This window comes from Anomaloglossus baeobatrachus, chromosome 7, assembly GCF_048569485.1.
Source record: "Anomaloglossus baeobatrachus isolate aAnoBae1 chromosome 7, aAnoBae1.hap1, whole genome shotgun sequence".
NCBI classification, from domain to species: domain Eukaryota; kingdom Metazoa; phylum Chordata; class Amphibia; order Anura; family Aromobatidae; genus Anomaloglossus; species Anomaloglossus baeobatrachus.
In genome coordinates, this window is record NC_134359.1 from 235,147,268 (window position 1) to 235,219,356 (window position 72,089).

At 45.8% G+C, this 72,089-nt stretch overlaps 1 protein-coding gene across 1 annotated transcript; it reads right to left on the reverse strand.

Annotated features, from left to right (window-relative positions):
* Positions 1-17,061: 17,061 nt before the first annotated feature.
* On the reverse strand, positions 17,062-39,493 carry TNFRSF17 (TNF receptor superfamily member 17). Its single transcript, XM_075319116.1, has 4 exons — positions 39,376-39,493; positions 27,986-28,063; positions 26,020-26,148; positions 17,062-17,642 (listed from the first exon to the last, which is right to left on the reverse strand). Exons 1-4 carry the CDS (start codon positions 39,491-39,493, stop codon positions 17,365-17,367), a joined length of 603 nt encoding a protein of 200 aa, XP_075175231.1. The 3' UTR covers positions 17,062-17,364.
* Positions 39,494-72,089: the final 32,596 nt, after the last annotated feature.

Genomic DNA, 72,089 nt, shown 5'->3' on the forward strand with positions numbered 1-72,089 from the left:
CTGGTGAGCTTGGGAACTCAAAAAGGCCTGGGCGTCCACGGATGACAACAGTGGTGGATGATCACCGCATACTTTCTTTGGTGAAGAAGAACCCGTAAATACAATATAGTAAGTAAATACAAAGGGTTCACATCTAGATGCAAACCATTCATCAATTCCAAAAATAGACAGGCCAGAGTTAAATTTGCAGAAAAACACCTCATGAAGCCAGCTCAGTTCTGGAAAAGTATTCTATGGACAGATGAGACAAAGATCAACCTGTACCAGAATGATGGGAAGAAAAAAGTTTGGAGAAGAAAGGGAACGGCACATGATCCAAGGCACACCACATCCTCTGTAAAACATGGTGGAGGCAACGTGATGGTATGGGCATGCATGGCTTTCAATGGCACTGGGTTACTTGTGTTTATTGATGACATAACAGCAGACAAGAGTAGCCGGATGAATTCTGAAGTGTACAGGGATATACTTTCAGCCCAGATTCAGCCAAATGCCGCAAAGTTGATCGGACGGCGCTTCATAGTACAGATGGACAATGACCCCAAGCATACATCCAAAGCTACCCAGGAGTTCATGAGTGCAAAAAAGTGGAACATTCTGCAATGGCCAAGTCAATCACCAGATCTTAACCCAATTGAGCATGCATTTCACTTGCTCAAATCCAGACTTAAGACGGAAAGACCCACAAACAAGCAAGACCTGAAGGCTGCGGCTGTAAAGGCCTGGCAAAGCATTAAGAAGGAGGAAACCCAGCGTTTGGTGATGTCCATGGGTTCCAGACTTAAGGCAGTGATTGCCTCCAAAGGATTCGCAACAAAATATTGAAAATAAAAATATTTTGTTTGGGTTTGGTTTATTTGTCCAATTACTTTTGACCTCCTAAAATGTGGAGTGTTTGTAAAGAAATGTGTACAATTCCTACAATTTCTATCAGATATTTTTGTTCAAACCTTCAAATTAAACGTTACAATCTGCACTTGAATTCTGTTGTAGAGGTTTCATTTCAAATCCAATGTGGTGGCATGCAGAGCCCAACTCGCCAAAATTGTGTCACTGTCCAAATATTTCTGGACCTAACTGTAAACCAGGAATGGGCCATGATGAGAACATATAACCCAGCATGGGGCCATGATAGGGCCATATATACCAGGATGGGCCATATATACCAGTATGGGTCATAATGGGGACATATATACCAGGATGGGGCCATATATAGCAGGCTATATCCATGATCAGGGTCTTACACCAGGTTGGGCCATATATACCAGGATATAGGCATGATGGGGTCATATACCAGGATGGAGCCATGATGTGGACTTATGCCATGATGAGGTCATGATAGGGATTTTTACCAGGATGGGGGACATATTTACAAGAAAGTGGATCAAAATGGGGACATTACTACATGATGGGGAACATTACTGCACAATGAAGGGGGAGGAGGGGGCAACTTGTATGTATTTTAGGATTTAGAATGCTACAATGGCCCATACATCTGACAAGCATATGGGGGGGCCCAGGTCCAAACGCTGAACCAGGGCCCTCTAGTTACTCCACTGGATGCAGATTAGATTATATGCGGGGACTGGACCATCCAATTGTGCAAGAGGGCATTGTGAGGGTATGAAGTGCACAGACCAAAAATCAGCTAACACTGCTGTTCTGAGTCGCTGTCAAAGATACAAGAACAACACTGTGGAACAACATTGACTTTATAAATGGAATTAAATTAATATATTGTCTATAAATATTTTTCAACTCTGCAAAATAAAGGCTTAAGATGGCATGACACTATTAAGAATAATTGCCCTCATCACGAAACATCTTAAACTGTTATATAACACAAGAAATATGAATCACACACATTAGACTCCAAGCACAAAGTGAGATAAGCAGATTTGCTTTATTAACCTGCAGGAGTGAGTCATGAATTAGCCGTAGTTGTTTGTTAAAAGAAAAAGGAAAATAGGAAAGAAAACTGAGCAAAACTAAGAACTTGCTCAAGCGAAAAGAAATGCAAAACAGTGAAATTTGGCAAAGGCTGTGCATGTACATATTCACTGGAGCAGCAAGTATGTCACCGCTGGAAATTCTGCAGTTCTGTACATACACATTTCCATGTGCCACACATGGTATATGTTCAACTAAATTATCATTTATGTGCTTGTTATATTTTATCTTTATACTCCTTCCTGCCACAGCTACTTTTGTGATTTCTTTTAGATATGAAAATATCTGGACTTTTCCCCAAAATTTGAGAATTGTAAAATTTTCAAACTTTCAATATGTATTAAATTAGATAGTTATGCCATTCTAAAGAGTTAAATAACATTTACTCATGCTTATTGTGTACCGCCCTGTGCCAGCGGCCGAGCCACTCGGATCTGGAGCCTCGGTGGCGCGAGGGGTCTCCGGATCCGGGGGGGGTCCGCGCGGACACTCGAATTAAAAGAAGGGGGGAAGTATGTACAAGGGGATTAGGAAGTTCGTGACGCCACCCATGGTGCGTGGTAATGTGAGGGACCACCGCTGCTATTGGGGAGCCCGGTGACGATGGTGTAGCAGCAGGATGTTTAACCCCTCCGTGGGTATGGGGTTTGTGTCCCGGGGCCTGTTGGATGGTTGGTGCTTGGATGCCGTTGGGGATAGGAAAAGAGTTTTTCAGTGTACTCACTCAGTCCAGGAATAACAACACCGACAGCTTGTAAACCAGAGTTCTGAGCACCACTGCAGCTTGTAGGGAGTACGCTTGGGTCCGTGCCCTTGGTGTTGCTGTTAGCCTGTGGCCCTTTCCTTGGCACCTTTGTCTCTATTTGGACCCTCAAGTGTAAAACTCTATGGGTCCCGCTCACCCATATGGCTAACGGAGTGAGCTTGCTCTCAGGGTTCACGCGTATGATTTCTTTGACTGTATTGGGAAAGTCCTATCCCATCGGTACGCTAGTACCCCGATTTTGGAGCGGGTTGGGGATGAATCTTGAAGTCTTTACCCCCGTCGGGTAAATTACCGTAACGCGTGAAGCTACTTTCAGGCCTAGGGTCCACGTACCCCGTCTTGCCCTAGCCCCTGCCCGGTGATAGCTCAAGGCCGCCGGCTGCCCTCCTCGACAGTCCGAGCCCCTTGACACAATCCCCTGCGACCAGGGTTCCAGCTCCTACCAGGCCCAGACCAATGTCTGCCACCTAGTAACTACAGGAGCCCTGCTCCAGGCCGGTGACCTCTCCCTCTCAGAGAGTCACCGCTGCCTCCTTCTCCTTCCTCTGCTGGCTCACTTCTCCTCCTTTCTGCTCCACCGTCACTTTCTCACTTTCTCCTACCAACCCCCCAAATGGGCGGCCCTATTCCTTTCAGGCCCCCCAATGGTGTGTCTGTTGGGTACAGTGTAAAGTGTTCCTAGGATTTTGATTGGCTAAGCTGTTAGCAACACCAAAGGACCATGACCCGTAACCAACGAGGAGTGGATACTGTGCAGAAGGGCAGATTGCACAATACCCTGTGACAACCTGATAGGCAAGGGCATCACATTCCCCCTTGGTTAAACGTAGCTCGTCCGCGAGCTACAGTACACCAGAGGTTTATTTTTGTTTTGCTTTTAACTGTAGAAAGGAAAATATAACAGGTTAACACATTTTTATTAACAGTCTCCATCCCTCAAAGGGGAGGCAATTCACTTAAACGTTACTAAAATTGTTAAAAGTTCATCGCCCAATGGTGGGACACTACCGGTTTCTATGGTAATGGAGGGTCAACCTACTCCGTTGCAGTCCCTTCCTTTGACAGTCCAGTCCCAACGTCCCGGATCCCAATAACCCGCCACCCAAACAACCTGTTCCACTGTTAACCTATGGTGGGTCCGTGACCGGGTTAAGGTCCCGGGTGTTGTCTTTTAGACGACTCTGGTTGGCACAGGAGGTGCAACTATTATACAAGACACAAGTTTGTGCTGGTCACTCCAGTCCTGTGACCGTGGTCCATGTTTACTTATATATAAAACTTAAACGGAGTCCATGTACCCATTGTACACTTTTCAACAATTTGCTTGCAAATCTGGTAATTTTCACTCTTTTCATTAAAACTGGATGGTTAGGCACTTATTTACTAACATTTTCTATATGGAAAATAACAAACTATGGAAAATAACAAACGAAAACACCGATACCTAACAATTCTATGGCATAGCAACTACTGGTACTGTAAAAACCCTGAGCAACCTGGTAGCTGTTGCCCCTTGTGCCGACCCCCACCGGGGCCTCCTGGTGCCGACTACCAGTACTGCACCTCTCAAGGAACTGATGGCCTTTTCCCTAGAACAAAGATTGGGAGAAAGGTTCAACAAGGAGAGCGCAACCTAATTAACACTTTGTAAAACTTGCAGGTTCCGGTCCCCTTTTACTGCTGGTTACTCCCTGGGCACACTCTTGCAAAGTGCCCTGGCAAACCACAATGACATATAGGCACCACTTCCATTGCATCCACGGAGATCTCCTCATCTGAAGTGGACTCTGATTCCATTTCAATGATCTCTAATGCCAACTGTGCCCGTGACAACAGGCTCATCCTGCAGCCGTTTCCTCCATAACGTAGCACCCACGCAGCTTTAGGGGTGCTGGAACCTGAATCGCCTTCTTCCATCGCCTCCGGTCCTGAGTCCACGGTAACCGGGTCAATTTGGTCAGACGCTTCAGACTGATCATCTCTTTCATAAGTTGCGAGATCCGCTGCCGGTGGTGCGGGCAGCGCCTCGGGGCCAGTCGCAGCAGAGGGTGGAGGCAACGGCGGCTGAGTGCTGGCCTGGAGCAGGAGTGGCTCGGATACCACAGCCACATCGGCCAGAGTGGGGGAATCATCTGGGACTGGGTAACCGCTTACCCGCTACTCTCGTGGAACTTCGGTTTCACTTGCTCGCACAGTCGCGGCCATCCTCCGCGTCTCCATCCGCAGAACTGCTCTGGGCCTCTCTGCTGAACAGCTGCGCTTCTCCGCCATATTGACACTGCGTCTTCCAGGAACGTTGTCACAGAGTCCTGGGGTCCCTGCTCCACTTCCGCTAGTTACACATCCTGGCCCACCCCTTCGGTCTTTTCGCAGCACTCTCTCGCTGACCGTGGCCCTCTGGGAACTGCCGGTTCCGGCCTTACAAGGAAGACGAGGGGCGGGGCTTAAGCTTTGCGCGCTTTCTCAGAGAAGACGGGGTTTTGGCGCGAAAAAATGGAATTGGCGGGAAACAGAATCTTGAATCGCGGTTTTCGTCTTTCAAGGCGCACGTCACCCAGGTAAGTGGGTCCTGCTCATATCCTGTTTGTGACGCCAGGTTTTTCGAGGTGTACCCCCCTTGAGCCAACGGCCGAGCCGCTCGGATCCAGAGCCGCTGTGGCGTGAGGGGTCTCGAGTGTCCGCGCGGACACTCGAATTAAAAGAAGTGGGGAAGTATGTTCAAGGGGATTAGGAAGTTCATGACGCCACCCACGGTGCGTGGTAATGTGAGGGACCACCGCTGCTGTTGAGCGGTGACGATGGTGTAGCAGCAGGATGTTTAACCCCTCCATGGGTAGGGGGTTTGTGTCCCGGGGCCCGTTGGATGGTTGGTGCTTGGGGTGCCGTTGGGGATAGGAAAAGGGTTTTTCAGTGTACTCACTCAGTCCAGGAATAACAACACCGACAGCTTGTAAACCAGAGTTCTGAGCACCACTGCAGCTTGCAGGGAGCACGCTTGGGTCCGTGCCCTTGGTGTTGCTGTTAGCTTGTGGCCCTTTCCTTGGCACCTTTGTCTCTATGTGGACCCTCAAGTGTAAAACTCTTCGGGTCCCGCTCACCCGTATGGCTAACGGAGTGAGCTTGCTCTCAGGGTTCACGCGTAGGATTTCTTTGGACTGTATTGGGAAAGTCCTATCCCATCGGTGCGCTAGTACCCCGATTTTGGAGCGGGTTGGGGATGAGTCTTGAAGTCTTCACCCTGTCGGGTAAATTACCGGAACGCGTGAAGCTACTTTCCGGCCTAGGGTCCACGTATCCTGTCGTGCCCTGGCCCCTGCCTGGTGATAGCTCAAGGCCGCCGACTGCCCTCCTCGACAGTCCGTGCCCCTTGACACAATCCCCTGCGACCGGGGTTCCAGCTCCTACCAGGCCCAGACAAACATCTGCCACCTAGTAACTACAGGAGCCCTGCTCCAGGCCGGTGACCTCTCCCTCTCAGAGAGTCACCGCTGCCTCCTTCTCTTTCCTCTGCTGGCTCACTTCTCCTCCTTTCTGCTCCACCGTCACTTTCCCACTTTCTCCTACCAACCCCCGAAATGGGCGGCCCTATTTCCTTCAAGCCCCCCAATGGTGTGTCTGGTGGGTACAGTGTAAAGTGTTCCTAGGATTTTGATTGGCTAAGCTGTTAGCAACACCAAAGGACCATGACCCGTAACCAAGGAGGATTGGATACTGTGCAGAAGGGCAGGCTGCACAATACCCTGTGACGACCTGATAGGCCAGGGCGTCACATTTGCATATCAGCATTGTTTTTGAAGCATGCTTTTATTTAACTAACAAATTTCAGATAAGGGAGAGATCCAAATATCAATTAACAACCAATTTTAATTTTGAATTATATTCATTAAAACACTATATGTGAATGAAAGAAAAAATACACTCCATTAAAAGAGGGTGGTCTGGAGGGTAATTGCAGGTGAAGGAGGTAAAGATGTATTCATATACCTAAAAGGCTCTGATGTTACCCCTAAGGTTCCACCCTGCCTTACTGCGGAGGTTGGCGCCCTAAATAATACGCAAATGGCGACCCCGCTCAATGAAGACTCACCCTGGGAGACCCTATGGAGTCCCTATTATAAGTCCAACCGACAGAAATGATATCCACAACAAAAATAACAATTCTGACCAAAGGTACAATGACTAAACTCAGACAGTAATAATCTCAAAAAGTGTATCCACTAGCCACATTATATGCTGAATCCTAATAGATCCAGCATAAAAACAAATCCAAACCGCTAGAGCTACTGGTGTGCAGTGCACCTTAGTGCCAGCAATAAATGAAAATGAAAATCCTTATTACAGATTTACAAGGCATGAGTTAAAAGTCAGAATCTGAAAAAAAGAAAAAGGAAAGGCATAACAACTTCCCTCATAGAAGTGATTCTTCAGGAAATGGCCTCAACGCATTTCTCTTGTGTTCCAGGTTCGTCAGGAGGCCTGGCAGGGGTATAGATGTCCCAAGAAGTGTGGATACCATGCTTTTATTGTTGAGGTGAGACTACAAAGGGTCTCTTAAGGTTTGACTGCCATGTTCAGATTATAATGTCATGTGTGCACTTCGAGAATAAAATAACGGACTACGAGTCAGTTATGTCTTTCTCTCATGACCGACGCCAGTGAATTCTGCTCGTTTATATTCCTTAAAACCCCTTTATAGTTCTAGGGGAGTAAACTCAGGACGTATAGGAAGTTGCATAGTCTCTGCTGGATTGATTGTTCTAAACTTTGGTAATGCCTCTGTTTCTCAACGTCTTGGGCGTTGTCCAGGATGTAGGAGCCATCTTTAAGTTACATGTGCTAGCATTTTGTATTAAGGAAAATCACTGAATATACACATATATATATATATATATAAGTGTTAGTAAGAAACAAAAGCATTCATAAATATGTGTTAGGCTACATCAACTACACTACATATTTGAGTCTATGAAATGGCTGAATTAAGTATTTTTGGTTACTTAATTCTTATCCTCAACATTATTTCATGCTTTTATTTAACAAACAAGAACTTTCCAGTGACCATCGGTAGAAGGTTCTTTTTTTTGCTGTTCGTTGAATACTAAACATGACTTTGGTGAGCTGACTCTTCTTTTCCCTTACCCTACCACAGTTGTATTTAGTTAGGATTAGAAATGACTGAAAGTTTGTATCGGCAGGTTCAGCCAAATTTTAGATAAAGTTCGGTTTGGGATCTGGACTTGACCTGAACGCCAATAGAAGTCACTAAAAGGTCTTTGCCCACATGCAACCAGCTATGAACAGATCACTTCTGGGGGCGGGAGGGCAAAGTTTTTCCTTTTTCTGGGTAGTGCACACTACATCCAATGACGCTGTTGTCCCCCCCCCCAATGCGAGCCATTCAAACCCTGCAAGTGGCTCACACTTGGCTGAGCACCGAGCGTACCTGAGCACAGCGATGCTCACACAAGTGGTCAGCATATGTAAAGCACAAGAACTCAGAATCCAAACTCTGTTTTATTTTTTTTGTAAAGTCTCTGTTCAGTTCGAACACCAAACCTGTGGTTCACTCATTTCTAGATAGGATGTTAAAAGGCTTAAGATTTTAGCAGAATTTTTTCATTTTTTTTTTCAGTGAAATTTACAAGACTTATTTTTTTAGGGACCACTTCACTTTTCAATTGACTTTGAGGATCCTCTATGTCAGAAACGTCTCAAACAAGACCCTGTTTCAAAAAGTACACCTTTCAAAGAATTAAAAATTGCATTCAGGAAATTTGTTAACCATTAAGCTTTACATAACAATGAAAGAAAAAGAGGAAAAAGTATAGTTTTTCCCACTAAAATTTTGCTTTGCGCTCAATTATTTTTCAATTTCACAAGGCGTAATAAGAGAAAATGTGCCCCGTAATTTGTTACGGAGTTTTTGCAAATGTGGAAATTCTCTTTCTGCTGTTGGAAACTACCGTTTGGACACGAGGCAGGGCTCGGAAGGGAATAAATACCATTTGTGTTTTTCAGTACAAATCTAGGTGGAAAAGGTAGTAAATTGTTCCAAAACAACAGAAACCTCACACAAGTGACCTTATTTTGGGATATACACCCTCCAAGGAATTCATCTCAGTTTTTAATTTTCACATGGAATAACTGGAGAGAACATGCGCCACAATTTATTGTAAAATTTCTAATGAATGTGGTAATAGACCATAAGTGGTCAGAAACACTTTGCAGGGCTCGGAAGGGAAGGAGCGCTATTGGTCTTTTGTAACACAAATTTATCTGGACTATATTGTGGATGTCATATAATATTTGCAGAGCCCCTGAGGTGCCAAAACAGTAGAACAACTCAAAAAGTAACCCCATTTTGTAAATGAAACCCACTTAAAGGGGTTGTCCTCTACTTGGACAACCTCTTATAATTAGCCATGTTTGGCTCCGTAAAAATAGAAAAAGTTTATACTGACTTCCCATGCCCAAGCCGTTATTGGCATACGATCTCCCAAAGTTGTTACATCACACGAGCCTGGCGCCCAATCACTGTCCCCACGTTCAGACATATAAGTAATCAAGAGGAAGTCAGAGCAGTGGCTGGCCTCTCACTCTCTCTCGATCACTAATATGTCTTAAGGTGGGGACAGTGATTGAGTGCCAGGCTCACGTGACGTAACAACTGTGAGAGAGCAAGTGCCAATAGCGCTGGGATAGTGCAGGCACGAGAGGTGAGTATAAGCTTTTATATTTTAAAGTGGGTAAACATGGGGAATGAGAAGGGGTTGTCCAAGTAGTGGACAACTCATTTAAATAATACATTTAAGGTTGTAGTAAAGTGCTTCACAGAGTTTTATATTAGGTCATGGAAATTAAAAATTACACTTTTTCCGTTGCCTGAGTTCTAAATATTCCATTTTCACAAAGAAGGAGTAATAGGAGAAAATAGACCCTCACAATTTCTTATGCTATTTCTAGTAAACATAGCAACACCCCATTTGTGGTTGGAAACTAGAGGCTGGAGACATGTAAAGGTTCCTAAGGGAGGAAGAGACATATGGCTTTTGTAGCGTAGTTTTTATTGGAATAGATTGTGGATGTTGTGTCAAATTTGCAGAGCCCCGGCAGAGCTCTGGAGTGCAGATTTTGCTGAAATTGTTTGTAGTTACCATGTGACATTAGTAGAGCCCCTGGGTTGCCAGAACAAGAGAAAAGTGACTCCTAAAAGTGGCCATATTTAACAAATTACAGCCCTTATTTTAAGGGAACCTGTCATCAGATTTGGCGACTATAAGCTGCAGCCACCACCAAAGGGCTCTAATATTCTAACATGCTGTATATAAGAGCCCTGGCCGCTGTGTAGAATGTAAAAATCACTTTATAATACCTAACGGGCGGGGCGATGCAGACCGGTCAAATGGGTGTCTTAGTTCTCCGGGTCCGGTGCCTCCTCTTTTGCCCATCTTTGTCCTCCTTCTTATGAAGCCTGGGTGCATGATGCAGGGAATACAACCTTGTATTCTCTAACTTATACTCTGAAATGAATCTCTTGCTGATATACTACTATTATATGCCCCCTTTCCCTCCAGGCTTCCTGGATATAATTACATTGGATGATACATACTGATTCATTTAACTATATATGATAGACGTCCTGAGATACTAACTATCTTTATTCTGCCACTGGACACATGGTTACTCTCCCCTCTTTATGAGTCCTCCAATAACTATTTTGTAAACATGATGTCATTTTAAAATATTTTGTATGTACATTTTTTTGTATTTAATAAATTAATTATATGTTTGAATATAGCACTCCTTGTGTGTATTTGTTACACATATTTAAAGTCCTATCCATATAACTTGATAAAAGACACATCATGCTTATTTTCCCTTCAAAATCGAAAGATGTCCGGCATTGCCATCAGCTCAGAACTGGCAGCAACCAGAGGGACCCCGCTACATGTATCTAATGTTAGGGGATGTCTGGCCATCAGTGACCTTCATAGAGCAACTGCAGCCACAAAGCGATACCTGCATGAAAATAAAGCCATGCAAATTGGTGATTGATAAAAATAAACTATTAACACTTCTATTTTTGAAAGCATTCTTACTTTGCAGCATTTTTTCCACTCCTGCCAGAAACGTTTGCACAGCACTGTATATATAGAAGACACATGATCACACTATTCAGAATAAGTGATAGACCCTGGTCCCCTCCTTCCCTTTCCTGTACAGTGACCTCTGTACAGCTCACACGGCATGTCTCAAAAATTCTCCTATAGAAGCAATCTTTACACTATTGTTGTCTATGGTCCATGTAGCTGCAGTAAAGCATATCTCTAAATGTACTAAGTGCACAGGAAAAATATCCACCCCCATAATAATCTACAGATAATACAATACAAAAAATGACATTTACAAAATAAAAACAGATTAAAAAATTAATGTTTCAATATCAGATTTTAATTGTTAAAAATACATTCCCTTTAATCAACTCTTAATAAACCATAAATGTAAAGTCTTGATACAAAATTTCCAAATGTAGAGTCATACATGCAAATTTTATATATGTTACGTCCCCACCGGAGTCCGCTCCAGCGACTTCTACTTCAATCATCAGGCGACGCTGTGTTCCTGCCGTGGATAGTACTGGTGATAGGAGAGGAGTCGATGCTAGCGGCGCTGGTGGGCGCAGGCTCTGCTCATCCACTGGGCTGGGTTTCCTTGGGATCTGTAGTGCCACTGGCTGACTGTAGGTGGCATGTGTTCTCCAGCTGAAGTTACAATCATTCAGCTACAGCCAATGGGAAGACACCACACCCTTCTTGTTTCCCCTTCTGTCTGCTGACCACTACCAGAGATAGTTCTGTATTCCTGGTTCCTGTCCTGCCCTGTTCTGTTTAGTGATTCTGGTGTTCTGACTTCTGCTTTTTTCCTGACTACCCTCCTGCCTGCTGTTTATATACCTCGCTGCCCCATCCGGATTTAACCTCTGCTTTGTTTTCTGATTACGTCCCTGCCTGCATGATTATGTCTCTGTTTTGCATTTCCCTGTTCGACCCTGCCTGGCTACTACTTTCTCGGACTGCAGCCTTCCACAGGTAGTAATCACCCTGTGTAATTCCAAATCCCTGTATAGGGGTTAAAGGGTTTCAGGGTTCTAGGTGTCCTGCTTGGTGAGTGGCTTCCCTCTAGCCTGTCCATTACAGCCAGTCTGAGTCTGTGGATCCAGGCAGGCGTTACAATATACCTGCCTGGATAACCATTTAGTTAAGACATATGGGTATATAGTATATTGCAAAAGAGAGTACACCCCTCACATGTTTTGAAACATGTTATTATATCTTTTCATGTGACAACACTGAAGATCTGACAGTTTACTGCAAAGTAATGTAGTCAGTGTACAGCTTGTGTAACAGTGTAAATTTGGTGTCCTCAAAATAACTCAACACATAGCCATTAATGTCTAAACTGCTGGCAACAAAAGTGACTACACCCCTAAGTTAAAGGGCCACATTGTCTGTATTGTGTGTGGCCACCATTATTTCAAGTACTTCCTTAACTCTCTTGGGCATGGAATTCACTAGAGCTTCACAGGAGCCACTGGATCCTCTTCCATCCTCCATGACGACATCACGGAGCTGGTGGATGTTAGAGACTTTACTCTCCTCCACCTTCTGTTTGAGGACACCCCACAAATACACAATAGGGTTTAGGTCTGGAGACAAGCTTTGCCAGTCCAGCACTTTTATTGTCAGTTTCTTCAGCAAGGCAGTGGTTGTCTTGAGGTGTGATTAGGGTCGTTATCATGTTGGAATACTGCCCTGCAGCCCAGTTTCTAATGGGATAGGATACTAATCTGCTTCAGTATGTCACAGTTCATGTTGGCATTCATGGACTCATGCAGCCCCAAACCATGATACTCCCACCACCATGACTGACTGTAGGCATTTGTCTTGTACTTCACACCTGGTTGCCACCACACACGCTTGGCACTATCTTAAGCAAAAAAGTTTATCTTGGTCTAATCAAACCAAAGGACATGGTTCCAATAATCCATGTCCTTAGTTTGCTTGTCTTCAGCAAACTGACGCTGAGCACGTGCACTCATCTTCATTGGTTGATCATGGCGAGGCCTGTTTGGAGTGGAACCTGTCTTGTTAAACCACTGTGTGGTTTTGGCCACCATGCTGCAGTTCAGTTTCAGGGTGTTGGCAATGGTCTTTTAGCCTAGGCCATCTTTATGTAGAGTAACAATTATTTTTTCAGATCTTCTTTGCCATGAGGTGCTGTGTGGAAGTTCCAGTGACCAGTACGAGAGAGTTTTTGAGTGATAATACCAAATTTAACAGACCTGCTCCCCATTCACACCTGAGACCTTGAAACACTAATGAGTCAAAGCACACCTGGGAGGGAAAATGGCTAATTGGGCCATTTTCACTTATGGGATGTACTCACTTTTGTTGCCAGCGGTTTAAACATTAATAACTGTGTTAAGTTATTTAGAAGGACTAAATTTACACTGTTATACAAGCTGAACACTGACTACTGTACATTGTATCAGTGTCATATCTTCAGTGTTGTCCCATGAAAAGATAATAAAATGGTTACAAAAATGTGAAGGGTGTAGTCACTTTTCTAATATACTATAAATTAAAAAAAATTCTTCTAATATATGTAATACTCAGGAATCAATCACTTTACTTTTAAAAAAAATGTAGCTTAATTAATTAACATAAAGCTTAAAAAAAGGGCATTGGTCAGGTCACACAACATACTTATATGTAAACTAGAAGTAAAAAAACCCCAAACAACTATTAAAGCTCATGATGGACTGAGCAGAACAGAAGTGGCAGAGGACCAGATATCTGCCTGGAGCACTCAGTTGAGCAGAATACTTTGTGCTTCAGTGATAACTTAACAACAACCTGTCAGCTTGTAATGTAAAGACAAGACCATAAATGATGCTGTAATACTGATTACATTGATACCTTTGGTGAAGAAATCCACTTTGTGGTTGTTCATTAATCATAGATTGCAGTTTTCTGCTATTTAGATTGTAGAGTCTACTCTGGGTCTTCTCCTCCCTGCCTATGATTCCCCTCCGCCTGCCTCTGGTCTGTGAATGACCTGCCTCCTGTTTGAAATCTCAGCAGTGACCTCTCATTCAAAGACCAGAGGCAGGTGGAGGGGTTGGGGAATCACAGACAGGGAGGAGAAGGCACAGTGTACAGTCCAACCCTAATGCGCTGAAATCTAATGCGCAGAAAACTTCAAATGGTGATTAATGAAGAACAAAAAAAGTAAAGGTGACAATGTAATCAGTATTATATCGCCATTACAGCCATGTGTTTACTTTACATTACAAAATTGTGCAGACAGGTTCTCTTTTAGACATCTGAGTGCAACACAATGAAGCACAGTAAAGTCCTGTGCACATGTTGAGTATTTGGTGAGTGTTTTACCTCAGTATTTGTAAGCCAAAACAAGGAAAGTAAAAAAATGCAGACGTGGTGCACTGTCACAATGACTATGGGATAGCTCCTAGTCTGTTTCTCAAGCTAGGTGGCCCTATGCTATCCTTAATCTCAGGGATACTCCTGATGGTGGGGAGGCCTGAGTCTTCCTGAGTAGCCCTGATCTAATTACCCCTCCCCTTCCACCCAGGGAGAAACGGGACAGGAGTGTGATGAAACTTACAGATAAACACAGACAATGGAAAAAACAAAACTCTCACACAGCACGAACACACAAAGGTAAAGACAATAAGAGGTTCAGGAGGATAAACAAGAGTAGGAAGGAAGCTACAAAAAAACAGAGGTAAACTCCACAACCGCACCAAGCAATAACCACAACCTTCTCCAGAAAGTCTGCAACATCACACCTCACAGACCAACATAGAATAAACTATAGCTGGCATGGGTAGACGGTTTTAGCCAGCATAAATAGGAGGGGAGCAGATGTGAAAGACCTCCAGATAACATGTGACCTAAGGAGCAAACAGACCAGCAGAGATTAACTCTTGGTAGCCTGCCTGTGATTCAACACACAGCAGAGTGAAGCCAAGTCTGCCTGTGTTGATCCCAGACACCAGAGAAACCATTGGGCAGAGTTTCAGAATCTGCAATGTGAATAGCGCCCAATGCCACCATAATAGTCGGAGAAGTTTGTGCATGAGTATGTGTATGATATGCAAGTGTTTCTATTATAATTTTCCTCTGATTATTCCAGTCCTTGTTTTGTCTTACAAATATTGAGATAAAAAACTCACCAAATATGCAACGCATGCACATGGCCTAAAGGCCCCGTTACACGCTATGATTTATCTCACGATATGTCGTCAGGGTCACGGTTTTCGTGACGCACTTCCGTCGTTGTTAGCGACGCCGTTGCATGTGACACCTATGAGCAACTCCCAACGATCTTAAAACTAGTGAAAATCGTTGATCGTTGGCACGTCATTCATTTTCAAAATATTGTTCGTCGTTTGGAACGCAGCAGACATATTGCTACATTTGACACCCTGCCAACGACGAACAACATCGTTAGTGCGTCCGTCATCAGCGACGCAGCTGTGTCGTTACAAGCAATGCTCCACGCCTCCTCCGCTCTGATTGGTGGTACCAACTGCGTTCTGATTTGGCAGCCATGGTTGATAAGGCAGACACAATTACCGTATACGCCTCTGTCATTGCTGGCATCGTTGGGAGGAATGCTGTGTGACGGTGTCCACAGGACCACCTTGGTCAAACAATATATCGCTGAACGATGTAGCGTCGTTTGTGAGATGGGTACGTGTGACCGCTACAAAACGACCTATGAGCGATTTCGTCAAATCGTAGCAACGATCTGGGCGTGTCACATCGCTAACGAGATCGTTGTGTGTAAAGCGGCCTTAACACTTATGAAGAATGAAATATGGTCCCCAGAAAACAACACCTTTCTGTTTTGCAGCTCCTGGGGCAATGTAATAGAATAGTTATAGTACCTTTATTCATCTTAAGAATTGGTATATTAATTTCAGTTAAGTCAGTTGTACTATTCAAATGAGGAATTTCATGATAAAATAAAAATATATTATAGATATGTTGTAAATAGCTTTTTAGAAATGTAAAGCATAGCTCGCTAACATGCCAAAAGTCATGATTTTTTCACAAGTGGGATGTCACCTTATTTATGAAGCTGAGGGCCAGGCCGCTGGGTCATGTGTTCCAGTGGCTGATGAAGGGGCCAACAGTACACATGGTCTTGGTCAAGATATTTAGATACAGAAATAAAAGCAGCAAACTGAATAAGTCACTTAGATGAAGCCTTGGCCTTGCTTTGTATCAAAAATATCAAACATGGCTTGCTGAATGCAAATTAGCTCCCACCCAGAATGAACTCTTGTGAAAAGTCTGGAAATTAGCTCTATTTTCACTAGGAGTATTTTCAAGAGTCTGTAAACCGTTTGTCCTCTTTGACTATCCAGCATGCTACAGGAGAATTGTGGAAACCAGGTTTTTCCCTTATGAGCTGCGGTCACCATCAGTGAGCTCTTATATACAGCATTCCAGAATACTGTATATAAGAGCCCGAGCCGCTGTGTAGAATGTAACATACACTTTTATAATACTCACCTAGGGATTGGTCTGGTCCAATGGATGTTGCTGCTCTCCGGCCCGACACCTCCTCTTTGCGGTGATCGTCGTCCTCCTTCTCATGAGGCCCGTTTGCATGATATATCCTACGTCATGCACACTCGCCGGCATTGAGGTCCTGCACAGGCACACTTTGATCTACCCTCTTCAGGTCAGATCAAAGATTTGTAGTGCACATGCATGGACGGTTTTTAACCTTTACTCGCGCCTCCACATTACAGTGCTTTGATTTGCCTTGACCAGGGCAGATTAAAGTGTGCCTGCGCAGGACCGCAGTGTCGGACTGTGTGGATAACGTAGACGCATCATCAACAATGGGCTGGGTAGAAGGAGGACAGAGACATCGAAGCAGAGAGGAGGCACTAGACTGGAGAGAGGAGGTGTCGGACCGGAGAGCAGCGACGCCCATCGGACCGCCCTCCCCCCCAGGTGAGTATTATCAAAGTGTTTTTTTACATTGTACAGCGTGGTCTGTGCTCTTATATACAGTATTCTGGAATGCTGTATATAAGAGCTCAGTGGTGGTGGCCACAGCTTATAGTCGTCAAATCTGGTGACAGGTTCCTTTTAAGGGCTTCTCAGTCTGGCAGCCAAACCTTGCTTTACACTAATGAGTGGCAAGTACCTGGAAACATTTGTCAGCCGATTGGTTTTTGGTACCTCTATCCACATTGCAAGGCTCATTCAAGGGTTGAACCTTGTCTTATAAAGAAAGATACCTCCAAAAGCTGGTACAAGTCATATTGTTTATTTCTTTCTGCCTGAGATCTAATTTGCATATCATTTTTCTTTGGAACACTGCCAATAAGACTCCATGTACACTTGTTTTTTCCCTTCTTCCCCCCAAAAAAGTAAAGAAAATAATTTGTCATCCAAATTTAGATAGCCTAAAGCAGTACGTAAAAAAATGGGATCTTGGGAAAAGAGATAACTGTATTAAAGTCAGAACTAACATAATATAAAATATAACTATAAATTGTTGTCTTCTGGTGCCTTCATCCACGACAGAACATTGAGATGTTATATTTCCACAAAAGTGTCGCCCCGCACACCTGGTCCAGGACTAAAACAAGCAGATGTTTTTGTGGTGACGAGAATAGCAGCTCCTTGCTCTACAGCCGGCAAAGGAAACAAATAATCCGACAGAGCATTGTCATACATGTTGTCACGCACTGGACTGACTACGTCTTCATTCTCTGCCACCGGTTTCTTTATTTCTTCACATGAGGCTTGTTCTAAATCTGCACCTTTCATATTGCTTTTAGTATTGCTCTTGCCACAGACCTCGCCAAAAGAACCTGAGAACACAATAGTACATGGTAAGTGTCTTCCCCCAAGCAAAATAACCAATGCAGGTCTAATAATATGTAATATAACATATGGTAAGTATAAGAATAAAATGAATGAAAAATAAGAAAACATTAGATTGAAGAAATTTTTATCTCACTGATTCACTCATCCTAAAGATTACTGCACACACAAATGTAAAATCATGTCAATATAAGTAAGACAGAGAAGTTATGAAGAGGGTTTAGGGTTAAGCCCACCCCTGCATCTGTACCCAGCACACCACTGGCCTTGTTTGTGTGATTCCACCACTAGGTGGCATTGTTGCTATAGAACCTGGCACCTGGGTGGGCAGAGGAGGAGGGTAGGGATGTGTATATAATAGGAAGTTGGGGGAGTAGACAGGGAAGAGGGATCTGAGAGATGTAGAGTTAAGATGTCCCAACGAACAGTCCCTGACCCTGTGGGTCACCCCCACGGCTGCGACACGCGGGATCCTGGACGGATGGCGGAACCACGTCCCCTACGGAGAGGGGTTTTAGTCTGACAGTCAAGGAGGTCTAGCGTCGGTGCCTGCTGGTTGTAACGGGAGGAAGCCTTCGCTCAGGGAAAAGGTCAGTGCGCCCCCTGGTGGAGAAGAAAGCCTTGTGAGACGTATACCGGTGCTGGCGAGATGTGAACCAAGGCTGTATCCCAGAAATAAAGTTGGAAGTGTTTTTAAGAAAAAACTTTGCCTGAAATGTATTGTCTGTTGAAAAGAAGTGAATGGGCAACGCCTGAGCCTGTAACGGAGTCCTCCTGTGTGTGGTGCGGCGACAGGAAGGTGAGGGGTTAACAACTGATTCCGTAGCTCTGTTGACGTCACGTTGACAATTCAACAGCTTCTCCTCTGCTCTGTTCTGTTAACTGACTACTGACGTTATTCTGATTGACAGCTTGCTCCTCGCTGCCTAACTGGTGGATGTCAATGAGCATGATGCCAGAAATCACACCCCATCGACGGAGCAGCCTAGAAGAAGAAGAGCTGCTCTGTTGACATGGAGCAGCTGAATGGCCGGAAGGAGTGGTCAGAACGTTGGGTACAACAGGCAGGTAATTGCTTTTTTTTATCAATTACCTGATTGTTAATTTAAAGGGACATAGGAAAAAAATCCTGGATAACCTCCTTAACTTCTATGCAGGGATCTGGTCTTTTCTGCAGGTGCCCTGAGTTGTGTCTACGGAGTAGCTGCTAATCAATGGAGTAAATGGGTTGAACCAAACTAGCTGCATTGGTACCAGAGAGACAAGGACAATGACATAATTAAGTCCAAATCAGTAGCAAAAAATGGAAGCAAAGTCTAGGCGGTCCAAGGGTCAAACTAGTAAGGGCATCCATGGAGATTTAAGTAGACGATCAGGAGCATGGATTGGCAATCAAATCTTTCTGTCAATTGGTCCACTGACTGTTCTTATGACTACTCTGCCAGACAGCTAATTGGCCTATAAGTTTGGACAGCTCTTAGAGGAACTGAGCATCCATGCCTGACAAACAGTAAAGGCCCCGTCACACTCATCAATATATCGTGTGATCGCATGAGCGATCGCATGAGCGATCGCACCCGCCCCCGTCGTTTGTGCGTCACGGGCACACGTACTTACCTCCCTCACGACGTCACTGTGGGCGGCGAACATCCTCTTCCTTAAGGGGGAGGGACGTTCGGTGTCACAGCGACGTCACACAGCGGCCGCCCAATAGAAGCGGAGGGGCGGAGATGAGCGGGACGTAACATCCCGCCCACCTCCTTTCTTCCGCATTGCCGGCGGGACGCAGGTAAGCTGTGTTCGTCGTTCCCAGGGTGTCACACGGAGCGATGTGTGCTGCCTCGGGAATGACGAACCACCGGCGCACAGAAGGAGGAACGACTTTATAAAAATGAATGACGTGTCAACGAGCAACGATAAGGTGAGTATTTTTGCTCGTTCACAATCGTTCGGAGGTGTCACACGCTACAACATCTCTAACGATGCCAGATGTGCGTCACGAATTCCGTGACCCCGACGATATATCGGTAGATATATCGTAGCGTGTGACGGGGCCTTAAGGCCTGTTTCACACGTCGTCATTGCACAAACGTTTTGAACGGACCGTGTTGAAGGTGGGTATGGCCATCCATGTGGCATGGTTTTGGCACATATGTGTTCTCTGTGTGTTATCTGTAATAGCACATGGAGAGCAGGAACGTTTTATTCACCTGTCCCCCGCGCTGCTGTCTCCAGCACTGCTGCTTCTGGGTCCGCGGTACAATGAATATGCATGAACATAATGAGCAGGCCCAGAAACAAGTGATAGTAGTGCCAAAGACAGCAGCTCTGGCGACAGGTGAGTATAGAAAATAATTTTAGCTCACAGACATGTGTTTTCTCCGGTACGTGTCACACGGATCATATCAGTGTGCAGTATGTGTGACATCAGTGCTACCGGAGAAAAATGGATATGTCGCCGTGCGGTGCACACAGACACGTGTGCACTCCATATGGACACACAGGCCATGGGAAAACACGGATGTGTGTGCAGACCTATTGATTTTACTGGGTCTGCGTATGTCTGTGTCTCCGGTAGTATGAAAACGGACGCCATACTTACCGGAATCACGGAGATGTGAAGGGGGCCTAAGTCTAACATAAATCATAACGGATGTCACTTTTTAATTGGCTTTTTCAGAAGGTGACAACCTATATGCCAGCCTTTCCTGTTGTCACTGTTACAAACAGTCACACCGAAATGGAAAATTCCTTTAAGTAAATTAAAACTATAAACTTTTGCTTCAGCACATCTTTTTGAGGTAAAAACTGTAAACATGAACATAGTGAACGGCGAACAGGACTCAATTATTTGTCAGAGTTTCCTCACTGTAAAACTGAAGTAATGTTATGCAAATACTGACAGATTTATCATCTGAGAATTCCCAGAGCTTTCGATCTGAGTTACCTCAAAACACTGAAAGCCGTGCTGCGCGCTTCAGAAGAGTGTGCCTAATTCAGTGAATCTCCTCTCACAAGGGCAATGAAGCCTAATGTCTGGGTTGATATCCCTCACTTTGCGCACCTGTAATTCATCACTGACCAGAAAGTACTTTGCATCCCAAAAACTATAGCATTGGTGTTATTTTTTAATAATTCAACTTTTTATCATCTCACCAGCTGAGAAACTCAGCGGACTCCTGCACTGTAGGAAGAATAGTTATTTCACGTCTGCTTTCCCAGAATCTCCAAAGGTGATATAATATAGGTTACTGAAGAAATATCATTAAAATACATCTACAGTATGTCCTATGTCATGTACTTAAAATTGTAGTGGTAGGCAATTATCTGGCATAAATGGCCCACTACTGCAACCAGACCTGGTAGGGTTAGGGGCCCAGCACCCACCACTACAGAGAAGCAGCTGACTCCTCTCTGTGAGAGAGGAGCTGCGCTGTTCTGTGGCAGACCACGCAGCCACTATGGGGCCCGTGATTCAGGGAAGCCCGGTGCCAGCTGCGGCAGCAGGCCCCCCTTGCTCGGCATCGCACAAGATAATGATGAAGGATGGAGCAGAGTGTTCCGCTCCATCCTTCATCATTCTTCCCCTGTGCCTGCACACGACATCTCAGTGCAGCAGATAGAGGTGACGTCACTACTGCGCGACTGAGACGATCTGACTGGATCAGCGGGGGAATGAGAAGAGGTGAGTGCTTGTTTGATTTTTTTTTTTTTTATGAGTGAGTTCACAGAGGCCTATGGGTGTGCATATGGGGTACGGTATGGGGGCTGCATAATATAATATGAAGAACACTTTATACATGGACTATGTGGGTGCATTATAATACATGGAGGACTATGGGGGTGCATTTTAATAAATGGAGGCTTATGGGGGTGCATTAAACGGTATGGGGGCTGCATAAAATAATATGAAGGACCCCTTATCAATGGACTATGGGGCTGCATTATAGTACATGGAGGCCTATGGGGTGCAATAAGTGGTATGGGGGCTGCATAACCCAATATGAAGGACATCCTATACGTGGACTATGGGGGGCATTATAATACATGAAGTCCTATGGGGTGCATTAAATGGTATGGGGCTGCATAATATAATATGAAGGACTATGGGACTTCATTATAAAACATGGAGGACTATGGGGCTGCATTATAATATATGGAGGCCTATAGGTGTGCATTAAACAGTACGTGGACTTCATAATACAATATGAAGGATTATGGGGGTGCATTATAATATATTAAGGATTATGTGGGACCTATTATACTAAATGGAAGGTTATGTGGGGGTCATTATAGTATTTGGAGATTCATATATGAGGAGGACAAAGATAAAAGCATGGAATGGGATGGTTTTGTGTTGAGGAAAAGAGGCTCTTTCCCTCAGCACCCAATTTCCCATGCTCTGCTATACATCTTTCCCTCAGCACCCAGCTTTCCCATGCTCTGATATCATGGGAAAGCTGGATGCTGAGGGAAAGATGTATATCAGTGCATGGAAAAGCTGCATGCTGAGAGAAAGATTTATAGCAGAGCTTGGTGAAGGTGTATGCTGAGGACAAGATGCAAATAAGAACATAAGAAAGCTGGGTGCTGATAAAAAAAAGGGATTTCAGATCACGGGAAACATGAGTACTGAGGGAAGGAGCCAAGTGTCAGCGACACTATCCTGGTACCCTGAATGTCGGCGTCATTATCTCGTACCCTGAGTGTCAGTGTACGGTTGTGGGGAGGGAGGACCCAGGTCCAAACTTTGCACTGGGGCCGATCAAACTCTAATTACGCCACTGATGAACAGTATCTATGATTTGGACATAGCTACATTACTGAAGTAACTTAGAATGAGGCTTAGGCCAGAGGGCATAGCATGCAAATTCAGCTATTGTATTGTGCAGAAAACCACTGGCTACCTGTACTGCAATTCAAGCCGATAGCCAATCAGAGGCTGTCAGTCCATGTCGGCGAGCACATGATGTCATGCGCCATAACGAACAAGCTTAATTCAGCTGCCGGCTTCTGCATTGGCTATAAAGGAGGACGCTGTGGGAGCGGAGGAAGGTAGGAAGAATTTTATTTTTTTTTACATATGTTTGAGAAGAGCAACAAACCGGGGGTCAGGATGGGGGACATTAAATCCGGAAAAGGGCCCAGGATGAAGGACATTATCCCAGGAAGAGGACCAGGATGGGGGAATTATTACAGGAAGAAGCCAGGATGAAGGACATCATTATATGATGGGTGAACACTACAGGGACCCATAACATATGACCAACAAGCAGATGGGGGCCCAGGTGCAAATTACTAAGTACCTAATAGCATCCTCTCCCACCTCCCAATTCATAATAAGACCCTGATAATGCCTTCTCCTACCCCCGAATTCATTATGACAATATCAGGGACTTATAATAAATGTATGGGAAGAGACACAGGACAAGGACTAAAGGCTTGACAGACCATCTGGGACACAGGCACAGGAGCGCCCTTACTGCCTTCAGATAAGCGATATTTTGGGACAAAGACCCTACCGGTCGAAACGTCAATTGATTGGTTATCGCTATTCCCCTTGCTTTGCCTTCTACTGTCCACCATCTGTCTAAATAAAATTAATGTTTTGCATGGAAAATTCCTGGAGAGTGCGGTGAAATTTGTACTATATACTACGAGGGAACCTATTTCCCGTCTACCAGCACCTCTTGATTTATCTGGCTGAGTGCACACTAATTTTCTATAATTCCTTTCTAAGGGGGCGGTTCGTGCGGCGGCACAACGATGTCACATGGCAGCCGTCCAATAGAAGCGGAGGGGCGGAGAGCAGTCGAAAGAAAGTGACGCCCACCTCGTTGCCAGAGGATGCAGGTAAGGTGTTGTTCCTCATTCCTGGGGTGTCACACATAGTGATGTGTGCTGACTCAGGAACGACGAACAACCTGCATCCTGCAACAGCACCGATATTTCGGATTAGAGCGACGTGTCAACAGTCAATGATTAGGTGAGTAATTTTGATCATTAGCCGTCGTTCGTACGTTTCACACGCAACAACGTCGCTAACAAGGCCGGATGTGCGTCATGAATTCCGTGACCCCCAAAGACATCTCGTTAGCGATGTCGTTGCGTGTAAAGCCTCCTTAAGGCTATGTGTGCACGTGTGTGGGACTTTTCATTCAGGAAACAAATGTACAGTATATATACAATATATGTGACCAAGTTATTTTCAGGGCTGTGGCTGGAAGATGTCAACATGAAGGTCTGACGAGATGGAGAAGAAACAACAGAAAATGACTCTAAGCAGGTGAGATGTCTGCGATAAGTCACTGAATGGGAATAATTATTCTGTATCTGTACTGTTTGACTTCAAGTAATTCTGTTGTTTTTAAAAAAAAAAACTTCCCTTAGGCCACATTCTCACGTTTGTGAGATATGTCCATGTGCTACCAGATTTTTATCGCACCACACAATGACTAAAGGCCCCGTTACACGCAACAACACATCTAACGATATGTCGTCGGAGTCACGGAATTCGTGACGCACATCTGGCGTCATTAGCAACGTCGTTGCGTGTAACAGCTCCGAGCGAGTGTTAATGATCAAAAATACTCACCTTATCGTTGATCGTTGACATGTCATTCATTTTCAAAATCTCGTTGCTGTTGCAGAACGTAGGCTGTTCGTCGTTCCTGAGGCAGCACACATCGCTACACCCCGGGAACGACGAACAACAGCTTACCTGCGTCCACCGGCAACGAGGTGGGCGTAACTTTCCTACGGCTGCTCTCCGCCCCTCCGCTTCTATTGCCCGCCTGCCATGTGACGTCGCTGTGAACGCTTAGAAAGGAGGCGGTTCACCAGCCACAGCGACGTCGCTAGGCAGGTAAGTCCGTGTGACGAGTCCTAACGATGTTGTGCGCCACGGGCAGCGATTTGCCCGTGACGCACAACCGACGGGGGCGGGTGCTTTCACCAGCGATATTGCTAGCGATGTCGCTGCATGTAAAGCCTCCTTAAGAGTTTCATAGATCCATTGACATATCCATGAAAATCATGAATGCAAGAATGAGATCTGCGAGGATGAGAATAGGACACACTCAATGGGTCTGTGCGCTGTTGAGAAAAAAATCGAACAGCACACTGACGCTTTATACAGATACAGGAATGTAGCCTTATTATGTCTAATAGAGTCCCCTAGTATAAAGTGTACGTTCTTGTTATATATACAGCGCTGTCCTTATGTACATAGTTTCATCTTTTATTATATATATATCACAGTTCCTTATTACGTAGCATCCTCTCTAGTTATGTATTGTGCTGCCGGCTGTGGGGAGCTACATTGAGGGAACCATGAATGACAACATGTACTGTGACCATACTGAAGCAGAGCATGATCCCCTCCCGTCATTTTCCAACATGATAATGACCCCAAACACACCTCCAAGACCACCATTGCTTTACTGAAAAAACTGAGAGTAAAGGTGCTGCACTGGCCAAGTGTCTCCAGACCTAAACCCCATGGAGCATCTGTGGGGCCTCCTCAAATGGAAGGTGGAGGAGCTCAAGATCTCTGACATCCACCAGCTCCGTGATGACATCATGAGGATGGAAGAAGATCCAGTGGCTCCTGTGAAGCTCTAGTTACCTCTTTGTCCAAGACAGCTCGAAAATAATGGTGGCCACACAAAATATTGACACTTTGGACACAATTTGATTATTTCCATTTACGGGAGTACTCACTTTTGTTGCCAGTGGTTTAGACATTAATGGCTGTGTGTTGAGTTATTTAGAGGGCACCAAATTTACCCTGTTATACAAGCTGTACACTGACTACTGTACATTGTATCAAATTGTCAGATCTTCAGTGTTCTCCCATGGAAAGATGTAATAAAATATTTACAAAAATAGGAAAGGTGTACTCACTTTTGTAATATACCGTATATAGTGCAATAAAGGGGTTCTGTACTACCGATGTCCCCATTGTGCCGAATAAAATAAAAAAACAAGCATAATAATAATAATAATCTTTATTTCTATAGCGCCAACATATTCCGCAGCATACTTCCCTCATCCTCAGCAATCTGTGACATTGTTTATGGGCTGTAGTTCCGTCAGCTGATTGGCTGCAGCGCTCACGTGACATATACAATGTCACAAAATCAGGGACGAAGCACCACCAGCAGAGTAGTGCCACCGGTTTGGGTGGTAGGTATGGGTTTTTGTTTTTTAATTTTATGTAACATACTGGAGGCACTGTAATGGGATGTCCAGTTGTGGAAAACCCCTTTAATTTTGAACTCGGACCATATGACAAAATATTCAGCAAGAAGTCACATTTCATGTGCTACAAGAAGTTAGCATGATAGATGTAAATCACTTTACCTGTATACAGCTTCCGTTTCCTATGCAACATTATCGTTACAATTAATATTATTGACACCACAATAACCAGAACCAACACCAGCCAAATTATATAGTTTGTGTTGCTTGCAACCAATGGGTTATCGGGACCTAAGAAAGAAATAATAAAACATCTTAATTAACAGGAATCCATCATAATTACATGATATCAGTTTGCATATACAGTATGTGTCATGTTTTCAGTACTATATCCAGGGTGGCAGTCCTTGGAGATGCTATTGGCACAGGAACATGTTTGCACCATGTTATTGTTAAAGGTTTAGTACAGTATAACGTAGGATAATCATGTAACTGTTTAGAAATTCTGCATGAAAGTTGTGGAGTTCAGTCCCACTTATAACCCGGTGTAACAGGTCAGACTAACCCCCCGCCCACAATATACCCGGTGTAACAGGCCAGACTAATCCCCCGCCCACAATATACCCGGTGTAACAGGCCAGACTAACCCCCCGCCCAGAATATACCTGGGGGTTAAAGTGGTCTAGGCTGGATTAAACCCCGGGTATGTTCTGGCCTAGGCCAAACTATACCCCAAGGTATAAACTGGCCCAGGCCAGACTATACCCGTCTGGGCCAGATTATACCCCAGGTATATGCTGGCCTAGCCCAAACTATACCCCGTGATATAAATTGGCCTAGGCCAGATTATACCACTCCGAATACCCCAGCTGCTGTAGATCAGGGCCCCAGCCAGCGCACGGGGCCCCAGGCAGCACATGAGGGCCTCAGGCAGCGCACGGGGGCCCCAGGGATCACACGGGGGGCAGAGACAGAGCACGGGGCTCCAGGCAGCGCACGGGAACCCAGGCAGCGTACGGGGTCCCCAGACAGTGTATGGGGGCCCCAGGCAGCGCACAGGGGCCCCAGGTAGCACACGGGCAGAGACAGCACAAGGGGGAAGATACAGAGCAGGGGGGAAGAGACAGCACAAGGGGAGGTAGAAACAACACACAAGGGGGGAAGAGACAGCATGCAAGGCCCCTTTGTGCTGTCTCTGACCCTCTGTACGCTGTTTCTGTCCCCCTGCATTCTGGCTGGGGCCCTGTGCGCTGCCTGGGGTCCCGTGCGCTGCTTAGGGCCCCTGTATGTTGTCTGGGGCCCCGTGGGCTTCCTGGGGCCCCTGTACGCTGCCTGGGGCCCCGTGCATTGCCTGGGGCCCTATGCGCTGTTTATGCCCCCCTGTATGCTGCCTGGGGTCCTGTGCGCTGCCTGGGGCCCTGTGCGCTGGCTGGGGCCCTGATCTACAGCAGCTGGTGTATACGTAGGGGTATAATCTGGCCTAGGCCAATTTATACCCCGGGGTATAGTTTGGCCTATGCCAGAATATACCCGGGGTATATTCTGGCCCAGAGGGTTATAGTCTGGCCTAGGCCACTTTAACCCCGGGTATATTCTGGGTGGGGGATTATTCTGGCCTGTTACACCGGAGCAGATCCGGAGAAAAGCTGTACGTTGAGCTCTATGATGCCACTGAATCAATACTAAATTATGTGGCATATAACTGTCATGATCCAGGCCGGCTTCTCCCTGCTGCTGGTTACACCCAGCTCTGGCCTGGTCATGTCAGGGGTTAACTTCCACTGCCTTGTTCCGGATCCCAGGACACTATATCTTGTCGCTGCCTCTATGGTTCAGTGCCAGTGATATTTTTGCCTTGCAGTGTGTATACTGGCTCTGGTGAGTGTTCCCGATCTGTCCTGCCTCCCTGATACTGTGTCCTCTGACTTGTACCCTCTCCCGTTCGTCTGCCTGTCCCGGTCCTGGTCTGAAGCTGTATTACCTGTGGCTTCAGTAACTTCCGTAGTGCAGCATGACAATAACATTTTCGTGCCTGTATGTGAATAGGACGATATATCAACATCAGGCTGATATCTTTAGTCAAAGACATTTTGGAAACATCCCAAAATGTTTTCGTCTTCCTAATTACCTTTTGTTTTATATGTGATTGTGGGCCCGGCACTCGTTGGCGGGACCTCTTTTTGCGTCACATGGGAATGTGTAGTCCCTGTGCAAAATAATAAAACAAAAATAACAAAGGAAAATTAGAAAAAAAAATAAATATATACAGTGGACGCAATGATTTTTATGGAATGTTCACATATAAAGGAGATAGGGCTGACATTCAGTTATGCGGCCCTCAGGTGTTGTGGTTACTTTCATCGCTTTGCTGTACAGAATAAGCTGCACTAGGAGCCAGAAAACAGGGGTCCCTATTATTGATGGGTGAATAGTACCTGTTCGGATTATTTGGAACACTTCCCAAAGTACTATCCTGGTATTCATGACGAATAATGAACCTAATGCAAGTCAAGGTGGAACCCGAGCATTTTTCTTGCCGTGACGAATACTGGAACAGTACTCGGTATTCGGTAAGCGTTATCCAAACACAGATAGTTACTATTCGCCAATCTGAAGTCACTATCTATTTTCCCTTCAGGCCCAGTTGTGGTTCCTATCAGATATTTAGGGACTATGCTGTAACTAGTGCATATGCGGCATATGGCCTCTTTCACACGCCCGTGCCTCCAGTACATGTACAGTACAGTTTTCTCACGTACCGGAGACACGAGCACACGTAGACCCATTAAAATCAATGGATCTGTGTTCATGTGCGTATTCTGCCATGGACCGTGTGTACGTGTGGAGCATACGTGTGCCCGTGTGCTCCACACGTAGACATGTCCACGTTTTCTCCAGCATCACGGGTGTCACACGAACACAAACGGGTCACACGTAACACAAACGGACCACACGGATGTGTTCCGTGTGACACGCACCGGAGAAAACACATGTATCTGCAAGAAAAAAAAAATCACCTTTACTCACCTTCCCCTGCCCTCCTGTTTTTACCGCTGCTGTCACTTGCTTCCGACCACCGCTCTTTATGCTCATTGCATATTCACTTCACTGCGGCCGGAAGCAGCAGCAGCGGGGAGTCGGCAGGACCGGAGACCGTAGATCAGCACCACGGACAGCTACGCCAGGGACAGGTGAGTAGAAAGTTTCCGTTCTCCGTGTGTTATCATGGATAACACACAGAGAACACACGTGTGCCATAAACACGGCTCACAGAGGGCAAAACTTACCTTTGACACGTCCGTGAAAAACGTGCGTGGTTTTTAACAGACGTGTGAAAGAGGCCTAAGGAAGAGCCCTTCACTAATATTTGGAAACTAGAAAATTCGTATTTTTGTGTTTTCAATTATCAGATTTTTTAGACTGGGGCTGGATAGCAACTTTAGCTGTAGTTGATCTGATAATAGGTCATTAGCCAAAGCAACATACAATATGAATATTAGATAATGCTATTAAAATGTATCTTCTTAGAGATGTATGACCAATCCACAGGCAATGCCATGAATATCTGAGAGATGCAGGTCCCACCTCTGAGGACCTGCACATATCTCTATTAGTCCATCACGGGCTGTGCATGAAGAGGTGCTCGCTTCCTCCACTGATAGAAGTGAATGGTGGGAGCCATGCAAATGCCTCCACCTATCTAATCCTATGTACCATGAGATGGGGATAAAGAACCCCCACTCTAAAGAAAATGCAAGTCCCAGAGGTAGGATATACCATAGCTATACACATATACATTTATTGTATATCAGAAGGATAGCTCTATTGTGATTTATACATAGTCATATAAGGGTTTTCATCCACTTTTTACTCAAACCAGACATAAGTAAACATATTGTTCTAAAAAATGGGTAACCTGATAGAGAGTCTGCAGTGTTTTCCTATATCCTGGCCACATCACTACTCCATAGTACATGGTGCAGTTACCACCACTCCCACTGTCACACAAAACCCTACAAGAATGTTTCGCCTGCCATAGCTGTGTCTGGGGATCTCACATTGGAGCTGACTGTCTTCTCACTGTAAGCTATGTGTGCGACCAATAGCAACTAGTGTGGCTCCCCCAGGTGCTCTCCTGTGTGCAGAGGAGTAGCAGGAATTCTGTCTGCAAACAAATATTCCATAAGCAGCGATGAATGCTGGATGTGAATGAGAGAAGATGAATAAGGATGATCAAAGCAAATCACAGGACACTGATCCATTGTAGAAGGAAGGTCACAAGTCTCCCATCCGGCAACATGCCATGGTTGCTGGATGGGAGACTTGGGAACTGCCTCCTACAAGCACCTTTGATGATTTCTAGCGCAACATCATTATTGCAGCATGATACACACATGATATTGTGTCGTGCCTATTAATCATTAAGGGCGTTGTGGATTCTGGCAGGTAGGAGGAGGTTTGTAGTGTCCCCGTCCACTGACCATGGAATCCTGATCTGGCCACCGGGCCAGGGTACTACATATCAATTTGCTCCTCTCTAGCGCTACTAATATCGGCCAACCTCAAATCAGCAGAACACAGTTTTGACCAGACATATTAAAATTCACCTCTCAATGGAGGCCAAGGAAGGATTGGCGGGAAGGGAGGACAAAGTGGATACAAGTGCAGATTTGGACCATTTCGCATGACTGCGCTTTTATAGGTCTCATCTCAGACCTATAGAAGTGCAGTCGCGCAAAACGGTTTTTCATTGCTGAAATACATTGTATCCCATAATATAAAATTATTTGTCATGATGAAAATCACATTATGGGAATTATATTATCTCATGCAGGAAACCATAGGGCTAGAAAGGGAAAAGAAAATAATTTGTCTTACCTTTTTTAAGATAAAGCCATATTGGTTTGTTTATTTTTTAAAAAGAAATACTACGGTACAAGTTTGACTCAGGTTTTCTGTATACAGTATATGTGCAGCATAGTGCCGATGCATCCATACTGCTGTTTAGCACACCATTCTCGGAGAAAATTATGCCAGAGTAAAATGCAGACAAATTCATTAGAGCGGACACACGCCTCTGAATTTGGCACCATTCATCACCGCATACTCCAGTCAGGTAGAGATGCAGTACATTTCTGTCATAATATATTACTCTTTGGTGATATAAATTATGATGAATATGTGGGCCATGCTTATAGAGGTAGCCGGGACTGTCGAGGAAACTTGTAAGATGCCCCCAAAAATATTTTTAGCAATTTTATGCCAGAAAACTAGTACAAATTGATGTTTTTTTGGGAAAATTAGTTAACAGCCCATTTAGACTTGGGGCCCATTCACACTGCCTTTTCTCCTACTCTCAGTGGCTCTTGAGAGGCTTACCTTGCAACCCCCCATAACACAGGATTCGGGCGTATGTGCCAACAGGGCCATTGACTATAATGATGCCAACCAAGTCACCGTGTTCTCTGTTGTACATCATTTTCGTCCTATATGCCTACTGGAGGTAAATACCAAGATGTAGCTTACTACATCTAGCTGCCCGCCTCCAATACGCATATATGGCCAAAAATTATGCACAACAGATCACACGGTGACTAGGTTTGCATCATTATAATCTTTGGCTCTGTCAGCACATATATCTGAATTTCTTTTTGCGGGGCCAGTGGCCAGAAATACTCAATTCCGGAGCTTCTTCACCGCATTAACGACACTCCCACCTCGTTGCCATAGGACGCAGGTAAGCTGTTGTTCGTCGTTCCTGAGGTGTCACACGTAGCGATGTGTGCTGCCTCAGGAATGACGAACAACCTACGTCCACAACGACCAACGAGAATTTGAAAACGAACGACGTGTCAACGATCAACGATTAGGTGAGTATTTTTGATCGTTAACACTCACTCGGAGCTTTTACACACAACGACGTCGCTAACGACGCCGGATGTGTGTCACGAATTCCGTGACCCCGAAGACATATCGTTAGCGATATCGTTGTGTGTAAATGGTCCTTTAGACTCCGGTCGATCAGACACTGATGACTTATCCTAAGGAGAAACTACCAATGTAAGAGTAGTGGACAATCTCTTTATTTGTTATTAAAAGGTGGTGGACTTATTTTCAACCTACCATATTATTCCTTCAGAATTTTTCTGGATGGATCAAAGCTGTTTTGGCAGCACATGGAGGCCCATGTGGACCAATACATGGAGGACAGATACAATATAAAACAGGTGGATTTAATGCTCTGGCTGTCTAGAAAGTCCTGTAGCTGTGTACAGCTGTTTTTCATATTATTGCTGCACAGAATTATCACTGAATGTCAGAGCAGAAGTGAGATTCAATTTGCCGAAAGCCCAAAGGGCTTCCCTGCACCTGGGGAAATTCCTCTGACATCACATCTGTGACATCATATGAGATACTCTGAAAAAGGAAAATGCTTACTGTCACATACGGTAAACATCACTCTATTTAGTGAGTGCGAAAAAAGTAAAAAATAATTTGCAGTGTATTAAAGTAGTAGCAAAGTGGATGAGATTTTACTAAGGCGGGCTTTGCACACTACGACATCGCAGGTGCGATGTCGGTGGGGTCAAATTGAAAGTGACGCACATCCGGCATCGCATGCGACATCGTAGTGTGTAAAGCCTAGATGATACGATTAACGAGCGCAAAATCGTCGTAATCGTATCATCGGTGCAGCGTCGGCGTAATCCATAATTATGCTGACGCGACGGTCCGATGTTGTTCCTCGCTCCTGCGGCAGCACACATCGCTGTGTGTGAAGCCGCAGGAGCGAGGAACATCTCCTACCGGCGTCACCGCGGCTCCCGTAGGATTTGCGGAAGGGAGAAGGTGGGCAGGATGTTTACATCCTGCTCACATCCGCCCCTCCACCGCTATTGGCCGCCTGCCGTGTGACGTCGCTATGACGCCGCACGACCCGCCCCCTTAGCAAGGAGGCGGTTCGCCGGCCAGAACGACGGTCGCAGGGCAGGAGAGTGCATCTGAAGCTGGGGTAGCGATGCCTGTGTGACACCTCCTAGCGACGCAGTATCGCTCACAAATCGTGAGTCGTGTACTGCTCACTAGGTTCCATAATATCGTTTAATTTAGTAGTTCATCGTTTCCGGGGTAGCACACGCCGCTCCGTGTGACACCCCGGGAACGATGAACAGCAGCTCACCTGCGTCACGCGGCCGCCGCCGGCCATGTGAAGGAAGGCGGTGGGCGGGATGTTTACGTCCCGCTCATCTCCGCCCCTCCGCTTCCATTGGCCGGCGGCCGTGTGACGTCGCTGTGACGCCAAACGTCCCTCCCACTCCAGGAAGTGGACGTTCGCCGCCCACAGCGAGGTCACACGAGAGGTAAGTATGTGTGACGGGGGTTACTGACTTTGCGCGACACGGGCAGCGATTTGCCCGTGACGCAAAAAGGACGGGGGCGGGTACGATCGATTGTGAAATTGCACAATCGGTCATACCGTGTAAAGCAGCCTTAAGTCTCATTCACATGCTGGGGAAACATCCAGGCAAAATCTGACCTGTGGTGCAAACTTTATATCCACAGCATCGTCAATTTATGCTGTAGATCAATTGTGGATTTTCTTCAGATTTTCCATATTGAGATAAATGGGTAAGTCAATATTTGCAACAAGCCCATTTTTTCCCCAATTTTGCTGCACTTTACCTAAGAATCTTCAGCAAAATCCATAACTCCTAAAAAATGTTTTCAAAGTTTAAAGGTCATCTGACAGCTGATACATGCTGCCTGATCTATAGCCAGCATGTATCAGGCAATAGCAGCAAGATTTCAGCCATGTGTGTTTTGACTAGTCAGATAGGAGAGTCTTCAGTGGCTTCTCACTGCCTATTCCACTGGAGTGACAGCTCCATTGTTATATAGGGAGAGACATGTCAGTCACTAACAATGGGCGAGGAGAAGCTGCCGAGGATCCGCCTTTCCAACAAATCTCCTAGGCGGCTTGATCTCCAATATATTTTAAATTATGTCTTTGATAAAAACAATTGTTTAAAAGAACTGAGAGTCCTCACTGGTTGAAACCTTTTTATGGCTAACTGAAAAGATGGTAATAATAGCAATGTCATGATTGATTCCTGGCTCAGCTGGAGCTGAGCCTTTTTTTTAGTTTCACTTCTGATGCAGGTCACGTTAGGGGTTAATCCTTTCTGCCTCGTTCTGGAGGTCAGGCTGCTTTATTAGGGCACTGTTTTTCTTGGACTTCGCCAGTGATACTTCTGGCTCTGCTGTGTTCTGCTCTTGAGTGACCTGTTGTCTGCCCTGCCCCCTGCTGACCTCCGTGTTCACCTGACCTGTTAACCTCCTCTGTTGTCTGTTTCCATCAGTGTCTCTCCTGCTGTCTCCCTGTTCGTTCCTTATCCGTTTGCCTTAATTCTGTCTTGTGTTCCCACTCCCCCTCGCTTCTAGGCTCTGATTTCCTGGCTACTGACTATTTGCTTCCCTCTGACTACGTTTAGACTTTGCCCTTGTGTACTTACAAGACCTCATGTTGTGACACGGCTTTCTGACAATTCTACTGCCATCTGGTGGGCTTGACTAGTATTACCTCTGGTAGGGAATTCCCTGCTCATACGTTTCCTCCACTTTTACGCCCCCTAGTGGTTTACCAGCTAACTACCTTCTCAGATAGTTTCAGGAATCCTCTCAGTCCCACATTACTGCGCTGTACTGCTATTGTACATCTTAGAGTACAGCGTGACAAGCAAGCTTTAGAGACTACTCAGGTCTCTTCATCAGGCTCAGTATAACACAAAATCTGAAGAGTCACATATTTATACACAACAGGACATAGAATGGAGCAGTAAATAAGACAAGTGATGTGAAGCAGAACTATCAGTATGGTAAGGGGACAAACTGTTGTGGCAGTAAATTGTGTTGCAGTTCATAGATAAGCAGTGTGAAAGTTTTATTGACCTCTAATTGGGGTCTGGTCCAAAGTTGTGATGCCCCCAGATGGTCTGAGGAGCACATTTCTTAAAGCCTGCTTTACACGTTTCAATATGTCATGCGATCGCATTTGCGATCGCACCCGCCCCCATCGTTTGTGCGGCACGGGCAATTTCTTGCCCGTGTCGCACAATGCTGTAACCCCCGTCACACATACTTACCTTCCAAACGACCTCGCTGTGGGCGGTGAATATCCACTTCCTAAAGGGGGAGGGATGTTCGGCGTCACAGCGACGTCACACAGCGGCCGGCTAATAGAAGCGGAGGGGCGGAGATGAGTGGGACGTAAACATCCCGCCCACCTTCTTCCTTCAGCATTGCCGGCGGTACGCAGGTAAGCTGTGTTCATCGTTCCCGGGGTGTCACACGCAGCAATGCCCCGGGTACAATGAACAACAGGACGTGCGATTTTTAGAAAATGAGTGACGTGTCAGCGATGAACAAGAAGGTGAGTATTTCTGCTCGTTCATAGCTGTCACACGCTATGATATCACTAACGAGGCCGGATGTGTGTCACTTACGACGTGACCCCGCCGACATCTCGTTAGATATATCGTAGCGTGTAAAGCCCGCTTAATTGATGTAAAAAGACATAAATCCATGTGACACATTCATTCCTGCTCTGAATGTGTCAAAGGTCATCATAAAAGTTTGTATTCCCAGAGTCTCCTGTCTCTCTGGGACTTGAAATTTCCTTGAAACATTTCAGAGTCAAACCTACGTCTCTAAAATCATACAGGCAGTGTTTAATAGATGTTGCCCATCGATTGAGCAGCAGGTATCAGCTCTGAAGTCCCTTTTAAAATAAAACCCATGACATCAGATCTGATATATCCGCTGCAGCCAATCACAGGAAAGGTAGTAATAGGGGATGGGATGTTGCATTAAGCGGTCAGTGGAAGACAAGACTAGCGCTACCGGTGAAAGTGAATATAGTTTAAATTTTATCATGTCCTCCATAGTGGCAAATCTGCATACAAGTTGGAACATAAAATCCACAATCATCAGAAAACAGATGTCCAACAACAAGAATCAAATAAAAGCATTTTTCTTTATTTAGACAATCAGATATCTGACTCCAGGTAAACGGTAACACACTACGTGTTCCGGATTACTCCATCATGGTTCATGTAATCTGAAACGAGTAGTGTTTTACAGTTCACATGACAAATGTGGGTGGATATTTGTATGTTTAATTGCATAAAAAAATGCTTATATTAGATTCTTGTTGATGGATATCTGTTTCTGATGATTGCCACTATTTTTTCTAAGGGTTGCAGATTTACCTGCAGATTCCTGGGAATGTCCAGCACAATTAGCAGTATCACATAATACTTTGACTCAGATCAAGATCGGCGTTAACAGCGCTGGTCTATATAAGAAGGGTAGAGTTGGATTCAAATGCTCCTCTCAATGAGTCAGGTGCCTGAAAAGTGGTGTGCCATTCCGTGTATCACGCCACAAACCTTATGCGGGCGTCACACGGGATGATAAATCGTACGATCGCATAAGCGATCGCACCCGCTCCCGTCGTTTGTGCGTCACGGGCAATTTGTTGCCCGTGTCGCACAAAGTCGGTAACCCCCGTCACTCATACTTACCTGCCGGATGACCTCGCTGTGGGCGGCGAACATCCTCTTCCTGAAGGGGGAGGGATGTTCGGCGTCATAGCGACATCACACAGCCGCCGGCCAATAGAAGTGGAGGGGCGGAGATGAGCGGGACGTAAACATCCCGCCCACCTTTTTCTTTCCGCATTGCCAGCAGGACGCAGGTAAGCTGTGTTCGTCGTTCCCGGGGTGTCACATGGAGCGATGTGTGCTGCCACGGGAACAACAAACAACCGGAGCACAGAAGGAAGAACGACTTTTTGAAAATGAACGACGTGTCAACGAGCAACGATAAGGTAAGTATTTTTGCTCTTTCACAGTCGTTCCGAAGTGTCACACGGTACGATATGTCTAACGATGCCGGATGTGCGTCACTAACGACGTGACCCCGACGACATATCGCCCGATATATCGTACCGTATGATGCCCACATTAGTCTGGTCAGGGAATGGAGTAGGATTTCTGGCATAAGACACACCGCAGCTAGTTGGGAATTAGACGGGCTGTAGCATCATGCCTCTAATCCAATCCCATCCCGCCCACACTGCACCCATTTTGGCAGAATTGGCCGAAATTGATGTGTAAATGACTAAAGTTGCAACTTTTGTGTCCAACAATGAGCTGCACAAAAGGTTTGCGATTTATTAAAGTGTTTTAGTCCAGAATTCTGGCAAAAACACTTTGATAAATCGGGACTATTGTGTGTTGCCCCGTGCTGATTTTGTATAGGATCATAATACAGAGGTGTTGAACCCAAAAAGTTTTATCTCTTTAATCCAGCATGTAATATCACATGTGAAACAATAGGAAAGATCTTTGTCTCTGTACAAAATTAGGGGCATATGGCATTACAGGAGAGTGCCATAGACTAAGTATTATGGGTCCCAAAAACTCAGCATGTACAGAACTGTAAAAAGTCCATGGGCATTAGCGGCCACAGACAGAAGAGGACCCTTCTTAAACAGTATATGGGCCCTATGAAGTCCCATGGCTCATCAAAATGAACAATTCTACCTATTTTGGAGGTGTAAATGAGCCCTCTTATCCCTTGGGCTAGTGTGTGGTGTCCGTCCTTGGGCATTAAGCCTTACATGATATGATTGGCAAAAAGTCATCAATTACTTAAAATTTGTGATGAGTGAGCACTACCATGCATAGGTACTTGATACTCGTAAGGACCAGTTTGATGCTCAGTTGGGCGCAACTCTTGTACCCGAGTATAATGGGGAACGCTAGCATTTTTCTGGAAAATTTCCTGGAAAAATTCTCGAGTTATCCTTTGACTTCCATTATACTTGGGGACTCGAGTCACACCCATCCGAACATCCAACCGCTCTTAACGAGTACTGAGCACCCGAGCATTGTAGTGTCCAGTCATCACTAGTTATGAGTACCGAGCACCAAAGCATGGTAGTGCCCGCTCATCAGTACTCAACATGTAATCTAATGGACATACATGAACGAGAGATAATCAACATTTCATATATAAAATAACAACTGGATCAACAATGAATGTTATTTTACTGTTCATTAATCTTCACTAGCAGCATGTCAGTATTCACACCTGAAATAAACTGATCCTAAATTGCTTGGTGGTAAGTTGCTGGGTCACAGGATACTTTCATTACCATGTTTATGGTAACTGCTTGGCTAGCAGCCATCAGGATGGATGATATGAACAACAGTTTGTTGGGGGCATGTTACATTTTACAAGCAGTAAGTTATTATTAAAGGGATTGTCCACTCTGTCCTTCTTTTGACAATTGTGCTTAAAGGGCATTTGTCACCCATTTGCAGATTTTTAGTAATTAATATGGGCACACAGGTGGCATAAAGGTGACATTAGCCATACCTGTATGCCTCCTGGATGTGGGGTAATTTGGCAAATATCCTCTTTTATATCTTCCATCTTCCAGGCTATGGGGTATGTACTGCCCAGAAGATAAGCCGGCCTCTGGTCTTTATTATATAGGACTCCCTCCTCCCATTCTCTTCAGTCTCCCTGTGATGTCAGGTGTGCGGCCGGAAATTCTGTGTCTGTCTGCCGTTTCCCCGTGACTCCCTGGTGCCTGTGCACAGCAAATTTGAAGCCTTTGCCCACAGAAGGGCAGAACAGTGCAGGGGAGACGGCAGACAGAATGCGCAGGCACAGAATTTCCGGCCGAGCACCTGACGTCACAGAGACACCAGGGAGGAGAAGGGGAGCATGAATCCTGTATAATGAAGACTGAAGGCCGGCTTATCTTCCTGGTAGCACATGCCCCATAGCCTGGAAGATAGAAAATATAAAAGAGGATTTTTGTAAAACGACCCCTCATCCAAACAACTATATTCACCTTTATGGCACCTGTATGCCCATATTAATAACTAAAAAAAGCAAACAGATTCCCTTTAAAGGGGTTGTCCATTTTGTAAATATAAAAATAAAATGTGTTAGGGACAGAATTTTGTGATACTTAGTAATATATTAGAAAGATGGCCATGTGACCAGACCTGCCCGTTAACCAATAGCAAAACAGCTATTTTTCAATTGGAGGAGGCTAATGGATAGGTCTGGTCACATGCGCCTCTATCAGCAGCCATCTTGAGTAAAGGAGAGCTATATAGTCTGTGAAGAAGGTTGTACTAACAATCGGGCGACGAATAACCTCTACTACTTATATATTTGTAAGTCCCACAATATCATGTCCCCAACACATTTGTTCAAACAGAGATAAAATAGAGAACCCCTTTAAGCTCCCTTTTAGCATGCAACATCCTAAAAAAGGATGATACAAAAAGTAAAAAAAAGATTTAACAATGCTGCAAAAATAATAATAAATAATGATTGGTAAAATTTAGATAGTAAACTCAATTGATGTCTTTGAGTTGTACAGAATCCTCAATACATTTTTTTCTAAATTTAAAGAATAAAAACACAACTTACGTGAACAAGGATTAAACTTGACACAAACAGTAGGAAGATTCGGGCATCGAAGTCTGCAGGGCTGACAACCCTGCAGTAATCCATCAAAATACTGACTTGCTGGACAATGTTCACCCATTTGTGATCTCGTTCACGACCAAGTACTAAATTGTGCTGGTGTATCGTGCGGAGATTCTCAAATAGTTGGCATGCAAATGGTTTAGATACTTAAACCTGACTTCTAGTCTCTGAAGTTGTGTCACGTGTCTCAATGCAGGTGCATGAGATTTACAGATACATTTGACTAAGTTCTGCTGATGAATCCTGGAGAATACACAAGGGACCGAACATGTCATCTCATCATTAATACCTTGTCTACTTTAAATATGGGGAAAAATGTAGTCAAGCGACTAAAAAATACTCACCCAATTTATTTTTTAAGATAGTTTTATAGCCTATAGTACAGCCAGATTTTAGCATCTATATGTACAAGTGCATCTCAATAAATTAGAATATCATCAAAAAATTAATTTATTTCAGTAATTCAATACAAAAAAAGTGAAGCACATATTATATAGAGTCATTACATAGAGTGATCTATATCAAGTGTTTATTTCTGTTAATGTTGATGATTATGGCTTACAGACAGTAAAAACCCAAAAGTTGTTATCTCAGGAAATTAGAATAATTACCACAAAACACCTGCAAAGGCTTCCTAAAGCTGGTGTCACACTAAACGACAGCGACAACGACGTCGCTGTTACGTCACCATTTTCGGTGACGTAACAGCGACCTTGTAAGTCGCTGTTATGATCGCTGCTTAGCTGTCAAACACAGCAGAAGCAGCGATCATAAGGTCGCTGTGCTACATGTTCAGAGAGCAGGGAGCCGCGCTTAGCGCTGGCTCCTTGCTCTCCTGCAGCACACATCGGGTTAATTAACCCGATGTGTGCTGCAGCTACATGTCACAGTTCAGAGAGCAGGGAGCCGCGCTTAGCGCTGGCTCCTTGCTCTCCTGCAGCACACATCGGGTTAATTAACCCGATGTGTGCTGCAGCTACATGTCACAGTTCAGAGAGCAGGGAGCCGCGCTTAGCGCTGGCTCCTTGCTCTCCTGCAGCACACATCGGGTTAATTAACCCGATGTGTGCTGCAGCTACATGTCACAGTTCAGAGAGCAGGGAGCCGCGCTTAGCGCTGGTTCCTTGCTCTCCTGCAGCACACATCGGGTTAATTAACCCGATGTGTGCTGCAGCTACATGTCACAGTGCAGAGAGCAGGGAGCCGCGCGCACTGCTTAGCGCTGGCTCCTTGCTCTCCTTGCTACAGTATACATCGGGTTAATTACCCGATGCATACTGCAGCCACATGTCACAGTGCAGGAGCCGGCGCTGGCAGCAAGAGCGGAGGCTGGTAACCAGCGTAAACATCGGGTAACCAGGGAAAGGTCTTCCCTTGGTTACCCGATGTTTACGCTGGTTACAGCTTACCGCAGCTGCCAGTGCCGGCTCCTGATCGCTTCATTTCGTCACTCTCTCGCTGTCACACACAGCGATGTGTGTGTCACAGCGGGAGAGTGACGACCAAAAAATGAAGCTGGACATTCAGCAACGACCGGCGACCTCACAGCAGGGGCCAGGTCGTTGCTGGATGTCACACACAGCGACAGCGACGGGACGTCGCTGCAACGTCACAGAAAATGGTGACGTAGCAGCGACGTCGTTGTCGTCGTCGTTATGTGTGACACCAGCTTAAGTGTTTAAAATAGTCCCTTAGTTTGGTTCAGTAGGCTACACAATCATGGAGAAGACTTTTGATTTAACATCCGAGATATCATCCGTACTTATTTCATGGAACTTATTTTAAGATGAAACTTTCTAGAATGTGCAAATATAGCTAAAATGTGACATCTCATAATACGAGATGTACAGTACAGACCAAAAGTTTGGACACACCTTCTCATTCAAAGAGTTTTCTTTATTTTCAGGACTCTGAAAATTGTAGATTCATATTGAAGGCATCAAAACTATGAATTAAAACATGTGGAATGAAATACTTAAAAAAGTGTGAAACAACTGAAAATATGTTTTATATTCTAGGTTCTTCAAAGTAGCCACCTTTTGCTTTCATTACTACTTTGCACACTCTTGGCATTCTCCATCGGAAATGGTTTTCCAACAGTCTTGAAGGAGTTCCCAGAGATGCTTAGCACTTGTTGGCCCTTTTGCCTTCACTCTGCGGTCCAGCTCACCCCAAACCATCTCGATTGGGTTCAGGTCTGGTGACTATGGAGGCCAGGTCATCTGGTGTAGCACCCCATCACTCACCTTATTAGTCAAATAGCCCTTACACAGCCTGGAGGTGTGTTTGGGGTCATTGTCCTGTTGAAAAATAGATGATGGTCCAACTAAATGCAAACTGGATGGAATAGCACGCCGCCGCAAGATGCTGTGGTAGCCATACTGGTTCAGTATGCCTTCAATTTTGAATAAATCCCCAGCAGTGTCACCAGCAAAGCACCCCCACACCATCACACCTCCTCCTCCATGCTTCACGGTGGGAACCAGCCATGTAGAGTCCATCCGTTCACCTTTTCTACAAAGACATGGTGGTTGGATCCAAAGATCTCAAATTTGGACTCATCAGACCAAAGCACAGATTTCCACTGGTCTAATGTCCATTCCTTGTGTTCTTTTGCCCAAACAAGTCTCTTCTGCTTGTTGCCTGTCCTTAGCAGTGGTTTCCTAGCAGCTATTTTACCATGAAGGCCTGCTGCACAAAGTCTCCTCTTAACAGTTGTTCTAGTGTGTCCAAACTTTTGGTCTGTACTGTATGTAAGGAGCAGAAATAATATCCAGAATGGGTGATGGTCCCAGTAATTTCAGCAGAATTCAGTAAGCTTATTTTCTGCACAGAATGATGTTATCTATGAAGGAGGGGATACGTCACTGTAAACAAAGAATACCAGTGTCAAAATATCCTCTGAGGCACCAACTATTGGTCTACTTCTGCAATGATATCCATTTAGCTAAATATTTTTTTCCAAAAGCAAATATTTACAGTGCTCAAATAACAGCAACATACAGTGACCAAATAACGGCTATATACATATAATCTTATATCAGTACACAATTATTGGCTGTAAACATCAAGCGTCAGGTCTATGATGATTCTTTCAGCTTTGGTAGCCTATTTGCGTAGCAGGTAGAGGCCCCTAAGTACTGTTTACAATTGCTTAACCCTTCACGCCATGGCTAAGTTTCATTATGCAAACTTATTTTTTCCTCCCCTTTTTTCAAGGGCCCTAACTTTTATTAACTTACATTGCACCTGACAGGTTCCCTTTGCACCCAGAACCAAGAGCAGTTCTGGGTGTATATTTCTAATCCCTGCCTAACCGTTCAAGGCTATAGTAGCATACATAAATAGATCTTTTGAAAAAGTATTTCTAAAGATCCTTTATGATATGCTAATGAGGCCAGTGACTAGTCGCAAGAGTGTTAGTTCCTTTGCGCATTCCACCCTCTTAGCATGTTAGCACACCCACAGGGGTGTGCTAACATACTATTCAATGCAGCGTTATCAGCAGTTACGTGTGTACCTGTGTTCACTGTCACCGCTAATCAGAAGTCATAACACATGCTCTTTTTATGGGAAAAACAATGGACAAATTGGGGCGGGTCCACGCTGAGTGCAGAGAATATGCAATTAGTATAATGAGTGGGCCCAGAAGTAACAACAGCGCAGGAGACAGCAGCGCTGGAGACAGGTAAGTATAAAAATTCTTTATTTTTATGTGACTTGTGTTTTCTCCGGTATGTGTGACACTGATCTCACATGGATCGCATCAGTGTGCAGTCCGTGTGACACTCGTGCTGCTGTCAGAAAACAGACATATTGCCATTTTGAGCACACGGACATGTGAGCGCTGCACACAGACACCCGGTCCTTGTGAAAACACAGATGTGTGACCAAGCCCATTGGTTTCAATGGGTCTATGTGTGTCTATGTCTCCGGTATGTGTGAAAACGGACGTCACACGTACCGGAGACATGGATTTATGAAGGAGGCCTTAAGAGAAATCTATATTGAAATTTTTGGAAAAGGCTGCAATAATTTATTGTCTTGTTTCTTCTAAAACTTCTTTATACAAAATAATATTGTGGAACTTCAACAAAGTCTGAAGCAGTTACACAGAATTTACTCTGAAGAGTGGAGAACCTGGACACTTGTCAGAAGGAAGATTAAAGTGTTTCTGAGTTTGGTTCCGTTTAAAGACGAGTCATTTTGACACTGTCAGATTACAGAGAACCCGACAGCTTAGCTCTCCTCAATGATATCTGCTGAACGCCTTCTCCATCAGGTGTTATGGCAGTCATCCCGGGAGCTGTGCGCATCATTGACTCCTCTAAAATACAGTATTAAAAAATGAATCAATGAAGGACCATAAGTACCCTGCAGCTGACTCACTGACTGGAGAGATTACCCCGCTGCCGAGCGAAATTGTTTTTGCAGCAGTTGGACATTTAAGTTCTGATAAAATGTTATTTCCAGATAAGTACAAGTTGGAACAAAGTCATAGTGCGAGTTAAATAAAGTTTAACAGCTTTACAGACAATCTACAATTTTGCTTTTTCTTGTAACTTAAAAGAAAATGTATTTTTTTTCTATTTTCACCAATATGGCATTTTTTTTGCTTTTCCAGTAGCAAAATCCTTAAATATTTTGTTTTTTTGTGGATAGAATATATATATATATATATATATATATATATATATATATATATATATATATATATACTGTATAGTAAATTAATATATTTCTTTTAACTCTTTGAAAAAAAAGTGAAAATACTTTTGGGCAGCAAGGTGACTCATTGGACAGAACTGAAATTCGACCAAGGGCTTTCCCCTAGTGCTACAGTTTCCTCCCTCACTTTAAAAACATAAAAATAGTAAAAAAATAATACATATATATATACATATATATATGTATATATATATATATATATATATATATATATATATATATATATATATATATATATATATAAAATATTTATTCACTTATAGGCTAAGTTCACTTAGGGCATTTTGAGATATGTTCAGACACAGCATGTTTTTGTCAGTGCATCTTGAGTGCATCTTAAAATGCACCAAAAAACGTATCAAAACGCGTTTTGCCCAATGCGTTTTTTAAGTCAAACCTATTGACTGTAGGGCTTAAAAGTGCGGTAAAAACACAAAAAGAATTGACATGCTGCATCTTGAAAAATGCAGCCAAGATGCAGCCAATAAAAGATACCCAGTGTGGACAGCCAAATCAAAATGTCATAGACTTTGCTGGGAGAAGGAAATGCATGCATTTTGGTGCATCTTTGTGAACTCAAAAACACACCAAAAACGCAGCAAAAGATGCCCTATGTGAACTTAGCCTTTTGCTGCGTTTTTGGGGCGTTTTTGCTGCGGTGCATTTTTGATGCATTTTCGGTGCATTTTTGGTGCATTTTAAGATGCACTCAAGATGCACTGACAAAAAGATGCCGCGTGTGAATATACCCTAACAGCACAATTAATTCCACAGCACTTTACATACATGTACAATACAGACCAAAAGTTTGGACACGCCTTCTCGTTCAAAGCGTTTTCTTTATTTTCAGGACTCTGAAAATTGTAGATTCACATTGAAGGCATCAAAACTATGAATTAAAACATGTGGAATGAAATACTTAACAAAAAAGTGTGAAACAACTGAAAATGTCTTATATTCTAGGTTCTTCAAAGTAGCCACCTGTCACGCTCCCCGGGTCCTCGGCTCCCCTCCCCGGGTCCTCTGCTCCGCTCCCCGGGTCCTCAGCTCCGCTCCCCGGCTCACCTGCCCTGCTCCCCGCTCTCCAACCTCCGGTGCCCGTCCTTCCCAGGCCCCCTGGTCTCCGATCCCGGCGCCCGACGGCTTCCCAGGTCCTGGCCGGCTCCCCTGCGTCCTCCTCTCAGCTTCCTTCCCTGGCTTCTGGCACCCGCGCCGCGCGCACACGCATTAGGGCGCGCGCGCGGTCACTGACCCTTTCTTAAAGGGCCAGTGTCAAATTACAGGAAATGATGCACATAGGCACAGGGTATATAGGGGGTTAATGTCCAAGGGAGCGGGGCCTGTTCTTCGTGTTTTCCCAAGCTAGGAGTCAGGTCTCCTTGTGTTTTGTGAGATACTTACCTCTCTATCTTCTAGAGCCGATCCTGCATCGCCATCCGGTTCTGCGGTACCTCGAACCCCGAACGCTGTCCATCTGCCATCCTGACAGTCCGTACCATCTCGGATCCCTGCGGTGACCCGTCATCTTGCTCCAACGGTTCCGGACCCCGCCTGACACCATCACGGCTTCCGAACCTGAGCTCCGTCACCCGGACCACCATCAGTGACCTCGTGGTCCCAGGGACTTCTCCATTTTCTCCCAGTGCACGGACTGTCCTGCTACCTACAGTGCTCCGGCTACCGGACTCCTGTCCCTCATCCGGGAGTTCGGCCCAGTGGATCCACCTCCAGGGTCTACCCGTCCATCTGGCCCTAACAGTAAGAACAGGCCATGGATCCCGCCGAAGCACTAGCGGCCTTGCATGAGGAACTCCAACGCCAGCGTGAAGTTCAGACCCGCATGCTGAACTTTATGACTTCCGTGGACACCCGCCTGACCACGCTACAAGCGGCAGTCACGTCTTCAACATCCCGAGCCTCCACTAGTCAAGCCACGACCCCCGCTCCTGTGGCTGCCTCTTCGGATGCTTCCAGACTGCGTTTGGCCACACCACCCCGGTACGCCGGAGATCCCAAGACCTGCAGGGGGTTTATAAACCAATGCTCCCTCCATTTCACGCAGCTGCCACATCTGTTTGCCTCCGACCAAGCCAAGGTCGCCTTCATCATGTCTCACCTAGAGGGCGAGGCACTGGCGTGGATGAACCCCTTGTGGGAGAAGGAGGAACCTATGACCAAGAACCTCCAGGAGTTCCTGCAGGCCTTTCGCAGCACCTTTGACGAACCCGGACGCGCCTCCGCGTCTGCGTCATCACTTCTCCGGTTACGTCAGGGAACACTGACGGTGGGTCAATACGCCATCCGTTTCCGCACCTTGGCTTCAGAACTCGGGTGGAATAACGAGGCCCTAACCGCCGCCTTCTGGGAAGGACTATCGGGTCGAATCAAAGATGAGCTGGCTGGACGTGATGTACCGTCCACCCTGGACGCCCTGATTACCCTAGCGACTCGAGTGGACATACGCTTTCAGGAGCGGTCCAAAGAGGTATCCCGTGAGAGACGTCCGGTACGGCACTCCTCTCCTCCACGGAAGCCCGCCGTACTCCAGTCAACGGCCTCTGGTGTCTACGTCCATGAGCCCATGCAGATCGACCGTGTGCGACAGTCTGAACAACATCGAGCAGAGCGGCTCGCCAAGGGTCTCTGCTTTTACTGCGGAGAGGGCACACACCTGCTACGCGCCTGTCCAGAGAGGCCGGGAAACTCCAAAGCCTAGGGTTGGTAGGAGAGGCCACCCTAGGTGCTGGGACTCTCTCAGACCCAGTCACATGGACTGTGCAAGTAACAACGGGAGAGACGCGGTTTACGGCTGAGGCGTACCTCGATTCTGGGGCAGCAGGCAATTTCATCCAGCAGGCCACGGTGGACAAGTACCAGGTGCCTGTTACTCCACTCGACAAGCCCCTCGTGATTGCCTCTGTGGATGGGAGACCTCTCTCTGACACCATCTCCTGGATCACCAAGCCGCTTGAACTGCGTATCGGTGCTCTGCACACCGAGAACATCGCTCTCTACGTCCTCCCACATATGTCACATCAAATTCTGCTGGGTCTTCCATGGTTGCGGACACACGAGCCTTCAGTCAGCTGGGGCACTGGTGATATTACTCGATGGGGGCCTTCTTGCCATGAGAGGTGTCTGAAGACCATACAACCCATCCGGCGACCTCCGGTTCCCGAGTCCCTACCGGGACTGCCCTCAGCCTATTGGTCCTTCGTGGACGTCTTTGACAAGAAGGAGTCCGAAGTACTTCCGCCACATCGTCCTTACGATTGTGCCATTGACCTGCTCCCGGGAACTACACCACCTCGAGGACGGATATATCCACTGTCTCCAGCCGAAACAAGGGCCATGTCTACGTACATCACAGAGAGCCTGGCTAAGGGATTCATCCGGAGATCCTCCTCTCCTGCTGGAGCAGGCTTCTTCTTCGTAAAGAAGAAAGAGGGTGACCTACGCCCATGTATAGACTACCGGGGATTGAACCTAATCACCGTGAAAAACAAGTACCCCCTGTCGCTCATCCCCGAATTGTTTGATCGGCTCAGAGGAGCTCGTGTGTTCACCAAGTTGGATCTTCGGGGTGCCTACAACCTGGTCCGTATCCGCTCAGGGGATGAATGGAAGACCGCGTTCAACACTCGCGATGGGCACTATGAATACTGCGTGATGCCCTTCGGCCTGTGTAACGCACCAGCTGTCTTCCAAGAATTAGTGAACGATGTGTTTCGGGACCTTCTCTACGTCTGTGTGGTGGTATATCTGGACGACATCCTTGTCTTCTCTCCGGACCTCCAGACCCACCGAGAGAACGTGCAACTGGTTCTACAACGACTGAGAGAGAATCGTCTGTACGCCAAGTACGAGAACTGCGTCTTCGAACAGTCTTCTCTCCCCTTCCTGGGGTACCTCATCACCGATACCGGACTGCAGATGGATCCCAAGAAGGTCTCCTCCATTCTCAACTGGCCTCCTCCTTCTGGACTGAAGGCAATCCAACGCTTTCTCGGATTCGCTAACTATTACCGCCAGTTCATTCCTCACTTCTCGGCTCTGACTGCTCCTCTCTCCGCTTTGACCAAGAAGGGGGCTAATCCAAAGGACTGGTCACCTGCGGCCGACGCCGCGTTTGGCGCTCTAAAACGAGCCTTTGCCTCCTCTCCTGTACTCCACCGTCCAGAGTTAAACCGCCAGTTCACCTTGGAGGTGGATGCCTCCTCCTCGGGAGCCGGAGCAGTGCTCATGCAGAAGTCCTCCTCCGGGAAGATGGTGACGTGCGGTTTCTTCTCCAAGAGCTTCTCCGTGCCTGAACGCAATTACACCATCGGTGACCGAGAGCTATTGGCGGTCAAACTGGCTCTGGAGGAATGGCGCTATCTTCTGGAAGGAGCAGTGTACCCTGTCATTGTTTACACGGACCACAAAAACCTGGAATACCTGCGGACTGCTCAGCGACTGAACCCACGGCAAGCCAGGTGGTCCTTGTTCTTTGCCCGGTTCGACTTCCAGCTTCATTTCCGACCCGCAAACAAGTATGTACGCGCTGATGCCTTGTCTAGGTCTTTCGTGCCCATGGAACAGGAGGAAGAGACATCTCAACCCATCATCTGTCCAAGCAAGATTATTCCGGTGGCTCCTGTCACCCTGGCCCAGATACCGCCCGGGAAGACCTATGTCTCTGAGACTGACAGGCAAAAAGTGTTACACTGGGGCCATGCCTCGAAAATAGCCGGTCATGCAGGTCAGAAGAAAACATGGAGCGCTATTGTACGTCATTACTGGTGGCCATCCCTGCGCACGGACGTCGCCTCTTTTGTCTCTGCCTGCTCCTCCTGTGCCAGGAACAAGACACCCAAACACCTGCCATACGGCCGTCTTCTGCCTCTGCCCATACCCTCAGTTCCCTGGCAGCACATAGCGATGGACTTTATTACGGACTTGCCATTGTCCTCCGGACACACAGTCATATGGGTCGTGGTGGATCGATTCTCTAAAATGGCCCATTTCGTTCCTATGGCTGGACTGCCCTCTGCTCAGGAACTCGCGGACGCCTATATACATCACATCTTCCGCTTGCATGGCTTTCCATCACACATAGTGTCCGACAGAGGAACTCAGTTCACCTCCCGCTTCTGGAGGGCTCTCTGCAAACATCTGGGAGCGACTCTAGACTTTTCATCTGCCTACCATCCTCAGTCTAATGGCCAAGTGGAGAGGGTCAATCAGATATTGACCTCTTTATTACGTCACTACGTGAACGCCCATCATGACGATTGGTCCACGCTTCTTCCTTGGGCTGAATTCTCCCATAACCACCACGTCAGTGAGTCCTCCTCCAGTTCTCCCTTCCATGTCGTCTACGGACTTCAGCCGTCTGTCCCATTGCCTGTATCCTCGTCCTCGGACATCCCTGCTGCTGATGCAGTACTCCGTGACTTTACTACCATTTGGGACTCAGTTAAGGCGTCCCTTGCACGGGCAACCCTGCGGATGAAGAGACACGCGGACAAGAGACGCCTAGATCCTCCGTGTTTCTCTCCGGGAGATCTCGTCTGGCTTGCTTCCAAGTACATCCGACTGAAGATACCATCCTACAAGCTGGGACCTCGCTACATCGGGCCGTTTAAAGTCCTCGGCAAGATCAATGAGGTTTCCTACAAACTACAGCTCCCGGCCACAATGAGAATACCCAACTCCTTCCACGTCTCTCTGCTCAAGCCGGTTGTCCTTGGTCCCTTCTCCGCTGCCGCCAGCCCGGCTCCTCCTCCTATTGCTGAGGACGACATCTATGCGGTAAGGGATATCGTGGCCATAAAGACCGTACGTGGTCGGCAGTTCTTCCTGGTGGACTGGGAGGGGTATGGTCCTGAGGATAGGTCCTGGGAGCCCAGGGAGAACGTGGGCACTCCTCTGATCCGTGCCTTCATGTCCCGGTTGCGGGGAGGGGGGCGTGGGGGGGGGTACTGTCACGCTCCCCGGGTCCTCGGCTCCCCTCCACGGGTCCTCTGCTCCGCTCCCCGGCTCACCTGCCCTGCTCCCCGCTCTCCAACCTCCGGTGCCCGTCCTTCCCAGGCCCCCTGGTCTCCGCTCCCGGCGCCCGACGGCTTCCCAGGTCCTGGCCGGCTCCCCTGCGTCCTCCTCTCAGCTTCCTTCCCTGGCTTCTGGCACCCGCGCCGCACGCACTCGCATTAGGGCGCGCGCGCGGTCACTGACCCTTTCTTAAAGGGCCAGTGTCAAATTACAGGAAATGATGCACATAGGCACAGGGTATATAGGGGGTTAATGTCCAAGGGAGTGGGGCCTGTTCTTCGTGTTTTCCCAAGCTAGGAGTCAGGTCTCCTTGTGTTTTGTGAGATACTTACCTCTCTATCTTCTAGAGCCGATCCTGCATCGCCATCCGGTTCTGCGGTACCTCGAACCCCGAACGCTGTCCATCTGCCATCCTGACAGTCCGTACCATCTCGGATCCCTGCGGTGACCCGTCATCTCGCTCCAACGGTTCCGGACCCCGCCTGACACCATCACGGCTTCCGAACCTGAGCTCCGTCACCCGGACCACCATCAGTGACCTCGTGGTCCCAGGGACTTCTCCATTTTCTCCCAGTGCACGGACTGTCCTGCTACCTACAGTGCTCCGGCTACCGGACTCCTGTCCCTCATCCGGGAGTTCGGCCAAGTGGATCCACCTCCAGGGTCTACCCGTCCATCTGGCCCTAACACCACCTTTTGCTTTGATTACTGCTTTGCACACTCTTGGCATTCTCTTGATGAGCTTCAAGAGGTAGTCACTGGAAATGGTTTTACAACAGTCTTGAAGGAGTTCCCAGAGATGCTTAGCACTTGTTGGCCCTTTTGACTTCACTCTGTGGTCCAGCTCACCCCAAACCATCTCGATTGGGTTCAGGTCTGGTGTCTATGGAGGCCAAGTCATCTGGCATAGCACCCCATCACTTTCCTTCTTAGTCAAATAGCCCTTACACAGCCTGGAGGTGTGTTTGACGTTATTGTCCTGTTGAAAAATAAATGATGGTCCAACTAAACGCAAACCGGATGGAGTAGCACGCCGCTGCAAGATGCTGTGGTAGCCATGCTGGTTCTGTATGCCTTCAATTTTGAATAAATCCCCAGCAGTGTCACCAGCAAAGCAGCTCCACACCATCACACCTCCTCCTCCATGCTTCATGGTGGGAACCAGGAATGTAGAGTCCATCCGTTCACCTTTTCTACAAAGACATGGTGGTTGGATCCAAAGATCTCAAATTTGGACTCATCAGACCAAAGCACAGATTTCCACTGGTCTAATGCCCACTCCTTGTGTTCTTTAGCCCAAACAAGTCTCTTCTGCTTGTTGCCTGTCCTTAGCAGTGGCTTCCTAGCAGCTATTTTACCATGAAGGTCTGCTGCACAAAGTCTCCTCTTAATAGTTGTTCTAGAGATGAGAAGATGTGTCCAAATTTTTGGTCTGTACTGTACATCAGTGCAAACCCCCCCCCCAAAAAATAGCACTCAGATGCTGTGCATGAAGAAAAGTTTTTTTTGCATTTAAATATGGTTTGGGAATCTATCTGAGCACCTACAAACATATATTAGGAGTGCCGTTTTTCTTTTTATATATTGATTTACATACATCAGCAACACTGTCCCCATTGGGGCTCACAATCTAAATTCCCTATCAGTATATCTTTGGAGTGTGGGTGGAAACCGGACAACCCAGAGGAAACCCACACAAAACACGGGGCAAACCTTCAAACACCCAGGTCCCCAGCAATGGTAGACTGCAGTGCTAACCACTGAGCCACCGTGATGCCCAGTGAGTGTCCATTTAAACTTGCCAATAATCGAGAAACGTGCATTCTTAGGACCACTTGTCCTGATTATCGGCCTGGTTGTTAGAAAGGCAATCACTTGACAGACAAGGAAATTATATTTACTTGCTTAAAAATTATCGTTCTTGGCAGCACATCATCGTACCGAGTAAATAGAAATTGTGTAGCCACCGATCAGGTTTAACAGGCACGGTTGCAAAAATACAACATAAGAGGTTTAAAGGGGTTGTCCACCACTGAACCACTTACCGTGTTTCCCCGTAAATAAGCAATACCCTGAAAATAAGCCCTAGCAGGAATTTTCAGCTATTTCGGCGTAAGGCTTTATTATTTATTATTATTATTATTTATTATTATAGCGCCATTTATTCCATGGCACTTTACAAATGAAAGAGGGTATACGTACAACAATCATTAACAGTACAAAACAGACTGGTATAGGAGGAGAGAGGACCCTGCCCGCAAGGGCTCACAGTCTACAGGGAATGGGTGAGGGTACAATAGGTGAGGACAGAGCTGGTTGCGCAGTGGTCTACTGAACTGAGGGCTATTGTAGGTTGTAGGCTTGGTGGAAGAGGTGGGTCTTGAGGTTCCTCTTGAAGCTTTCCACGGTAGTGGAGAGTCTGATAAGCTGAGGTAGAGCGTTCCAGAGTATGGGGGATGCACGAGAGAAATCTTGTACGCGATTGTGGGAAGAGGAGATAAGAGAGGAGCAGAGAAGGAGATCTTGTGAGGATCTGAGGTTGCGTGCAGGTAGGTACCGGGAGACTAGGTCACAGATGTAGGGAGGAGACAGGTTGTGCATGGCTTTGTATGTCATGGTTAATGTTTTGAACTGGAGTCGTTGGGCGATGGGAAGCCAGTGAAGGGATTGGCAGAGTGGCGAGGCTGGGGAGTAGCGAAGGGAGAGGTGGATTAAGCAGGCCGCAGAGTTTAGGATAGATTGGAGGGGTGCAAGGGTGTTGGAAGGGAGGCCAGAGAGCAGGAGGTTGCAGTAGTCGAGGCGGGAGATGATGAGGGCATGCACTAATGTTTTTGCAGATTCTTGGTTAAGGAAAGCACGGATCCGGGAGATATTTTTGAGTTGTAATCGGCATGAGTTGAAGAGGGCTTGGATGTGTGGCTTGAAGGATAGAGCAGAGTCGAGGGTTACTCCAAGGCAACAAGCTTGTGAGACTGGGGTAAGTGAGCAACCATCAAGTTTGATGGAAAGGTTTGTTGGAGGAGATGAGTGAGGAGGAGGAAAGACAATGAACTCTGTTTTGTCCATGTTAAGTTTTAGGAATCGTGCAGAGAAGAAGGATGAAATAGCAGACAGACATTGTGGTATTTTGGTTAGTAGAGAGGTAATGTCAGATCCAGAGAGGTAGATCTGTGTGTCATCGGCATAGAGATGATACTGGAAGCCGTGGGACTCTATGAGCTGTCCCAGGCCGAAGGTGTAGATGGAGAACAGCAAGGGTCCAAGAACTGAGCCTTGGGGGACACCGACAGATATGGGGAGAGATGAGGAAGTGGTGTGAGAATGGGAGACGCTGAAAGTTCAGTCGGTTAGGTATGAGGAGATCCAAGATAGGGCCAAGTCTGTGATGCCCAGAGATGAGAGAATCTGTAGTACGAGGGAATGGTCTACTATGTCGAAGGCAGAGGACAGGAGGAGGAGGATAGAGTAGTGTCGCTTGGCTTTGGCGGTTAGTAGATCATTGGTGACTTTGGTTAGGGCAGTTTCGGTAGAATGATGTGGTCAGAAGCCAGATTGAAGCCGGTCAAAGAGGGAGCAATAATGAAGAGTCCATGCAACAAAAAAAAAGTTAAAGGTTACAGCAGGACACTTCATTATAGAAAGCAGATACCGTAATCATACTCACCAGATGCCAAACGGGAAAAACTGCAGTGGAACACATCAAGGACCTGCGGTGGAACACACACCCACGCACATCAGATCACACACACATATCAGATCACATACACATATCAGATCACACACATATCAGATCGCACACACAATCAGATCGCACACACAATCACACATCAGATCGCACAAGTACAAACATGCACAGAACATCTGGTGATACCTATTGCTTCCAGCAGAGGAACCTGGGACACAGAGCAGTAGAGCACAAGGACCTGTGGTGGAACGCATGGAGGACCTGCGGTGGAAAGTGAGCTCACCATAGAAATTGATGGTTACCCAGTAGTAACCAACCATTTACTAACAGAACACTGTGACAGACTTTTCATTTTTTTATAAAAAAAAACCCAAACAAACAAAAACAATCGAAAAATGATCCCGCTTAGTAATTTCAGATCAGGCAGATCAAATTGAGCATGTTGCTGTCAAAGTTAGCATCATCCTGCTCTGACTGAGATGAGTCATGTGCCATATTCCACAACGATTTTGCTCTGTCCAATGTCATTTTCTCTTTTACCATACACTTTGTACAAACATTGTAATTAACTGTTGACAATCTTTTCAATCCCAATTCTGGGCTGCACCTACAATAGGGCGCTGTATCAGTGTGCTGTGTGTGGATGTCAAATTTGACTAGTAAAACAGATGTGTAAAAAGTATTTGGGACATGCACACTTTATGAGGTACACAGTCGCCGTGAAATTTCTGGATGTGGGGAATTTTGTTTTATATTAAAAAACTGTATACAGTATATATTTCTCTCCTGTACGAAAAGGATTGAACAAGAAATGCAAATACTCAGTACAGTGGCCTGTGTGTCATTCTGGCCCTGCTGCTGGTACCTCTCCTATCTCTCTTTCCCACTTCAATGGAATCTCCGTATTATTCACAGACTACTACACTCATTGCCTTTAGTGCAACACTATCTGCAGTATTTGTCCAATGTTTTAAGGCTTTCTCTTTCTATCTTTATGGTTGAGCTGTGAGCTTTGGCATCCTCTCACTATCCTAAAGCAGCCTAAAATGACTGCTGCATTCCATGTCTCAGCTTTTATACAGACTGTGATAATCTCTCTGTCATAGAGAGAAATTAAAATCCATACAGATATCTCTAGAAAGGACACATCTACCCCCCACACTGCACATAAAGGATTAATTTTAAATATGGAAGAGAGGAAATAAATATAATTGGAGTAAGGAAGTGAGAGATAACACTAGATTTAGCCACTGTGCAGCTAGGACCCCCTAGTTTGAACAGGTCAGTTAGCTGATACATCTGCTGTATGCAGACAAAAAGCCTGGGTTTTGTATATTCAGAGGTGAAGTACCCTTCTACAGGAACCAGCTTCCCAGGTTCAAAGGATTGTTCTAGACTTTTGGGCACCTGTGGTCAGTTATGAATATTGGGGTTTGCAGAGATCCTACAGTCATGGGAGATATATTTTCAGCATCATGACAGAATGAAAATGTAACGCACATTTTTTCATATTTGTGAGACATGCTTATGAGCTCCAAATTAATAGCAGGCAGTTGGATGACAAAATACATATCATGTTTCATATATATAAAAAGGTAAAATCATGATAAAAACATGATCACATATCTTCCTTCTGGGACCTTCAGGGGTGAAGTTGGGGATTTCATAACTTTCTAGAGACTGAAGCCACATCCCATGACCAGCCTTGTTATGAGTAGAATAACGTTTATGGTATACTTTAAATTATGGGTACTCACAAAGGGATCAAACCAGTCAAAAGATAAAAAGAGTACTTGGCACACCAAAATGAATATAAGGACTTTATTGTAGAGGCAGTCCAAGTAATGTAATGTTTTGACCCCTATATTTGGATCTTTATCAGACACATTAGATTCTGGTATATATATATGCTTTTAAGATGGTGACATTGTCAAAAAGCACTGTGAGATTTATAGATAAATCAGGCTGCTGTAATGTATAGATGTGATGGTGTATTATAGTAGAGCATCTTATACGATGGAGAAGGGTACACAGCCTTTATATGAGTCAACAGAGAGGAGGTATGTGGGTGTAAATTGTGTTAATACAAGTAATTGCCACATTATAATCCTTGTTCAATTACAGAAAGGTACATCACCGTGTAGGGTTGTTCCCCATTTCATTGGAGTCCTTCCTTCCATATATCTGAAGCCATTGCAGTGACATCAGGTTTAGTAATTTTCTTTTGTTTATCCCTTATATTTAATGTAATTGTATACTGTATACTGTATTGTTTTGCCACCTTTGTAACATCTTTTGAATATTTTTTTAAACACTGCCTATTTTCTGGATTAAATATACTGTATATAATTTAATAGCTTCGTTCCTCTTGCTCTATAAATCACATCCCTGAAGCCATACACTACCTTAACTGGTATCCAATCTACCTGTATAAACTATTGGTAGTGGCAGCTAATAATTTTCTTGGGTTATTGTGGAATCGGGCAGTGACTGTACAGAGGTATAGATACATATTCCATGTGTAAGAATCAGTTGCATATATAATAATATAATAATATTTATTCACTTATATAGCGCGATTAATTCCATAAAGCTTCTGTCATGCTAGGTACGGGGAAGTACCAAGCGCATGGTGAAATGGAAGGGAAACCCTGTGTCTAGGCCGAAACAAACCTACTGCTGGTCTTTGGGGTCCTTCACCACCCTAGATAGATTCCAGACCTATGCACTGAGCCGGATACCTGACCCTAGGTATCTCTAGTGCTGGGCCCTAAGTAGGGAACGGATGGAAAGAATGAGCTCTTCGTCAACCTCACTAAACAACTATAGATGACACAAGAAGAAAGTATAATACGATTAAATACAACTTTTATAAATTATGGAACTCAACTCCCTCAATAACCATGGATGAATGCCAACTTTTATGGAAGCGTTATCAATATTTAATTTGGTTAGATGTAGCTGTTGTTCATGTGTTAAATTAGTGATATTGGGTAGTGAACCTTGATTGCTGCACACTTTTGAATGATACCTGGCAGATGCAGTTCATTGGTGAACACAGATGAAAAGCACATTTAATTTCTAAGCCTTCTCTTTGTCCTGTACAGTTATGTAACGGTAAATTCCCATGGTCATCTTTTAAGGGGTTGATACCATAAAAAAATTCTTATTAGCGTTAATGTATTTCTAAAAATGTCTGAATTGATTTTAATGTCGTTGGTGATTTGTTTTTCTGTGGCTAACTTTGCCAGCTTGATTTCAGTTCCTGTTGATACAGTATCTTAATGTACCTGGAATGTTATTTCTGACTCATTAACCTTCAAAATTTTGATTGCTCATTCATTGGGTGAAGGTCAACCCGTTTACACTGCATGATTATCAGGTAGAAAGTTATACTATAAACACTTGTTTTCTAAAATTCTACAGTGCAAATACACCTTTAGTCAATTGAAAATAGCTTTTCTAAAGATTCAGGTTTTTGTACTTCCCCTGTGTAATGTTCCCCTTTGTTGAATATTACTTTGAAACCATATTATGTTCACTGACACTCATTTCCTCATGGACTTGCAGACCTGATACTGTGTTTGTCTGAAAATAAGATAATGTCATATTATTTTTGGCTCCAAAAGATGCACTAGGGTTTATTTTCTGGCGTTGTATTTTATTTTGGTGTCAGTGATTTGGTCACCTGTTAATGAAAATGAATATTCACCAATTACCCCACCCATAATCCCTCCCACCCCTCTGCCAACATCAGTGATTGGAACTTATGTTGATGAAATAATGAATATTCACCCCCTTCCCCCACCCACCCCTCAGTGCCGGGTGTCAGTGATTCACTCAGACTGATATATTACTGAGGATCGCAGCGCAATTTTCGCACTGGCCAGCGGCTCTCCTGACTCGAGCGTGTCAGCCTGTAATTCTATGCAGCTATCACACTTAGGCATCTCTCTTCACCTATCAGTGCAAGCATTGCGCCGTGATCCTTGGGCAGTAATACCGGTATGACAGTCTCAGTGAATCACTGACACACTGCACAGAGGGTTGTAAGGGGAAGGGGGTAAATATTCATTATTTCATTAAGACAAATTTCAATCATTGACCCTGGCAGGGGAGTGGGTAGGGGAAGTGAATATTCAATATTTCATTAATACAATGTAACGCCTGCCTGGAGCCACAGACTCAGACTGGCTGTAAGGGGAGTCTAGAGAAAAGCCGCTCACGAAGCCGGACCCCAAGAACTCAGCAACCCTTTAACCCCTATACAGGGATTTGTAATTAAACAGAGCCCCAGAGATCACTACCTGTGGTAGACTGTAGTCCGTGGGGGTCAGGCAGGGTCAAAAACCAGGAGATGCTAAACAGGAACAGAATCGGCAGGCAAGGGCGTAGTGAGGAGACAAAGCAGCGGTCAAATCCGTAACTGGCAGCAAGGTACAAAAACGACAGGCAGGAGGGTAGTCAAAAAACAAGCAAAGGTGCACATGAACCAGGAGTACAGAACTATCTCTGGCACTGGTCACATGACAGGAGGGGGAATAAGAAGGGTGTGGTGTCTTCCCATTGGCTGCAGGTGAATGATGGCAACTTCAGCTGGAAGACACACGCCACCTACAGTCAGCCAGTGGTACTGCAGGTTCTAGGGAAACCCAGCTTAGTGGATGAGCAGAGCCTGTGCTCAGCAAAGCCACTGGCACCGACTCCTCTCCTATCACCAGCACTATCCATGGTGGGAACACTCCGTCGCCTGGCGATCGGAGCAGAAGTCGCAGGAGCGGACTCCAGTGGGGACATGACACACAAGTTCCAATCACTGACTGCAGCAGAGGGGTGTGTCGGAGTAAGGGCAGGAAGAGATGGTCAAAATGTATTCCATTAACTAGCTGGCATGAGACTATAATCTTCCAGCAATGTACACCAATAAAAGTTACATATCCTGAAAGGGCTGAACAAGCCCTATTCCAGGATACTATTAGTATGATCATCCTCAACTAGGGCTTTTTTTTGGAGTAGAGCTTATATTTTAGCATATTCCATACAGGCTGAAATATTCTGCTATAGCTTGTAAACTCCATCCTGGCATGGAGATGGTCCCATTGGTCAGTGAAGTGGAGATGATTAGAAAAGGACCTGGGATGATGTAACTGTCACGTGACCTGAGGGGCGGAGCCGATGTGCAGAGACTGGGAAAGAAAGTGAAACAGACCATCTCCTTCTGTGGTTAATGGTCTCTGATCCTGTAATTTTCTCCAGCATCCCATAACGGCCTGGACATGCTGGGAGTTTTAGTTTGCTCCATCTTATACAGGGGGGTGTAGCTTGGGGTGGGTACAGCTGAGGTATGTACCCCGGGTGGGCTAACTTAAGATTTTGCTGCCCTAAGACCACAATAATATATACCCCATTAACCCCTCACCATCTTACATCAATGTGGCTGTGCACATTAACCCTTTCTCTGCTACAGATTACCATTTTTATTAACCCCTTCTCTTAGACCAGCAGGAATGTGATCATTAGTGTTTTCACTACCCATGTAAGGTATGTCGACACAGAAAATGCAGCAGCAATTCTGCGGTGGAAACCATGCAGCAAAATCAGCACCGTTTGATGCAGATTCATTGGGAGGTTTTGGTGAGAATCGACCACCAATTGATACACAGTGGAACCTTGGATTACGAGCATAATTGGTTCCGGGAGTGCGCTCTTAAACCAAGTTACTCTTATATCAAAGCAAATTTTCCCATAGGAAATAATTGAAACGCAGACAATTCGTTCCACAACCTAAAAATATTTACTGTATCTATACAAACTTATTATAGTAATACAAAATAATGTCCTGTATTCATATAAACTTATTACAGTACACTAATACAAAATAATGTAAATATGACAACCTTTATTCTAGTACAGTACACAAAAAACACACCCCAAATCTATTCTCCCCCAAAAAAAGGGCAGAACTAAAGGCCCCATTACACGCTACGATATATCGGGAGATATGTCATCGGGGTCACGGATTCCGTGACGCACATCCGGCATTGTTTGACATATCGTAGCGTGTGACAGCTACGAGCAACTGTTAACACGCAAAAATACTCACCTTATTGTTGCTGTTGACACGTCGTTCATTTTCAAAATATCGGTCACATTCCTGGATGCAGGTTGTTCGTCGTTCCTGAGGCAGCACACATCGCTCCGTGTGACACCCCGGGAACGACGAACTGCAGCTTACCTGCAGCCGCCGGCAATGCGGAAGGAAGGAGGTGGGCGGGATGTTACGTCCCGCTCATCCCCTCCCCTCCGCTTCTATTGGGCGACCGCTGTGTGACGTCGCTGTGACGCCGAACGTCCCTCCCCATTCAGGAAGAGGATGTTCGCCGCCCACAGCGAGGTCGTTCAAAAGGTAAGTACGTGTGACAGGGGTTACCGACTTTGTGCGACAAGGGCAACAAATTGTCCGTGACACACAAACGATGGGGGCGGGTGCGATCGCACATGTGATCGCACGATAAATCAACACGTGTAATGGGGCCTTTAGCCAAATGCGTGGTAGGAATATAGCACAGACAATTAGATTACAGTACAAGCAATGTTCTGTACTGGTTAGCAGAAAGAAAATACGAATACTGTATCCACAAATGCAAATTGATAGACATGCTATATAGTATATGCTGTACAACGGTATACTGTATACAGTACATACGTACAGAAAGTTACCTCCAGAGCGGGTCAGAGTGAAAGGACAGAACCAGAAGTGTGCACGGTGAGGATTTGCTCTTATTGCAAAGCATTGCTCTTAAACCAAGTTAAAATTTTTTAGAAAGTTTTGCTTGTCTTGCAAAACGCTCTCAAACCAACTTACTCTTAATCCAAGGTTCCACTGTACTTTAAAGAGGTGCCATGGGAGACCAATAGAAAAAAAGCCTCTAAAATTGAATATATTTTATTAATCCTTAAATATTAAAACCAGTCAAAACAAAAAAGAAAAACATTTTGGTGTAGTGTGAAGTGAGACACACAAGGGTAACTGACGTGATAAAGGTAGTTTGGGCATCTGCGCAGTGATGGCCTCAGCAGATGATAAGATTTATTGTGGCCAAATTATTAATATCACGGATAGAATGGCTTACCCTTCACTGTACTCTGCCTAACAACGGAGACACCCTATTTTAGTGGTGCCCCGCTCCTCGGTGGCTATCCCTCATATGTCCCTATCTAACATGTGAATTAATACCCATCACCAGAAACCTCAATAATGTGCTAGTGCAAAAAGCAAAATGAACACATGGTCCAGTATAGGATGAGTCATCTCAATATTTAGTCAGTCCTATATTAACTCACTGAATCATGGAGGTTTTGGTGAAGAAATCACCCCCTTATTTGAAGAGGTGAACTTTTCAATTAAATCTGCAGCATAAATGAATGATATAGACTGCTGCGGATTTCAAGCAGAAACTCCCCGCAAATAAAAAATGAAATAAAAGATGGGATATCACCACATCTGTAAAAGTCCACTCTTGTACAAAACATTTTCTAGCAAGTGTGCCGCCCGGGCGCAGACCGGGGTGCTCGGATCCGGGGTGGTTGTGGCTCAAGGGGTCCGGACCCAGGCTCGGCAAACACTCTGATCCTTGAAAGGGGATTATTTATAGGAGAGAAGTTCATGACGCCACCTGCGGGTTGCGGTAATGGGAGTACCGCTGCTGATGGAAGGAGTACTGGGGCAGATGGTGTGGAGCAGCAAAGTGTCAGTCCCTCCGCAGGTAGGGAAGGCCCCGGCCTCTGGGGTTTTGGTGGTATACTTGGGAGCACAGGGTGCAGGGGAACCAGGGTACTCACTGTGGGTAGTTGTGGTGCTGGATGAGGATTATAAAGCAGACACTCACACTGAAGATAAATCAAGTCTCTGTGCATCACAGTAACTATGGGGGAGCCCATCCATGTGTCCGCTCCCACCAGTGTCACTTGGTAATCTGGAGCCGCCTCCATGCACAAGTTAGTTCTCTGTTGTGGCCCCTTGGCTTGAAGCTGTTGGGGTCCGGCTCACTATATTTGTAGTGTAGCTGTGCTCTTGATGGCTGGCACTTGGGATTTTAGTGGGCTGCGTTACTGGAAAGCTCTATCCCCCGCGGTGTGCTGTTGCCTAAAATCTCTGAGCTTCTAGGGAAGTTCATAAAGAGACTTTCCCTCCCAGGTTAATTATAGGGACGTTGAAAAGGCTCCTGAAAAGGGTCCTGTACCCCGTCTTGCTCGGTACCGGTTAGTTCTTTTGGGTTTCTGTTGCCGACAGTCCTCCTAGACTATGTCCATCGCACCCTTCCAATGTCACTGCCACTGGTCCCCGACTCCTCTGGTCCCGGACCACCGTCTGCGACCCAACCTCGGTCTAGCTCCCCGGGAGTTACCACTCCAGCTCCTCACTCCTTAAGGGCTCCCACTACTCTCCTACTTCCTCCCTCCCACCAGTCTGCCTGACCCATAGGTGGGTGGCCTTATTCCGCTTAACTAACCCACTGGTGTGACTGACAGGTCAGGATGTGAGGTGTGATTGGGATTTGTGCTGATGGTAGTGACACCGGTTTCTTAGGAACCTGGAACCAGGGGGGTCATGGGTTACCCCGAGTCAATGATCATGCGAGACTGGGGAGAGTGAGCAGCCATTGACTTTGATGGATAGGCTAGTTGGGGTATCAGATATCACTTCAGTCAATTTCTATCAATATTGTTGACTTGGCTAGATTGACTGAAACTGTGAACTCAAAAATAGCATTTTTGCTTGAAGATCCCATCTTGGGAGGTTGGACATCGACACTCTCAGAAAGCATTACTGTACTCTGGCTGAATGGAATCCTCGGTAAGCAGTACTATTCTGGCTCCGTAAGTGTGAACGACGTACCCATGATCGTCCGAAGCTGTTACAACAAAGGTACTTCACTGGCATATTCAGCCGTGCTGAGAAACGTCAAGGAGACAGCCCTCAGAGGATAATGCCACGAAAACAAAGAACAAAACATTCTAAGATATTGTTGGCTCTTCCGAGTTAATTTTGTATAATTGTGCCACAGTTGTTTACATTACTTATGTTCTGTAATTGTAACTGTAACTTATACAATGCAAGTTTCCATGAATAGAAGGCTATTGCTTTCAATTTGGTATCTGTAGTTGTCCTTTAACTTTTATTACTGCACAAAATTAGTTTTATTACTGCACATATTTGGTTTATTATTATTGCACAAATTGTGTATCACTGTACACAGAAAAATACTTTGCTTTGTAAATCAAAAATTAATTACCCTTATCTGTAAAAACTATACAGAGAAAAATCCTCTGAAATGCTAGAATTGCGGGTGTTTGGGTGCCACAATTCCACAAAAAATGCAATAAGAATCAAAGTTTCAAGTGTAAAAAAAAGATCAAATTATCACACAAAAACAAGGCCTCAGACAGCTCCATAGACCAAAAACAAAAATAGTACAGGTTTTGAAAATTACAACTCAAGCATATAAAAAAAATAACTGGAAGTTTGGTATCGAACAATCATATTTTTGTTACGTGGTGTCTGGCACAAAACTCACCGAGCATCATGACTACCCAACACAATACTATTTTTGAGTTGCACAGTCAGGCTTGGGCGTCAACCTGCTATGCTCTTGTTAGTAATCGAGCTATCAGGAGTAAATTTCTGCTAGCCTGTGTATTACTGCTTTAGTCACATGTTGCAGAAGACCTATCATAGTTGCCTCTGCCTTTTTTAAGATGGTGGAGCCTGGTCTCCCAATCCGATGATAGCTTTATGCAATCCCGATCCTTGTGCTTTGATATCCTGTTGCTGTTGAAGTTTTGAGTGCTGTTTGGTGTGTTTTGGAAATACTATTGTTGTCTGATTATTTCCTCCCTTCCTTTAGTTTCCTCCTGATCATGTATTGTCTATACCTCTCTGTGTGATGGTTGTGAATTTGAGTTTTGGTTTTCCCCCTCTGTTTATTTGTGTGGGATTAATCCCTCCTGTGCCGGCCCTCCCCTGGGTAGAGGGAGGGAGGCCACTAGACCAGGGTTGTTCGGGAACTAGGGCAAGGAAGGTGGCATAAAGATCACCACCTTCAGGCGTATCTTTAGAATTAGGGTTGGCGAGAGTTCCCCTAGCCTGAGAGCCAGTTTAGGCTCCCCTGTTCCTAGTGATCCTGTCACATCCCGTGACAGTTTTCAGGTCATATTTACTGTGGAGAGAACACCAGAGAAAAAAACAATTGTGGAATTGCGTTTTTGTCACTTCACTTAGAATTTTCAGCTCATTTTCTAGTACGCCATATGATAAAAATGGATGGTGTCATTCAAAGTACAACGAGTCCTAAAAAAAAAAAACACCTTATGGCTTTGTCAGTGGGAAAATAAAAAAGTTATGGCTCTTGTAAAAATGGGAGGGAAAATGAAGGCGCAGAAATGAAAAGCTACTCTGCCTTTAGAATTAGGAAATAAAATCAAAGAGGTCGAATTTTGATATAAACAATTATGTTGCATCAATAGTACCATTGAACTATACCATCCTATTTATAAAATGAATTGTTTGAAAATAAAAGTGAATTATTACATTTCCGCATATAATGTTTTTTTCCCAATAATAATTCTCTTATCATAATAAAGTTGATTTTGTTCCGATAAACATCATCTGTGTCCTGGTGCTTGTAAAGAATCTGACTATGTCATTGACAGATTATCTAAATGAATAGTAATATTAATGCTGTGTGACAGGCTTCATAGTTTGCCAGCTTCTGTACAGATTGCAAAATAGATTAGTCTAAATGTTCCATCTGATCCAATTACAAGATTCCCAGCGTGATACAAATGATAAACACAGTAATGGACACTTTTTTCTTGATTTATACCTGTCTTTATGCAGGCCTAGATAATTTACCCAAATACTGGGTTCACTCAACTGTATTTTCCCAATCTAAGAAAAGTGGTTCCATAACACTGTTACGCATATTTTCAAAAGTTGTTAGATTCAGTTCTTAATCATTTCGACCTTTTGAATTCAAACCTGACAATGAGAATTTTTAGTTGGTTCTTGTTTCAATTTCAGAGTTTTCCTTTTACTGCTACATATAATTAAAGGGAACCTGTCAGCAGATTTGGGACCTATAAGCTGCGGCCACCACCATTCTAACATGCTGCATATGAGAGCCCAGGCTACTGTGTAGAGCGTAAAAAACACTTTATAATACTTACCTAAATGGTCGATGCGGTGGCGTTGGGTCATATAGGCGTCTCTGTTCTCCGGTGCCGGCGCCTCCTCTTTCGGCCATCTTCCTCCTTCTTGTGATGCCTGTGTGCATGACGCGTCCTACGTCAGACACACTCGCTGGTCCTCCTCAGGCTGATCAAGGTATGCCTTCGCAGGACCTCAATGTCGGCGAGTATGGATGACATAGGATGCGTCATGCACTCTGGCATCAGAAGAAGGACGACAATGATGGCTGAAAAAGAATGCGCCGGCACCGGAGAACGGAGACACCCATATGACCCAACTCCACTGCATTGACCGTTTAGGTAAGTATTATAAAATAATTTTAACGTTCTACACAGCGGCCTGGGCTCTTTTATATACAGCATATTAGAATGCTGTATATAAGAGCACACTGGTGGTGGCCGCAGTTTATAGGCCCTAAATCTGGTGACAGGTTCCCTTTAATGCATAAAAGTTTCAGTACTTTGAAACATTATTTTTGCAAATATAAAAATGCTAAATATTTTGTTATTGTCATGATCCAGGACCAGGATTATCCGCTCCAGAGTTTCCCAGACCTAGCCTGGTCATGTCAGGGGTTAACTCCCATCAGCCTCGTTCTGGTTTTAGTAGACACTATATATGGTTTCTGAACCGTCATTCCTGGTGCTGGTTATAGTTTTGCTCTGCAGCCTGTGACTACAGTAGCTCTGGTGAGAATTCCTGTTTAATCTGACTCCTTGTTACTGTGCCCTGACTTGTTCCCTTCCCCGCTCATCCGTCTGTCCCAACCCTGACTTCCCGCATCTGTCTGTTGTTTGTTTCCCTCTGCATACCTTATCTCCCGGCTTCCGACTCGGTTCTGTTTTCTAAGGCTGCTTTCACACATCAGTTTTTTTGCATCAGGCTCAATCCGGCTCAAAAATCTATGCAACGGATGCGGCGAAATAAACGGATCCGTTGAATAAGTTTTCCATGTGGCCCATCCGTTTTTTGACGGATCCGGTATGATACTGAGCATGCGCAGTTCAAAAAAACGCATCCAGCATCCATAGGCTTGCATTGTAAATCGCGCCGCATCGTGCCAGATCCGGCGTGATGCGGTTTTTCGCCGCAGACAAAAATTGCTGCAAGCAACGTTCCATGCGGCCGCCGCATCGGCTAAATATGCCACATACGGCAAAAAACGGATGCAACACAAGGCCATGCGGCACAATCCGGCGCTAATGCAAGTCTAAAAGGAAAAAAAGCATCCGGCGGCAAAAAAAACCTAATGCGTTTTTTCTGCAAAGCGTCGGATAGTGCCTGATTGCAAAAAACTGATGTGTGAAAGCAGCCTAACATGGTTTTGATACTCCCTTTGCAGTGACTCGCCTTTCCTGGCTTTTGACTCTGACTGTTTAACTACTCTTTTGCCCCTGGTGGTTCACCTGTTAACTGCCTGCTGAAGTTGCTCTGCTGTACTTCAGCTGCCTTTCTCTTACTGTGTTACTTTGTCTCTCATTCATTACTCTGCTGTCACCTAGTGGGGAATACGCTGTACTACATCCTACCAACCCTTTGTACAGCGAGACAGTTATGCTAAGTTTTAGATACATATTTAGAGGAAACTTCACAACAATTCAAATAACTAAAGTATGTCTAAACACTATTGCGAATTATAAACAGTTACACTAATTGCACTACAGTATTTGGTCCTCATTCAGTGACAACTCTGCTTTGCTTGTCTATTGTATTCCTGCATCGGATCATCATTTACAAATTGTCCAACAGTAATCTGCAACCATTGATGGATGATTCCATTTTCCTTGATATCATTTCTCCATAGATGTAATATCTTGGTGAAATCTTTCATTGATGCTCCGCAGTTTGGTGGAAGAAAGTCTAGATGTGAATGAATGTAAGAAATGATTCTTTTAAGCGGGCTTTACACGCTACGATATATCTAACGAGATGTCGGCGGGGTCACGTCGTAAGTGACGCACATCCGGTATCGTTAGTGATATTGTAGCGTGTGACAGCTATGAACGAGCAGAAATACTCACCTTCTCGTTCATCGCTGACACGTCGCTCATTTTCTAAAAATCGCACGTCCTGTTGTTCATCGTACCCGGAGCAGCACACATCGCTCCGTGTGACACCCTGGGAACGATGAACTGCAGCTTACCTGCGTCCTCCGGCAATGCTGAAGGAAGGAGGTGGGCAGGATGTTTACGTCCCGCTCATCTCCACCCCTCCACTTCTATTGGCCGGCCGCTGTGTGACGTCGCTGTGACGCCGAACGTCCCTCCCCCTTCAGGAAGTGGATGTTCACATCCCACAGCGAGGTCGTTTGGAAGGTAAGTACGTGTGACGGGGGGTTACAGCATTGTGCGACACGGGCAACAAATTACCCGTGCCGCACAAACGATGGGGGCAGGTGCGATCACAAATGCGATTGCACGATTAATTGAAGCATGAAAAGCAGCCTTAAGGACATCTTACAACCAAGTTCCTTATATATTTTGAGGAGATTTTCCATCAGCTCTTCATAGTTATCTGCTCTAAAGTTCCCCAAAAAAAATTAGTTACCCCTATTTTGAATGCTACCCATGCAGCCTTTTCCTTGCCTTACAACAAACAGAGAAACTGTTAACACATCTTGAAGAAGCTTACGAATCTGAGGTCCAATAAAGACTCCTTCCTTTATCTTCTCTTCACTCAACCTTGGAAATGTATTAATTGAATACTTGAATGCTTTAGTATTTTTATCTATTGCCTCTACAAAGTTCTTCATTAACCCCGACTTGATTTGCAATGGTGGTAGGAAAATCTTATGAGGGCCAACAAGTGCTGGATGCACGACAAATTTACTCCCTGGCTAAAGTGAATGTCAAAGAGGTCGGTCTCATTTATTGTAGTGATATTTTCTTGCACGACTATCCCACCCACACAGAAAGCAGCAATACTTTGTGTATCTGTGGCGCCCCTGAGGCTTCCGTCGCCACAGGTCATTGCACCCCATCAGCGGTGTGATGCCCCATTCTGGGAGAGGAAGAGAGTGAACTCCGGTCCCCTGGTAAATCCACACTACACCCATTGCTAGGGACACACAGGACCAGGGAAAGTGGCAGGCAACCCTCCCATGCTGCATGCTGAGAGGGGCTGTAAGACCCATCCCTGCTCCCATAGGGTGGTAGCTTAGCAACTGGGGAGGTGGGAGGAGCCACCAGAGAGCAGATAGAGAAAGGAAGGTCAAGTTAGTTTCAGTTTACCTCAGGGAGTGAGAGAAGCAGCATGTAGTTGGAGGAGAAGAACGAGAGAAAGGAGGGAGGAGGAGGCCTGCTGAGGCAGGCAAGGAGGAGAAAGAAGAGAAGGAAAGAAAGGGTCGCAGGGCCGCGGGCAGTCCTGTAGGTACCACGAGCTGTCCTTGTTGGGTACCGAAGCCGAGGGCCCAGAGGCGCTACGAGTAGCTGCAGGCTGCGGTGGCCTGGTCCACAGTGACATCGGTGGAGTGATTAGCTGCGACAGGGGACGGTCCCTAGAGACTGGAGGAGTGAAAAGACAATCTCCAAACAGTAAAAACCGAGGCCCAGGGACGTTGCAAGCTCCCAGGGCCAGAACCCAGAGCAGCCCTTCAGAAAAGGGGTAATCAGCCGACAGGTGACCCCCCAGCCTGGAGACTGTAATGGAGGCCAAGCCAAGTCCATCTTAACAAGGCAAGGCTAGTGAAGACAGCAGAGAAAGAGACACTAAGAGAGAGGGTACCGGATTTCACACTCTGAATCACCCAGAAAACGGAGGTCCCTGACAGCGGTCCCAGCAGTCCAAGGGTTCTGCCTGCCTGACAAGAACTGTGAGTAAAAGAACTTGAACTGCACCTCTGAAGTTGCCTCAGTTATTTCATCTGCATAGACATTCACGAGCACCAACTGTGCCCCGGGCATTGCTCCACCTGTGGGGAGCAGTACTACCATTGCTGCCATAACATCATCCCGGAGGCCTCACACAGCAGCGGCGGCTTATTAGCCGCATGCCACAGGTGGCGTCACGAACACAAACTTTAACTTAAGCCACATACTCTACTGACACCCACCAGGGCCACGGAGCCGGGCCCAGCCACCACTGACTACCACCGGACTAGTCCGGCCCGGCACCGGGTGTCCCATAGCCCTGGGGTGGGCGAGTCAATTTTGGCGCTGTGAACAGGATTTCGTGCCCGGTCTAACCGGGTACTGTGCGCCTGAAGAACCGTGTGACAGACTGAGCACTTTACTGAGAAACCGCCGCCATTAGCGCTGCTGAGAGCGGGAAGAAGGGGGGCGTGCAAGAAGAAAGGGCGCGAAGAGAAGCCCCGCCCCCTTGTCCAAGAAAAGCGCGCGAAGCGGTGCCCGCCATAGAAAGCGGAAGAAAAAGAAATGGCGACTAGATAAGCTGGCAGGCTGGCAGAGAGAGTCTAAATGCCAGACCAGCAGATAAAGAAAATGTACCTTATCGCAGCGAAGGTGATGCAGCAGATCCGGCAAGCGACGCGCGGAGCAGCGACCGCCAGAACACCGGAGATGCTACTGAGGGGTGAGTCATTTAATGCCCCTGCCGGCGCGGGTGCCCCAACCCCCGCTGCCATGCCCGCGGTCCCTGGAGAGACGCCCGGCACGGCGACGCCGATCCAGGCCGCAGCCACGCCAGGTGCGGCCCGCCAAGATTTTGCCGCCGGAGCGGCGCCCATCCACACCGCAGCAGCGACTCCAATACAGGCCGCCGCCATGCCAGGCGCGGCCCGCCAAGACCAGCAGACGCAGACTGTGCTGACCGCTGTCTACCTGCTGCCAGGTGGGGAGCCAGAGAAGAATCCCTACATGTAAAGAAGTAAGAAGCAGCTGAACTGTATATAGCCCCTAATTCTTTTTGAAGAAGTCCCTCGTGTTTTGCCCCTTATTCTTTTCGAAGATGACACCCTTTCCTGCTGTACTGCCCCTGATGCTTTTTGAAGACGTCACCCCCCATGCTATGTGTTACCGGGCCACTGAACTGGAATGTGGGCCCCGGTGGAAGTGTATGTGTTGTGTCCTACCAGGCCATTGGACTTAGTGGCTGGTATGTTGTTTATGTGTCCTATGTAACCAGGTCATTGGACTTAATGGCTGGTTGATTTGTCCCATTAGTGTTAATTGAAAGAAACGAACTGCCGGGCTACTGGACTTGTAGTAGCCAAAAATGTAATTAGTTGCACCCGTTGTGCCCCCTACCAGAATTATGGGGGATTTGTTTGAACCGTGCAATGGACTGGAAGTGCACACTTAGAGTTTTCTTTATAAGAGGTTCGCAACGTTCATGATATGTGCCTCCCATAAAGGGAAGAAATGTTTTATTGTTTTATGTTTTGCATAACAAAAATTTTGCAGTTTCTCCACATGTTTTTGTTGTTTTTCAGCCCGAGGACGTGCTGGGATTTGCTGTGGGGGAGTGTGGCGCCCCTGAGGCTTCCGTCGCCACAGGTCATTGCACCCCATCAGCGGTGTGATGCCCCATTCTGGGAGAGGAAGAGAGTGAACTCCGGTCCCCTGGTAAATCCACACTACACCCATTGCTAGGGACACACAGGACCAGGGAAAGTGGCAGGCAACCCTCCCATGCTGCATGCTGAGAGGGGCTGTAAGACCCATCCCTGCTCCCATAGGGTGGTAGCTTAGCAACTGGGGAGGTGGGAGGAGCCACCAGAGAGCAGATAGAGAAAGGAAGGTCAAGTTAGTTTCAGTTTACCTCAGGGAGTGAGAGAAGCAGCATGTAGTTGGAGGAGAAGAACGAGAGAAAGGAGGGAGGAGGAGGCCTGCTGAGGCAGGCAAGGAGGAGAAAGAAGAGAAGGAAAGAAAGGGTCGCAGGGCCGCGGGCAGTCCTGTAGGTACCACGAGCTGTCCTTGTTGGGTACCGAAGCCGAGGGCCCAGAGGCGCTACGAGTAGCTGCAGGCTGCGGTGGCCTGGTCCACAGTGACATCGGTGGAGTGATTAGCTGCGACAGGGGACGGTCCCTAGAGACTGGAGGAGTGAAAAGACAATCTCCAAACAGTAAAAACCGAGGCCCAGGGACGTTGCAAGCTCCCAGGGCCAGAACCCAGAGCAGCCCTTCAGAAAAGGGGTAATCAGCCGACAGGTGACCCCCCAGCCTGGAGACTGTAATGGAGGCCAAGCCAAGTCCATCTTAACAAGGCAAGGCTAGTGAAGACAGCAGAGAAAGAGACACTAAGAGAGAGGGTACCGGATTTCACACTCTGAATCACCCAGAAAACGGAGGTCCCTGACAGCGGTCCCAGCAGTCCAAGGGTTCTGCCTGCCTGACAAGAACTGTGAGTAAAAGAACTTGAACTGCACCTCTGAAGTTGCCTCAGTTATTTCATCTGCATAGACATTCACGAGCACCAACTGTGCCCCGGGCATTGCTCCACCTGTGGGGAGCAGTACTACCATTGCTGCCATAACATCATCCCGGAGGCCTCACACAGCAGCGGCGGCTTATTAGCCGCATGCCACAGGTGGCGTCACGAACACAAACTTTAACTTAAGCCACATACTCTACTGACACCCACCAGGGCCACGGAGCCGGGCCCAGCCACCACTGACTACCACCGGACTAGTCCGGCCCGGCACCGGGTGTCCCATAGCCCTGGGGTGGGCGAGTCATATCCACCCTGGAGACCAAGTAAGATGGCAGCCACCTTTAAGTCACCACAGAGGAGCCACAAATGTTAGCCATAGTTCAGGTACGCAGCATATATACCTTACTGAAAATATTAAAAATATATGTTTATTAGAATATTATTATTAAAAACCACATAAACAAAATCTATAAATGACACAACCGACAAACATATATACATAAACAATTAGTGTTAAAGATCGGTAGGTATCAAAAAATGAAGTCTATATACAGTGTGTCCACCCATATCCTGTCCACCGCCATTAACTTGAGAACGGCGGCAGCTATAGGCATAGAAGTGGTGTCTAGGT

Coding starts and splice junctions, on each gene's coding strand:
- TNFRSF17 (XM_075319116.1), bottom strand. CDS start 39,493: ATGGGTGAACATTGTCCAGCAAGTCAGTATTTTGATGGATTACTGCAG. Junction 26,149..27,985: donor AATCACATATAAAACAAAAG/GTAATTAGGAAG, acceptor TTTCTTTCTTAG/GTCCCGATAACCCATTGGTT. Junction 17,643..26,019: donor GAAACGGAAGCTGTATACAG/GTAAAGTGATTT, acceptor TTGTGTTCTCAG/GTTCTTTTGGCGAGGTCTGT.